Raw genomic sequence first — 71516 nt, forward strand, 5'->3', positions numbered from 1 at the left:
CATCTCTCCGCGGGTCTCTGCCGATTAGAAGCGGTTCAATTGGATGGAAAGCAGGCTGTGTCGGCGAGAGGATCTGACAAGCCGTCCACAGGCGGAACCATGAGCCCGCACAGTGCCGTTTCCACTTCCGCACTCAGCTCCTTGCAGGCAGGCAGGGAGAGGCAAGATGGCGGAGGCCGGGCAGAGCGACACACTCATACAGGCTGCGCAGCTGTCAATCACCGAGGGGGGGCAGTATTGGTTCACTCAACCAAGATTGAAAAAGCCTTAATGTTAGTACACGACCACATCGAAATATTTCGTGCCCACGTTTAACTTATTTCGTGGCCACGAAGTAGGTCTAATGTACGGAAGCGTATTGCATTCACTTGAAAAAAAAAAGAAAATCCAGTTTTTCTCAGTAATTAATTTTCGGTTTGATTTTTTGAATAATCTTTTTTCTGTTTTTCTGAGTAATATTTTTTTCCCCTGTTTTTCTGAGTAATACTTTTTTCCCCTGTTTTTCTGTCTAATTATTTTCCTGTTTTTCGGAGTAATTTTTTTTCTGTTTTTCGGAGTAATTTTTTTCTGTTTTTCAGAGTAATTTTTTTTCTGTTTTTCTGAGTAATTTTTTTTTCTGTTTTTCGTGCAAATTTTTTTCCCCTGTTTTACGGAGTCATTTTTTTCTGAGTTTAGAGAGCATTTGAAATAATAAACACATTCACTCCTTTATTGAGAGTTCGATTTATAACAACATGGATGGCTTGTTTAGTTTAATCAAGTTTTACTTTGATCTGGGTTTAAGACACTGGGAGATAGTCCTGTCTTTAAGTCACATAGATGGTATTATCATTACTTTGTCGACTTTACGCAGGCACCTGAGGACTTTGCGGTTGTTCAGAAGGAAAGCCCATTCAGATCTGCTAGACATAGCAATCTTTCTCTTAGCCTGTGTGTAACTAATTACACCTCTTACCTTAATTGACCCGCTACGGTAGATCATTTATGAGGCATGTATGTGCGGGAAGGAGTCACCATATGTGTATGCATAGATGTATATCCATGGGTGTATGGGAGTCACTTGCAGGTTGGAGGTTCTCGCGAGAGTTCTCGATAATTCAGAAAAAAAATTACTCTGAAAAACAGGGAAAAAAGATTTGCACGAAAAACAGAAAAAAAAATTACTCAGAAAAACAGAAAAAAAATTACTCAGATAAACAGAAAAAAAATGACTCAGAAAAACAGAAAAAAAAATTACTCAGAAAAACAGAAAAAAATTAGACAGAAAAACAGGGAAAAAAAATATTAGTCAGAAAAACAGAAAAAAAAAATATTCAAAAAATCAAACCGAAAATTAATTAGTGAGTAAAACAGGTTTTGTTTTTTTTTCAAGTGAATGCAATACGCTTCCGTACTAATGTGCGCACAAACTAATAATAATAATAATAACATAATTTACACACACATAAATTAACACATGGAACAGAAATAGAAGTAATTTAATCGTTCAGGTTTCAGCTGCAGTGCATAACTTTTGACGGTTTTTGATGTTGTTGATTGTTTTGTTGGTCTGCGTGAAGGGAAACTATGTAATATTATTTGTATGCTGCATACTTCATCCTTCTGTCAAGCAAAACTATCAGACCTGACTGAGCAGCACTTTGGTGGGCGGGGACAAAACTTATTTATCCCATCAAACTGCTGAACTACTGCGTATTTGAGCCACCAATTTTACTTCTTAATTGTTTCATATGTCTTTCTTTTTTCAGTCATATTCCAATCTGTCTGCAGTCGTCTCACTTTACGAGCACAATATTGCTGTTGCCTCTTTCTGTCGTGGGGCCCCTTAGAACAGGAGACCAACAAACTCAATGAAAATGAACTACCAGGGGTGATCAGAAAAAACAGATTTAACTTTATTGAAGGCTCACCAAATAAACTGGCAAACGGAAGTTTGTGTTGCTATGTAAACCAACCACTCTGCACACCAGTCCACAGAGAAAATGTGCTATTTTATTTTATCATATGCAGAAGTTATTGATCAACTTTGTCTTATTTTGGTACAGTTGTGAATAATTTATTTAGATGTATCATAGTGAAACCAACTTAACAAACAATCGCAGTGAGAGCTTAAGAAAAAGTATACATTTTCTCAGTGGACTTTGGTGCAGGAGAGCGAGCTGTTTAAAAACCGGGCCAATTTACAGTCAGGCAAACATTTACAATAAGATTGATGAGAGTAGAAATGTGCAAATATCTAGTCATAAATGACTATCTTCTGTATTTAAGTCATTATTGCTAATGGCCATATGTGTTGTTTTACTTTGAGTACAAACAAAACGTTTTGAAACAATTGTTTCACAATGAATGAAAATGTGAAATGATTGGAGCTTGAACTTTTGGGAATGTATTTACAGTTTTGAAAGAGAAACGTAAGAAACGAAATGTCTTCGTTGCAATTCAAAAAACTGTACACACAAAAGATCCTGGATGATTGAAGGATTAACGTAATGGGTCAGCCTGAGTATGTGCCTGAATTATTTTCTCGAAAGGTCTTTGCATTTTCATTCCGGCAAAGCAGAGTAGACCCTCGTAGGGGTCCTGAACACCACACACACACACACGTGTGTATCGAGGACCGCAAGCATGGCGGACCTACAGATGAAGCTCCTGCGCAAAAAAATTCAGAAGAGGAGTGAAAAGAATAAAGGGCGGAAACTGAACAAAAAACAGACAGACGACGAAACTGGTGAGGATTGTAAATAGAAATACACGACATTCTTGGAGTTGTTGCTGCTAATCTATGTGTTTGAAGAGGTGACGAACTTCGTCCGTTAAGCTAGCTGCGTTAGCTCATCGGGTTGTCACACTGGTTTTACGTGAATATTCTTAAATCTCTTCGTCTGGTTCTAGAATGTTAAACATCGATGTTATGCAAGGGAAGCCAATTATACCATGTTATCGCGATTGGTCACGTTTCTTATATTGCAAATATGTAGTGATGCAACGTAGACATTACTGAGACTCCCCTCATGGGTAAGACACTTTAGATGACGGATCTCATTAATATGACCAGCCTTAAGTCTTTTACTGTAGGCCTGATGTGGTGTTATGTATTTAACAGTAAATTCAAACGGACTGGAAGATGAATGCTCTGCGGTGGAACCAGCAACTTCTTGTAAGTTGTCCGAGAAGAAACAGGATAAAGCGCCAGTGGAAGATACCACCACAGGGAACAGTTCAATTAAGAAGAAGAAAAAGAAACGGAAACTCACCGATGCTGCCCAATCACCAGGTATGTGCTGGAATAAGGTGTTTTTTTGTTTGTTTGTTTTTAGAAATGAAGCAATTTGGGGCTCCAACTAGAGCTGAAACGATTAATCAATGAATCGATTATTAATCGATTACTAAATTAATCGCCAACTATTGTGACAAATCGATAATCGGTTTTAAGCTTTTTTCATCAGTAAAACAAGATTTCTGATTGTTTTAGCTTCTTAAATGTGAATATTTTCTTGGTTTCTTTGCTCCACATAACAAAGAAATCATTAAACTGAATCATTTTGGTTTGTGGACAAAACAAGACATTCAAGAACATCATAATTTCCAGCTTTGACAAACATGATAAATGTTTTTTTAACATTTTCTGACATTTTATGGACCAAACGATTCATCGATTAATCAAGAAAATAATCGTCAGATTCATCGATTATGAAAATAATCGTTAGTTGCAGCTTTAGCTCCAACTAACAATTATTTTTTGCTGTCGACCAATCTATCTTTTATTTTTTTGATTAGTCGACTAATCACGATTATCTTCGTTAGCACCTATTTATACTTCGGTTTAATCAACATACAGTGGACTCATTCATGTGCTTTAATAACACGGCATTTATCACAGTTAAATATCTGAAACAGATTATCACAGATTTTCTTACAGCTTAAATATTCAATTAATATGCTCCAAATCGCACAATTAATAATTGAAGAGGTTTACAATTCATCAAAAACACTAGTATCGATAGGGGCTGAAATTAAGTATGTCAAAGTAGCTTCACCTGTAATTCACTGATTAATGCCGTAAAGTACGCATCAACGTAAGTGAACTAGTTCACTTCTTCCATGATTTTTTCCGACTGATAGACGTACGACAAAGACGTATTATGTACTTGCATCATAGGCCGATGGTTATTTGATAAATGAGCATGTGATTTAAAAATATCTACAAGGTATCAACGTTATTTGTGAACTCACTTCTCTGTGGTACGTGATGATACAGCACCCAGCGTTTGCGGTGTTTGTGCATCGGCGTAGTGCAACCATGGAATGAGCATTTAATGTGTTTCACTTGTTATTTTCAATGAAATGTGCCCGAACTTTGGGTCGGAGCTTTCGCGACTCTTCATCTGTTTCCGCCATAATCTGTGCCTTCTTCTTCTCTGCTTCCTTGTGAGATGAAAACAGCGAGTAATACTGCCCCTAGCACTTCCTGTAGCTAGTTCTGGATAGCTCGAGTGTGTATTGGTTCGTATTTGTTTGCACTGCAGTTACAGATGAGCATGAAGCGGCCGGTGTGTGATTTACAACAATAACCACACAACCGGTCAACGCTTGAATTTTGTCGTCAAATAATTTTTGCAGTCGATGAAATCGATTGCGTCGACTTATAGTGGGTAACTTACTGACTTCTCAATTTTTCGTCACAGCTGAGAAGAAAACCAAAGCAGAGTCGGAGGATGAAAGTGCGGAAGCAGAGGAAATGTCTGATGATGAAGAGCAAGCTGCTATCGAATCAGAGGAAGCTGCAGATGTAGAGGCAGAGGAGAATGACGATGGTCAAGAGGGAGATGGTGAAGAGGAAGATCAACCTGAGTTACCATCTGGTCTAACAGGTATGAAACTGTTCAATATTGCTCCCCTTTTATCTGTTAATTCTACACCATCTTGCCAGCTGTTTTAAAACTGCATGGACACTTCTTGAGTGTTTATTTTAGCAAACACTATAATCATTTAAGTTTAACCCCGTAAAACACTGATATATATACACAGTATGTATAATTAAGGGCTGTCAATCTATTTAATAATATTCTGTAATTAATCGTGAAAATAAATCTGAAGCTTATAATGGATATTTATTTATATACAATTATTGAATGCTTGTAGAATCAACACGATGTCTTCAAAGAAAGTGTCTCTTCTTTAAAGTACAAATTTGGTACAAAAAGGCATCTTGATGTGTTAAACATCATTAACACAGAGAAATACAACACATACAGAAAACACTGGTGGACACTTAAAGAGCGCACAAACGTCAGGGAGGGCAAGAGAGAAAATACAAACTCACATAGAGAGAGAGAGAAACAGTGTATACAAACAAGCGCTTAAAGGTCCACAATTATCCATCTCTGTGCCATAGACTGTACTGTAACCAGAATGGCTCGGTTTGTCTGCACGTGACCAACGGTTATGGGTCAGTCACCACCGGAAGTAAACAAACAACGGTGACTGTGTCCAAAATATTTCAGCTCTGTCTTGGAAAATATAATAATCCTGCACTGATCTAACACGACACTAACATACACAAATGCATAGATTTAATTTCACATGATAATACACTCAAATATAAAATGGTGATGTATTTTAAAATTAACTGTATCCAAGCACAAGGGTTTTAGTTCTGAATCAGAAGTAATCGACCTATTTACTACTCTGGGTCTTCCGATCCTATCACTCAGATTACATTTTGAGGTCTACTCTGTGCACACACTCTGGAAACTAAGAACTGAATTCATTAAGTTATGTTGCCTTTATGTGTTGCCCTTTCATTGTTTCCCGTCATGAATGGGGTGTCAACTAAGGCATACAGAGACTCTTGTAATTGTCGTCGAGGGGAGTCGCCTATAATTCCTCTGTCAGCAATACCTGCAAGGACATGTTAGGCTGAATCCCAATTCCACCCCTTAGCCCTCCCCCTTCCCCCTACACCTTGTTTTTGCGCGTTCATGTGAGGTGTAGTGCTGTCTCATTTCTCATAAGGGTTAAGGGGTAGGGCCAAGCCGAAGGGCTACGTAGCCCTCGAAACGAAGCTTCCTCAGGACCACACTTGAAACGGAGGGCTTCGAGGAATTTCGCAGCTTCCGCCGCGTCACCTGTCAGCGAAGTTTGAAAGCTGGCCGTTAAAGACTCGCACAAATGTATTTTCAGTATTTTAATCACAACAGTCATGTGTAATGATTGTATTGTGGTCTTCTTCAATTGTCAACGATGTTTCTGAATCACTAGTCAAGTTTGTTTTGAATTACTAGCTAGTCGTAGTAGCCGATGCTATCCCGGCGTTCTTTTCGTAAGTGGTTAGCTAGCTGCTATCGCTATTTTTTTAACATTAACAAATTGTGCCGGAGTGCACAGTTACAGGAGATTCTGTCCCCGCTCTACTCCGATCTGTCTGCGAGCAGCTTTCTCCCTCTGCACCGTGTGTGTGTGTGTGTGTGGCTATGGTAATGCAGCGGGTCTGCAGTCGCTGTAACTGTGTGTGTGAACACTCCTCACAGCGTCGCCGCCGATGTCTTTGTTAGCAGCTGACAGTCGTAAAAACAGAAAAATAGCCCAAACATTACAGACATTACTTGTGAGGACGGCATTTTCGGATTGTTACATCAACAAGCATCGCATCGCATCGGCTTGTTGATGTAGCAGTCCGCGAGCGTCAAGTCCGGACGACGTGATGACGTAATGGAGGTGTGTCTCATTTCTTAGGGGAACGTTCTTACCCCTCGCTCCCTCAACTCTGTTTTGAGGGCCAAGGGGAACTCTGACAAAGGGGGAGGGCTAAGGGGTGGAATTGGGATTCAGCCTTAATCCACACTCCTCATTTTCTTCCCATACCTTTTTAAAATATACCTAAATTATTGTACCTCACATGTTGTCTGCTTTTTGATAATGTTTCATTTAATACTATGTTCAGGAGCGTTTGAAGACAATTCATTTGCCTCTCTCGCTGGATTGGTGAGTGAGAGCACTCTGAAAGCAGTGACGGAAATGGGCTTCGAACACATGACCGAGATCCAGCACAAAAGTATTCGCCCCCTTTTGGAAGGAAGGTAAATCTGAGAAGAACTGGTCATATTAACTAATATCGGACTAAAATTTTATACCCATTTTTTTTATTATTTTTGCATCAGTGTTATTATAAATATATTTATTATCATGCAATTATGTGGTAGTAAGAAAAATGAAGCTTCTTAATGATTGTGATTTCTTCTTGTTTTTGCTGCCTTATAGGGACGTACTTGCCGCTGCTAAAACCGGCAGTGGTAAAACCTTGGCCTTCCTCATTCCATCTATAGAGCTCATCTACAAACTCAAGTTCATGCCCAGGAATGGTAATAATCATAATTTATTCTTCATTTGTTATAGTTTTAGCTCTGTCTCTATTCCTTTTTGTCAATTTGCCAAACTATAGGATTTAGTTTGACCTTTGTAAATCTTTTTACAAGTCCCTGTCTAATTTCCCAGGATAGTCGAACGTGCTTAGTAATTGCAGTGTGATTAATCACATTGTCATAGTTAACTCGTGATTAATCGCAATTAATCGCACATTTTTATCTATTCTATTCTATCCCTTGATTTCTTTTTGTACCATTATTTTTCCTAATTTTAATGCTCTGATCAACATGCTTTGTTTTTAATTTTTTTAACATATAGGGTGAATTCCAATTCCTTGCTTAACCCTCAATCTCAAAAATGCACGCTCCCTCTAGTGCAAGTGCTGTCCCGATTCTCAGAAAAATGAAGTTGAGGGGCAAGTTTAAGGGCTGTATCGCCCTCAATATTGAGATTTTCCGAGACCACCCTTGGGAGCAAGGGCTACCCAGAATGCTTTGCGTGTTTTTACATAACAAAGATGGCTCCGAAGGCAGTGATACGAGTTCAAATAAAGTATTTTCTTTGTTAATAGAGATATAAAAAATATGAAAACCATTGTATCATCTTAGTTTGGGCCCATATTATGGATTACTGAGAGCGTTAATCTCGTAATAAAAACATTTACGCTATTAAAATGAACCCCGCCTATGAAGACTTGTAGGCCCTAATAAGCCACAATTGTTCATTGTGACATTTATGGTAGCGAAGGACATGTAACCATCAGTACCGTAAGCAACCCATGATTCAAGACACTTGTAAGACTTTAAACGTTACGCGTTGCTGTCACATAAAACACTTCAGCAGAGTTGCACTGCCAGCGCTGTATAATAAATGTTGTGCTGAAGTTGCAAAAGATGGGTTCAGGGAGTATAGCACTGTTTTTGTTTTTTGAAAAAGATTATTTTGTTGTTTGGGTGTTTGACCAAACAATGGACTTTCATTGAATTTCTTTCTCCTTTTTTCAGGCACTGGTGTAGTGATCCTTTCACCCACACGTGAGTTGGCGATGCAGACCTACGGTGTACTGAAGGAGCTAATGGCGCACCATGTGCACACATATGGTCTGGTCATGGGGGGCAGCAACCGCTCCGCTGAGGTCCAAAGACTGGTCAATGGTGTCAACATCCTGGTGGCCACACCTGGCCGTCTGCTGGACCATCTGCAGGTGAGCTGAGCTGATCCTGAATAGGGCTGTAAATTGTCACAAATTTCCTGAATAGATTCATTTCTGAGTTCGATTCGATCCACGATTTAATTAGGAATATTTTGGTTACCAAAGCAGTTACATTATGTACTTTTTACTTAACATCACCAGCACATCGATCACGTGGTACACGTGGTCACCTACATCAAGTACAGGGGTAGAATGCATCATAAATGCCATTACCTGTATTTAACAAAATAAATGTAGCTAAATAAATCTGAACAGCTGCCCAGTCCCCGAGAAAGACAGTAGAATTCTGAAAATGTAAATAAATTACATATTAATTAGCACATACTTTTACAGTATGTAATAAACACCCTAGAATTCCAATTCTTCTCCACAAGCTGTCATCAGCTGTAACCATTTCACATGGAAAAGTGTAAAAAAATCTGCTTTTAGGTCATTTAAAGAACAATTTGGAATAAACTACACAAAGTGCAAACTCTTCACACTGGCATAGCGGTGCGGGGTGGCCACTTCACTCAAATGTTTGCGTTTCTGCAAAATGTAGCGCGGTTCCAACAAATTAACAGAGCTCTCAAGTCGCATGAAACATGCATTTCAATTCAAAAAGTGATCAAACCTACAGCACATAAATTGGTAATATATGAATCAATGATGCGGAGGCGTATTGTTCTGCGTAGTTCATTCATACAGCTCACTTGAATTGTCAACCTATCAGCCAGTCAGTTGTTGCTGGGTAAAGTCTGAAACTAGGTTTCCGCCGCAAGCACTTGTTCCACACGAACGTCGTCTTCATACGGCAAAACCTCATTGCTAGTCTCATGAGATTAATGAGAGTAAAGCCTTCACGCTGCAGATCGATCAGCATACAGAAGCAGTATATCTAATATTGCGTTATTCATAATTTGTCATTATGATCATCTTTTTATACAGAATACCTCCGGGTTCATGTACAAGAACCTACAGTGTTTAATCATCGATGAGGCAGACCGTATTCTAGAGGTGGGCTTTGAGGAGGAACTGAAGCAGATCATCAAACTGCTCCCTAGTAAGTATCCGTTGTTGGGACTGGATTGTTGTGTAGTCCAGGTTTAAGCATGTCAGTCAATTAAGAGAGATGCTTGTTTTTTGTTAAACACTGATGTGTCCAAACACCAGTTGGGATTCTACTACATATCACAGACTGCCAATATAGTTTACATATTATAATGGTAAAAATGAATGCTTTATGATACATCATTCATCATGGACATGAAATACAAGCAACTCTAATGCCTTTTTTCTCCAGAGAAGAGACAAACCATGCTGTTCTCAGCCACTCAGACCCGTAAGGTAGAGGATTTGGCTCGTATATCACTGAAGAAAGAGCCTCTCTACGTCGGGGTGGACGACAACAAAGACAACGCGACTGTCGATGGTCTGGAGCAGGTACTTGACCCTGCAGAGCACAAATATCAGCATTGGCCTCTAAAGTCAAGTGTGTACCTGAATACAAAACTCACTTGTGTGTTTTGCAGGGTTATGTGGTGTGCCCATCAGAGAAGAGATTCCTACTGCTCTTCACTTTCCTGAAGAAAAACCGTAAGAAGAAGCTGATGGTCTTTTTCTCCTCCTGTATGTCTGTGAAATTCCACTATGAGCTCCTCAACTACATTGACCTGCCAGTCATGGCCATCCATGTAAGTCTTTCCTTCCATTGTCCTTTAGTTGTGTATTTTTTTTTGTCTTTTTCCAAGCCAGATTGTGACACCCTTCATATTTAGTAATGACAGCAAAATGTTTTCAGTCCATGTTCAGGTGCCATAGCATCGGCTGCTGTTTGACTTTTGCTCGATGTTCTGTGTTCCAGGGCAAACAGAAGCAAACCAAACGTACCACCACCTTCTTCCAATTCTGCAACGCTGATTCAGGCATCCTGCTGTGCACAGATGTAGCAGCTCGAGGATTAGACATCCCCGAAGTAGACTGGATCGTCCAGTACGACCCTCCAGATGACCCCAAGGTATGGAGACTGACGACAAGATATCCATTTTTAACTTAAAGGCAAAGTAGAATTCTGGGGAGTATGAGTTAAATCGTGACTTTGCGTCCTCAGGAATACATCCACAGAGTGGGCAGAACAGCCCGAGGCATCGATGCAAGAGGCCACGCACTGCTCATCCTGCGACCAGAGGAACTCGGCTTCCTGCGCTTTCTCAAACAGGCCAAGGTAAAAACTGTATATGCTGCTTTTCAAAGGCATATCAACGAGCCTGTGTCACACTGTGTATATATAGAGATAGACCTGTCAGTCTTCAGTTATAAGGAAAAAAAATATGTTTAATGCTTTTATCCATTTTTCAACTCACTGAAGTTCTTTTTATAAATTGTACACCTTCTGTGGTAAATGTGCTAGATTGGTTAAGATTTGTCTATGTTTTTCTTTTGTTTTTTTTAAACTCCCATAGACCGGAAGTTCCAATTAACGCTGTTTTTGCCATTACCTCGTTTATGAATCCCTAAAGTTTTTGAAGTTAGGATCCTGTCTCCTGAACAGCAGATCCTCCTGCTCCGGTCACCCATAAAGCACCCCCGATTAGTAGATTTTAGTTGAAATTTCAGGGCTTTAGTCGACCAAGAGTTTCTTTGGTTGATTACAGCCCTATCCCCTTGTATAGTCATATTTCCATCATCTGTTTTTGATGTTACTTTTCTTTTTGAAATAACAATTTGAAGTGCAGTTGCAGTAAATACCGTTTCATTGTTGCACACCGTCCATTTTAGTCAGGAAGCTACTTATAGTTGTAATGTTTACTTTTTACATTTTACAACGTGCTTGAATTTTACTCTTAAAAAGCCGTACGAACCCTGAACATATTTTATCAAAATATTTAGTTTGCCCCTCCATGGCTTGGTGTGGGAAAGGCTCAGATTATAGCACCTGATGAATTTCAGACTCATTTTCCTGAGGTATTGATGTTGATCATTACTGTTATGACTGTAAGATTTTCAACAATTGTAAATTCCACATGGAACAAAACTTTTGAAATGAAGACATTTTGCGCAAGAAAATATGTAAACACAACTATTGACAACATATGCTGTATATTGTTTGTGTCATTTAAGGTTTGGTGGTTGTTGTTGTTTTTAAGGTTCCACTGAGCGAGTTTGAATTTTCCTGGAGTAAGATTTCTGACATCCAGTCTCAGGTAAGGACTCTGCATCACTCAGAACTGTGTAATACATATATAAACATGTCTCAACAGCTTTAGCTTCTGAAATGTAAATACTAAAAATAAAATAAAAACAATTGTTTAATCATGTAATGGACTGTTGACCCGAATCTAATCGGAAACCGTGTCGTTCCTCAGCTGGAGAAGCTGATCGAGAAGAACTACTACCTGCACAAGTCTGCTCAAGAGGCCTACAAGTCCTATGTGAGGGCTTACGACTCGCACTCGCTCAAACAGATCTACAGCGTCAACACCCTCAACCTCCCGATGGTGGCGCTCTCATTTGGCTTCAAGGTTCCCCCGTACGTTGATCTGAGTATCCTTTGCAGTCATTCGACATACAGTACATCCTGTTTCGTTGAAAACAGAACTAAACCACTTTTTCAGGTGAAAACCAATGTATATGAATATGGAGTAATGTTGTTTATTGATTTGCAAATGGCCTGTATACCCTGCTCTCACTTCGCCCAATGCCCCACCCATCCATACTTTATCAATTTTATATTTTGACCCCTGACGTGTGCCAAATATCTGCTGCTGTTGGTGGTGGTGGTGATCCCTGTCATTGTCGAGTGGTTTGCAAGTATATAGTGAAGTTATAAGTGCAGAGAACATTCTAGGGACAGTTAAGATTCAATTTCTTTGATTTAAGTAAGTAAATGAATGAATGTTGCATATTGTCATCATGCGCTGGGAGATGTTTTTTTTTTTTCCTTAACCCAGCTCCTCCTCAGATGTCCACAGCAGTAAAGGTGCAAGGCCGCAGAAGCGAGGCGGAGGAGGAGGGTTTGGGTTCCAGAAGTCTACGAACGCGCACAAATCAAGAATCTTCAAACACGTCAACAAAGGAAGGGGTGAGAAGAGGCAGTTCTCCCGCTGAAACTCTCTCCCTGAACTGATTCCTCTGCTGTCCTCACAGAGCAGAGAACCATGGAGTGTGGAGACCACGTCTCCATTTTGATTTCTAATCTAAACTCACCACTCTGACATGTAGGACTCATTTGTAAATGTCAAGACTTGTTTTTCTGACAGACATTAAATCTCTTTATTGACTTATATAGAATATACAGTATGATATTTCCTTCATTGACTTGTTCACTATAAATGCTAATTACAATGAAACAAACTTGATGTAAACCATGTGACATGCTGATGTACTTATTTTCATTAGGACATTTATCACATTTGTTACAGAATCTTTACATTCCTGTAGCTCATGGAAAAGTTGTATTTTGCATTTTTAAAACAACAGAAGATGGAAAACCAATGTACAGAAATGCAAACATAATCCAGTGAACTGTATGTACATGTGTCAAAATGAACGCAGCAAACTTCTGTTCCCTTTTCAACAATTAAAAATCTGGATGCATTTTACTTCCGACGAAAATGAGCAGCAGTACTTTTTGGTTTGTGGGGGACGGAACGTTTCAATATCATTTGTTCAGAAATGTTTCAGTTCATATTTATCTGCTAATCCTTTAAATGCCTGACATTTCCTGTAGAGGGCAAACTCACATTTTCTACAGGACAGTTTTAAATAATTTTCCTCAGATAATTGGCATTTCCTTCAGCTGAATAAAGCTCCACGATTTACCTCTTCAGCTTCGTCCGTTTTCATTCATTTCACAATTCCAAGATCCTACTTCTACAACGTCGTCTCGCTGCTTTTCACTGAGAACACTCGTCTTTTTCCATACGAGTCTCCCATGTTCTCTACTGCTGCGTATCTGTATGGTGAAGAAAACAGATGTTTATTACACTCACAGGTGGAGACAGATTGATTTGGTTCTAGTTGAATGTCAAATCTTGTGGAAAAGCAGTTAATGCAGGGAACACAGCTGATAACCACACGTGAAAAACTGCAGCCTTTGTTGCTCTGAAGTGCTTTGATTTCACCGAAAGACAAATTTGTCATTAGCTGGAACCTAATGTCTCAGTCTTAGATAAAAACCGTTGCATACCGTTGGAATTGCAGTGAGGCTCTGTCGTCTCCCAGTTCATGGCCTTTTGGACAGCCTTCTTCCACCGAGCAAAGCGGAACTCGCTCTCTGTTTGTTGTGGAGACAGAAACCAAAGTTCAGGTGACAACAGAGCAACTCTTCATTCACAACATTTTAAAAAAAAGTTGTGAAATAATTGGCCACTAGATGGCGAAAAATAAAACTAAACTGTGTGTTTTCTGTTGGTGTAAATTTGAGTCAATAATGCTGGTGTCTAAATCTATACTAATTTATTTGGGCATCTGTGTGTCTGTGCAAAGAGAAAGCAGTTGTTTACCTGGTTTTACAAAGCACTACTAATGGGAACAAAGATTGTATGAAGTCAGAGGAGGGATTGCTGTTATTAGACGGGAGTAGTTCAGTAATGTTTAGCTAAGCTTTTTCTCTGCAGGTGATGGTCAAGTCACAACTAATGGTGCGACTTTGTAGAAAATTAGCGATGACTCAGGACAAACTGCCCTTGATCTGAAATTTCCCTTGAAGCTATGGTTAAATTTTGCAAAGCTCAACTTGGTCAGCTAGCATCTCCTGACATTTTAATCCCACAAGTGTTGATAATTAATATTCTTACACTGTTATGGTAGTAAAACGTCTTACACAGTCTTGAATTTGAATTGAAGAACCCTGGCTGCACCCAGGTAAGAAACAAGGTTTCCTAACATTTGCGAAAATTACCCTGGAAATGATCCAAAATGACCAAAGTGTCAATTCCACAGGCAAAAACGCTCCTGCTATTCTATTTCTTGATCCCCTATAGCTTCTCCCTTTAGGGATCAGCACAGCGGTTCATTAAAACTGTTGATTTCTTAACCATGCAATTACATGCAATACTGCCGTTTTCAAACTACAGCAAATCCATTTTCAACCTTTTAAGATGCTTGACAATGCCAGGGGAAAAACAAAACATCTTACTCGGTCTTGTTTTCTTACCTTTAAGTTTAATCTGAGGTTCATATTTCTCAGACGTGACAGGTGGCAGGTGACTGGGGCTCAGGCTCCACACATCCACACCCTCTGCTGCCCCTGCTGCCATGGCTGCACCCAGAGCTGTGGTCTCCGCCATGGTGGGTCGTACTGGAGCGGCACACACACACACACACACACGTAGAGAATATATACAGTGGTATGCAAAAGTTTGCACCCCTGTAAATTTTCATGATTTTCCTTTATAAATCATTGGTTGTACGGTGGCCCTGAGGTGCAAAACACAAACGCAAATCACAAAAAACAAAAAACATTAACTCAAAACGGAAACGCAAATCACACAACGCAAACACAGAGAGAGATTCACTCACGTTTCTACGTTAAAGTGTGACGACACTGTGAGGCTCCGAAGTGGGCTTGTTTTTTCTCATTTTCCCATTCGTGTCTATGTGAAATGAATTATGAAAGAATAATTTGAGTTTTTTGCGATTTTTTTGTCGCCAGGGTTACTGGAATAGCTTAGAAAAGTCATAGGCGGCTATTTCCGATCAAACTGCACGTTTTGATATAAGATATGGGGGTTTACTCTAAACTGTGGGAGGAGATGCATGTCAAAATTTTGGGTGGGAGAAGAACACATCCAAGATGGCCGAGATGAAGTTTCATGCCGATCGGTCAATGTATGGCAACGTTACAGCGCATTTCGTGTTTCGTGGCGAGCCATGGAAATTCGCCAAAATTCCGATGCCTGGCGTGGCCACGCCCTTTTGAATCTGTGGAAAATTCTGATAACAATTAATCGAAGAAATGGATGGGTCTAGTACAATTTGTCATGTTTTTCATCTTCCTAGGATAAAAACCCTCAGCTAGCAAGCTCAGTTACGAAACTTGCAAAACGCCAAGATATACGCCAAATCCAAGATGGCCTTGAACTTCCTGTTGATTTGAGATCATGGTGTTAAGAGGATTTTTTGTTCTTTTTCGGGCCGGACAATGTTCCCAAGGAATTTCGCGAAATTCGGAGCAACTAAATTTGGGCCTGCTCTATAGGGGTTTCACCTGTGGGGGGCGCTACTGTGTGGCAATTTTCGTCCGTTTGCACGCACGTTTAGGGGGTCAAATTCGAGTTTCCCAGCAGAGAACAATAATAATAAGAGTGTCGTTGCTCGGTCCCTAGTGTCCTTGCACCTGCATCCTTAGTGCTCGGTCCCTCCTTGCACCTCCATCCTTAGTGCTCGGTCCCTAGTGTCCTCGCACCTGCATCCTTACTGCTCGGTCCCTAGTGTCCTCGCACCCGCATCCTTAGTGCTCGGTCCCTAGTGTCCTCGCACCCGCATCCTTAGTGCTCGGTACCTTGTGTCCTCGCACCCGCATCCTTAGTGCTCGGTCCCTAGTGTCCTCGCACCCGCATCCTTAGTGCTCGGTCCCTAGGGTCCTTGCACCCTGTGTGCGCGAGGTCCCTAATAAGAATCTGAGCAATTTTATCTATTTTTTTTAACTACTAAAAACTAACTATACTAAAACACATTACTTGCTTGACAAAAACACACCAGTGTGTGATGGTCACTTACCCACTGGTATGCCGAGGATGTCGGCCTGCAGCTGCATCAGTAATCTGTTGGAAGTCATGCCTCCATCCACCTGCAGCTGCATCAGAGGGACACCGCTGTCCTGGTTCATGGCATCAAGGATCTGAAAACACACAATGTACAAGTTATGTAAACACAAACTTCATCAGGCAATTCCATTCACACACACAACAAACCCAGCAGGGGATCTGGTGATATTGGTATAACAACATTTACTGAGCAATATGCCTTTAATCTTCCACACGAGGGCTGTGGGGAGCTATCATTTTAGGGATTATTATTATTATCAATTAATTAATGAATTTAGTTTATCAGATTTTTAGTTCAACCTATTCACCTAATACAATGTTTTAACTCTGCTTTCCAATGTCTGCTGATTTATTTTTTTCAGATTTTATTTGTTTTCTAACTGTCTTTGTTATTTTATATGTTTATATATTTATTTTAAGCACATGTCTATAACTCTACCTCTGATGCTTCCTCGTTTGCATACTGGTGACATAGTGTTTCCTCTGCTCCTTTTTTAATGTATGATTGAACTTGGCCTCAACGCCCGAAGTGTATATTTTATACAGTATATGTATATACAAAGTGTGTGTGTGTGTGTGTTCTTGTACTTGCGGCATACTGAGGACCAGTGAGGGTTTTTAACCAACAAAGTGAGGTCATTTTTACGGAGTGAGGACATTTTGGCCGGTCCTCACTTTGTTTTCATTAAAAATAACTTCCCTAGATTGCTATAACATGCTATACGCAATTTGTCCAATTTTTTTTTTCAAATTTTGGACGACATAGTATAGTATGATGTTTCGTCAAATTTTGGACCAACATTTTTTTTGTCAAATTTTGGACCAAATTTTTTTTGTCAAATTTTGGACCAAAATATTTTTTGTCAAATTTTGGACCAAATTTATTTTTGTCAGATTTTGGACCAAATTTTTTTTTGTCAAATTTTGGACCAAATTTTTTTTTGTCAAATTTTGGACCAAAATGTTTTTTGTCAAATTTTGGACAAATGATTTTTTTTTGTCAAATTTTGGACCAATTTTTTTTTTGTCAAATTTCGGACCAACATTTTTTTTGTCAAATTTCGGACCAACATTTTTTTTGTCAAAGATTTGTTAAAATGTTGTTCGACATAGTATAATATGATGTTTTTGTCAAATTTTGGACCAAAAACGTTTGGTCAAACTTTGGACCAAAAACGTTTGGTCAAATTTTGGACGACATAGTATAGTATGATGTTTCGTCAAATTTTGGACCAAAATTTTTTTTGTCAAATTTTGGACCAAATTTTTTTTGTCAAATTTTGAACCAAAATATTTTTTGTCAAATTTTGGACCAATTTTTTTTTGTCAAATTTTGGACCAAAATATTTTTTGTCAAATTTTGGACCAAATTTATTTTTGTCAGATTTTGGACCAAATTTTTTTTTGTCAAATTTTGGACCAAATTTTTTTTTTGTCAAATTTTGGACCAAAATGTTTTTTGTCAAATTTTGGACAAATGATTTTTTTTTGTCAAATTTCGGACCAACATTTTTTTTGTCAAATTTCGGACCAACATTTTTTTTGTCAAATTTCGGACCAACATTTTTTTTGTCAAAGATTTGTTAAAATGTTGTTCGACATAGTATAATATGATGTTTTTGTCAAATTTTGGACCAAAAACGTTTGGTCAAACTTTGGACCAAAAACGTTTGGTCAAATTTTGGACCAAAAACTTTTGGTCAAATTTTGGACCAAAAACGTTTGGTCAAATTTTGGACCAAAATATTTTAGTAAATTTTTTTTTTTTTTTTTGGTCGACATGTTTTTGTAAAATTTTGGACCAAAAAATAAATAAATAAATAAAGTTTTCCAGCCCTTTTTGCTCTGGGGCTCTACCTGCAGACATGTTATGGTACTGCAACCAGTAGTTCTTTATAGATGCCATTCATGAAGTAGATATTTGTGATTGTGTTGATTTATAAAGTGGAAATGCTGGTCCTCACTTTGTCAGCAACCAAGTCCTCAGTATGCAGCAAGTACAAGAATGTGTGTGTGTGTGTGTACACGTCACCATCAAAACATTAACTACTCTGATGAAAATATCATCTCTTTGGCAGGAAAACGATGACATATTTAGCCCTAAAGTGAACAGGTCCATATAGTGAAGTTCATGTTGTTTATGGATCAGGGTGAAAAAAGGAGCTGCTCACCTCTCTGGTCTGAAAACAGACGGCCTCCAGAGCAGCAAAAGCCAAGTGGTTCCTGTTAGTGAACTGAGTGAGGCCACAAATGGTGCTGCAAACACAGACAGAAAATACATCATCAAAATACATCGTTTTTACAAGCTACTGCATTTGTCTGCTAATAAGTATTTTTATGTTTTCACTCTGACTGAGGAAATGAAGAATCTATAGAAAAAACACTTCCTCAATCAGGCAAGTCTCACGTTACAATTAGCTCATAGCCACACAGAAACCGGACAAAACACACACTCTCTTTGTCGTTTTGTCGTTTCAGGGAATGTCTTCATCCATACATTTAAAAACTGAAGCACATACTGTATGCCAAGCCTGTACATGGCACTGCTACAGAAATATGACAAAACTGGAGAAGATGTGGTACATACAAACACTTTTGTTTTAATTATAGTAAGTATACACTCACAGAAACAGGGACAGAATGAAAAAAACCAGGACAACTAAGAGAATAAAAGTATCATAAGGTGAACAGCAAAAACAGCCAATGCAAACTCAACAAAGAGATGGGATTAAGACATCATTGTTTCCCCCAAAGTAGCGTATTGGACCCAAGGGTGACATTTTGAGATTTCCCTACGTTTTCAAAAAAATTTCATTTTCGAGCTCCTAAACAGTTTCCGTGTGGATCAAACGGTAAAATGATTCAAAAACAACCTAGTTCCCCTAGACTCTTTTGTGTGGACAGCATCTCAGACAGAAAAGGGTGAGATAACGGATGACATGTTTAAACTGGAACTTTGTTCTCCCCGTGTGTGCATGGGCTTTCTCCCACAGTCCAAAAACATGCAATATGGGAATTCGGTAATTTGGACACTCTAAATCAGGGGTTCTCAAAGTTTTGATACCTGAGGGCCAATTTAGGAACCCAACATTGGACTGAGGGCCGCCAAAGGAAAAAAACCAGAAATAAATCCCATTTCTAATAATTTTAATGACCAGATTGCAGTTCTAGAGTTTAGCTAAGTATTATAAGCGTTAATATAATGTAATTTAAGCATTAATATAATAACGCTTTATAATTTACTGGGTAATTACCCAGTATTTTGTCCATTGTTCTTACCTTCTAATTACAGGTTAATACCAAGTAACACATTTCTGTTACCATATATTTACTGGGTAAATAGCTAGTAATTGGGGGCTGTAGCTACCTGCTTATTACCAGCTTATAACCCAATAATACACTAAAATTCACCATATAGAAACCAGGTAAATACCCAGTATTTTTGTTTACTTATTGGTCTGTATTCAGTAATGTCCAATAAACATTTAACAAGCTTAGTAGCTCCTGGATTAAAACTATCAACTGTAATTCATTGCGGGCCGCCAGAAATGTTTCTGCGGGCCGCCATTGGCCCCCGGGCCGCACTTTGAGAACCAATGCTCTAAATTGTGGTTGAGTGGGTGATTTTCCCGCGACACTCAAGTGCAGGATAAAGTGGTAGATAATAGATGGATGGATGCTTAAACAGCTGGTGGGCTCACCCTCTGGCACTAGGCTCCCAGTAGGGGGCGTAAAGCCCAGAGAAAGCCGGTACAAAATAACAGCCGTAAGACGTCCCTACTGCTGCGGCCATTTCCTCTGAAATGAGAAGACGAGTTATCAAAAGTAAGTGTTAAAAAAGGAATTCAGATGCTACGGTTACACTCCACAGTTAGCCTGGGTCATGTAATGCTGCATTCCATTTGTAGTAGGAACTCGGAGTTTCCGAGTTCAGGAGTGGGTGTTCAAACACTGGTATATTTACCATTATTAGCACTTCTGTCATATTTGTTTCACAGTAAATCAGTCACAAAAATAGTACCGGTTATTTTTTTTTTATCCGTGGCCATGTTGCTGTTCTGTTTGTGTGCGCCAGATACCGTGAGGAGGTTGTTATCAACAGGTATTGCCAACAATGGCCAATCCGGGATACAATTAGGTTTTGCAAACTTCTCTCTGGAACGCGGTGAACTTGGAGGTGATATCACTCCCAACTCCTACTTCCGAGTTACGACGTAAATGGAATGCTGCAATAAGTACCGATCTCAGCGGAGGACTGCACAATGCCCATGTTGTCCTTCAGCCACCGAACCACTGCACCCGCGATTGCGACTGAACCCTGGGATGACAAAGGAAAGAAACATGGGACCCAGACAACTGGAGAGAGAGAAATCACATACCACAGTCGACCGAACTGTAAAATGGGCGAATAATTAGCCAAGAAAAACATATTCCAACATAGAAGAAACGTTCACACACCTCCAGTGCGTAGCAGGTGGGCTGGTTTTTTCCCAGTTTATATGCAACTGTGGTCAGCAGGCCGTGCTCCGACATGACAGGCTAATGCAAAGAGGAGACAATAACATGATATTTAAATCAACAGAGGACATTATAACATAATGTAATTTGTAATTTAACATATTACTTCAATGCATTATTTTCCGGAGCACAATATCTCACCTTGGTCCCAGTATTTCTGAGCAAAAAGCAACCAGTGCCGTACCTTTAACAGGGAGAGGAAGGAAAGTTAGACAGAAGATCACTGATGAAAAAACATACATACATATATATATATATATATATATATATATATATATGGGTATGAAAAGTTGAAAAGTTTGGGCACTCCTGTAGATTTTCATGATTTTCATTTATAAATCATTGGTTGTTTGTAGAAGACATTTCAGTTAAATATATCATATAGGAGACAAACACAGTGATATTTGAGAAGTTAAATAAAGTTTATATGATATGATATCATTTTTGGAACTCAAAATTGTTTTGGTAACCTCAGTGACCCTTGACCTCCATGTAACAACGCATTATGTAATAACACCGCATTGTGTAATAATGTAATACATTTGCACGCCACTATGTAGTAACTGCTGCATTATGTAATAAAATTTTGGAACACTTTATGTAAAAAATGTTCCCGCATTGTGTAATAAGTTATTACATATTGCGGTTGTTACTACATAATGCGGGTGTAACAATTGATGCATTAATATTTAAGAGGACAGTATGTGAAACTATTGCTCAGCTTACATTGCAACAATCCACCTTTTAACTTCAGTTGGGTTTCTTTTCAATGAATAATGACATTTTGTCAGATTAGTCGTGAGCTCAAGTTTGGAGGAAAGTGCTTCTGATATTTAACCAAATTATAGAATTGTCAACTAAGTCTGTCTTTGCTCACCCAACAGTAGAGAGAAGACATACGGCACCAGGTTACGGTGGCGCATTGGATTCACGTAATAAAAATAAATAAATCTGGTTATCTCGTAATTATGACATAAAGAACTAATTGCGAGATGTCTTTATCTCGTAATTAAGAGATAATTATCTCATAATAACAAGATCTTTATGTCACAATTACGAAATAATTATCTCATAATTGCGAGACCTTATGTCATAATTACTAATAATTAAAAACTATAATTAACTTTCACCTCCGAATATCTGAACGGGTCCAAAGTCCGAAGTAATTTAGCCCAATAAACAGTGATGATCATGCCACCAATCAGCAGACATTATAAATGCGTCATTTTATGTCATGCTATGTTAACGCCAAAGTCCCACTTTTATCTATTCCAAAGCAACACAACATGCCAGCACTACAGTGATAGGCTTCCTGCAGCAGACAGGTAGGTGAGGGAAAAGACTTAGCTTACGTATTTTTGGCCTGGCCTTCTTTGAAGCACATCTGACCAACGAGAGCTGCCGACTGGTCACCAAGACACTGCAAAGCACAAGAGCAACGTGAAAGGGCCACAGTGTGTGGAGTGCACCTAAACACACTTTTGTACTGATATGACAAAGTTCCAGTGTATAAGATCATAGGTCAGGGAAACTTTTTCATTTTTCATTTTTATTCGAGGACAATAAAAAACAAAATCTTTTTTTTATTTTTAAACCAAACATACTTATGGCCATAAACCCTCCTAAATTTTACACACTGAAACTGTTAACATAAAATCAGAAGTCTCAAAAACGACCTAATACCCAACCTAATACAAGTCTTCATGGTGAGAGCAGAATTGCGATCTGCTGGTTCTATTTGTGACTGCAGAAAGCAATTCAGTGTTAGATATTGCTTAATGTCTAGGGTTAAAGTTCAAATAACCAAATTCCAATTCCTTGCTTAACCCTCAATCTTAATCCTCAATCTCAAAAATGCGCGCTCCCTCTAGTGCAAGTGCTGTCCCGATTCTCAGAAAAATTATGTTGAGGGGCAAGTTTAAGGGCTGTATCGCCCTCAATATTGAGATTTTCCGAGACCACCCTTGGGAGAAAGGGCTACCCAGAATGCATTGCGTGTTTTCATCATGACAGCAGTCATTTGAGGCGATGGTTGTTAGCTTGTTTGCTTACATTGTTGATGTCTGTATCGTCTGTTTAACTCCGTGTTAAACTTCACGCAAATCAGACAAAATAAACAGGTTTGTGTGAGAAAGTATTGTTCAAAGATTTAGCAACACATCTAAAGATAATAATTTCCTTCCCCCCCCCCCCGAAATGTTCTTCAGGAGCCGGCACTGCTTACCCCAGAGATTGGAACTCCTGCTAGAGAGCTGGATTTCTGTTTAAAAGACACAAACAGATGTGTTCAGTGAGTACGTTCACATTGTGTTTACATTTAAAGCAAAGAGATGATCACAACTGGGTAACATCAGGCCTCAACATGATAAAACTGGCGGGAATCAGTAAATATGGAAATATATCGGAACTGTACAACTGATTTAGTGTGAAACACATAAAACAGAAGAGCTGTTAATGGTAAAAAATAGCAATGTTTGTGTGGTGGCAGCCATCTTGGAACCCTGAACTTGGGGTGTGTGTGGTTGCTCCGAGTTTGCCAGCTATACCTCATCACATTTCTGGATAGAGTCTAAAACTCTATTCCCACTTAATAATTAAATCAACAAATTTTACCAGCGATATGTTTAATCGGCATTCCTTCCTGAGAATGCGGGACCCAGGTGAACATGCCAAGTTTGTTAGCTTCATTTTTAGCCGTGATACAATTCCTGCACCATTTCCGCCACAACACGAAGATGCACATTCATCGTCCCTCATTTAACATAGCGGTTAGCCATGAATATTTTCATCAAATCTTACTTTTTACAAGATGGGAAAGTGCCCATTATTATTTTATATTTCGTCACACTTTATTTTATTGTGTGTGTGATTGGGAGTCGAACTGCTAATGCATGAATATCTTCAGTCGAAGATAGAGTTGAACTCAAGCTAGCCTGGGCTTAAATCTGTAAATAATAGAAAAAGCCGGTACACAGAAGACAACAATGACAATCACATACATATTTTTTTTGGACTTACAAGATCATTTTGTGCTATGTCAGCTTAAAGAACTGAATATTTCAAAGTTCATGAATTGTAGGAAGATTTGGAATGGAGCTTGACATGCTAACAACTAGCCACAAGCTAGTTGTTAGCATGTCCTGCTGTTGTGAACACGTGTGACCCAGACACTTTCCTGCTGTGTTTGTAATTATGTGAAGGAATCATTTTTCCAATACTCTGAACTGAACTTACCATCCATCCGTATATCTCAGAGGAGCTTCTGACTTCAGGGAGGATTTTCATGGGGACATCAAAGTACCTGGATGCAGTAAAGCAAACAGTCATCAGTTTCCTCACTGAAACCTCCATAACAAACACTGCAATTTACACCATGTTCAACAAATATAATATATTTACTTTCTTTTTAAAGTATATTATACTCCTGTTCTGACATATCTGTCCAATTTAGTGCATTCAACATTTGGTCTGCTTCAGGTTTGAGGAAAAATGTCGATAAGAAAACTTTTGTACCCAGAGTGATGAAACTGTTCAATCTAGTAATGGTGGATCCTAGTGCAAAAGTATCTCGTTTAATGTAAAATACTCAAATCATACATGTTTTGGAAACATTATTTTTAGCGATTGTGGATAATGTTTTTTAGGAGACAATAATTATGTCCACTTCATGGACAACTAGGTTGAGCCTAACCACCAGTGTACTGAGGGTCAACAAAAATATAGTCAAATACAAACCTTACCCAACATCTCAACACAGTTAAAGGTGAAGTAAGTAGTTTATAGTGCCATCTAGAGGAGAGGCTGAAATTTACAACAAAGAACTGCTCCTCTGCTCACCCCCTCCCTTCCCTGAGCGCTACGGTATCCTCAGCTGGTCAAATGTCGTCCTCGTCGTCTTTCTCCGTGTCAGCAGATGAGGTTCGTGAGGCGAGGGAGAGGGCGGAGCTACCGCGACCGTAGCAGACGAAGCGGAGAGAGAGGAGGCGGGACTTCCTGCTACAAGTAAAGAGACGCTTGATTTGTTCTCTCGCGTTTGTCCTTACAGGCTCCGGTAGAAACATGGCGTCTCGCTGCTAACAGTGGCTATGCAACCGCGGCCCGCGACCATGTCATTTTACATGACTTTTTGAAACACTACGAAAATGAAACAAAAACTATTATACAGCGACTAGACAATGCAGGAGCACATAATATGTATAAAAAAGTGGATTTTGGGTTATATAAACCCATAAATACTACACAGTGTCCCTTAGTTAATTAGTTAAGCTCGTTAAAAAAGTATTATCTTTATCTATAATTATATAATAATTAATTATCATGTCATATTGTGTGCTTATGTATTGGAATGTAATGTAATGTAATGCTAACAGCTGGTGAAATCAATCAATCAATCAATCAAGTTTTATTTGTATAGCACTTTACAATAGCCAGACGGTACCCAAAGTGCTTTACATAAAATCAATAAAATAATACATAAAAACATAAAAACAATATGTAAAAACAATACATAAAAACAGAAAGTGCTACTAGTGCTGCAGGGTGTAAGAGGCCTTCTAAAAGTGCATTAAATAGAAAACAGGTAAAATAAGTACACCTGAGAGAAGGACTACCCTAGTCAGAGTTAAAAGCCAATCTAAAAAAGTGTGTCTTCAGCTTCTATTTAAAAAGGTTGAGGTCAGTAGTGGTGAAAGATTTATCATTGTGAAGGAAAGTGTGTGTGAAACAGCATTTATGATATATCAGCGTTGTGTTTACCTGCACAGTTCAGGATCCCACTCCATGGTGTTAATGTTGAAGAGCATGGTGCGGCTGGCGTTAGTCACATCAGTGCAGTGCACGCCTCCATTGCTGCCCCCTGTCAGACACTGAGGAATAACAACAACAGACTTAAGTATATTTCATACACTGTGTATAAAAGAGATGCATGTTTTTTTTTTAATTGAATCTCACCCAGATGAGCCATGAGTCGACGGTGCCAAACATGGCCCGTTCGCTCTCCACCGCCTGTCTCACTGCGTCCACGTTGTCAAGAAGCCAACGCAGCTTCACTGCACTGAAGTAGGTGCTGATGGGAAGGCCTGTTTTGTGCTGGACAGACAAACACAACACAGACGTACAGTAGATTTGAGTGACCTCAGAAATTGAAATGACAGTAATAATTCCAAGACCTGGCCAATAACATAGCTGAAAATTCACGTATAAACTGCAGCATGAATCAAAGCAAATAAAGGAACTTCTTCGTTTCATCATGTCCGACCTTGAGGTGGTTCTTGTTTTGGCTTGGAGCTTTGTCGATGAGACTCTCCACTGTTGACTGTGTGCGTAGGTCCAACCAAACTACACAAACACAGTAGAGAACAGAGACACATACAGTGAGAATTGTTTAAAAAAAACAAACAAACATGTCTAGTGTGCAAAGGCCGAAAGCAGGGGTCTCAAACTCAAATGACCTGGGGCCACTGAGTGTGGAGTTTGATCAGTAAGGGGTTGGTGAGGTAAAAAAAAAGGCTAACTTTTTGAGAAAAAGAAATGGAAATAATAATATTTCTGATGATATTTCACATAATTTTACATTAAAAGTGATTGTTTTGATATGGAATTTAAAAAAAGTTGACAATATAAACATATTTATGACATAGTAAACATAGTAACATAACATAGTAATAAAAAACATACAGCTAATGCAACTAATGATTATTTTCGTAATGGATTAATCTGTCGAATATTTCCTCGAATAATCATTTGGTCCATAAAGTGTCAGAAAAAGTTAAGAAACGTTGATCAGTTTGTCAAACCTGGAAATGACGATGTTCTCGAACGTCTTGTTTTGTCCACAAACCAAAATTATTCATTTCTAATGATTTCTTTGTTATGTGGAAACAAAAAAAAAATTCACATTTAAGAAGATAAAACAATCAGAAATCTTGTTTTAATCATGAAAAAACTTTAAAACGATTAATTGATTATCAAAATAGTTTAAGGATTAATTTAGTCATTGATTAATCAATTAATCGATTCATTGTTTCAGCTCTAAACTCATTATAAGTTGATATTAATTGGCGGGCCACATTCAATTGATTTGGGGGCCGCATGTGGCCCCCGGGCTGCTAGTTTGAGACCCCTGGCCTAAAGTCTCATGTGTCCAATGATACAGTTTGTTTCTGGGTATGTGTGACAAAGAGAGCCAATTGAGTTAGAAAGGAATTGAATGAAATAGTAGCACTTTTTTATTTAAACCACATTTAACCAAAATAAAATGAAAAAATTTAACCCTACACAGACAGTTACTTAACTCTGATTTTGTCCAAACGACAACCACAAGTTCAGTTTATAGTGATATAAAGCAAAAGAAGCAGGGCAATCCTTGAAAGTGTTTTTTTGGTGCTCAAATTCCAGGGATTTTACCTCTGTAGGTCATGGCCTACAGCCTAAAGGTGACCTTACTGCCAGGTATCAACATTCAGAATTTGATTCAGTGCAGCCCAACGATTCACAAGCTGATCTGAAGAGGTCAACAACCTCCATTTTCATCATAGCAAACTGATAACTGTTCATTCAGATGTATGATACACCCACCGATGGCATTGTAGAGTGGCTCTCCAGTCTCTCTGTCCCACACCAGAGTGGTCTCTCTCTGATTGGTCACGCCCACAGCTGAGAAAACAACAACAATGACAATCATGTTAAATTAATGAACACTTGGTTAGCAGTTAGGTGTTGAAGCCTTGGTGTCATTGGCCCCTTTCAGACCTGGTTTTAACATCCGTCCTAAGTGATCCAGTCACATTCAGACATGCAGTACTTGCCAGGCACGGCATTATGGGTGAGCCTGACGGGCCTAGGACCACCCACAGCTCAACAGGCCCACCCAAAACTTTTCTTAAAAAAAAAAAAAAAGTTCAATAATATATTTTAATTTTGTCAAGAATAATAAAAAATCGGAAAAATAATCACATAATATGTGCTAAAATAGTCGAAATATGAAAGAAATGTGTAGCAACTCATTATGTAATAATAGCTCATTGTGTAATACATTTCTATTGCTACAATAAATTCAGGAAACAATAACGTCATTACATGACTACATTAAAAACACATTTAAGATAGTTGTTATCAGATAAGTAAGTCAACACTCTTCCCTTCTATACAGCCTGATGAAGACCTTAGCGTCAAAATGTTGCCGTTTTTTATAGTTGGTCTTTAATGCCAATTTATTACACTTTTAAACATTTTCCTTCTATTTACAGTACTGTGCAGAAGCCACCATTAGATTGGTTGTTTTAGCAATGCTATAACGACAATAGAGGATAAGTATTTCTATTTCACTTTACTGGAACACATCCAGAAAAAAAACATCCTCTACAGGTGTCAAGTATTTAGTGTGATCTGCCCTTACACTTGAACAATAACACAGTTATTACTGGAGTAGCCTGTCAGGACACACAAGTAAAAATGATCACACAGATCAGGGGCTGAACAGGTGAATAGGATTTAGAAAAAAAAACAACCTTTATTTCTTCCAATATATGTCGGGTTATATGGAACCATCCAGAGGATTCGTGTCGAATTACAATCCATGCATTAAACCACCTGGCATTTGGCTGAAGGGCTGCCTGATCTTGAATGCAAGGCCACTATCGTGTCCAGCTGCTTTATATAACCTGCTAATATTTATACAGCAGTCTCAATATTTCGACATTCAACCAAAGATATGTGTTCTTTAAGTATAGTCTCACAAGTTCCAAAATAAAGTGAATGTTGAATGTTATGCTGCTTGTATCATGTGTTTAATGCAAGTGGAAGGGAAATATTTAAAAGCACTTAAACACAGCAACATTTTAACTCTAAGGTCTTCATCCGGCTGTATAGAAGGGAAGAGTGTTGACTTACTTATTTGGAAAGAACCGTCTTAAATGAGTTTTTTTTTAATGTGGAGGTTATAGTTTCCCCCTACCGGGAGCTGCCACCTTAACGTGGTGGAGGGGTTTGCGTGTCCCAATGATCCTCGGAGCTCAGCTGTCGGGGGGGCTTTTGCCTCAGTAATGTGGACACTGGACACGTGTATGTGATCGGATCCGTCGAGATGGATGTTAACACCAGATCTGAACAGGGTCACTGAGCATATAGGAAGTGCATCACCTTTAATGTTTGAAATGTCAATGTTGAGTTGGCGCAGTTTCTCACAAGTCCTCTCGATACACTCGTAGACAGACTGCATTATCTCCTTGGGGTCTTCTTCCACCCAGCTGATTCAAACACAAACGGGCAATGTAAACATGTGTACATGACCGTAAATGTACAGACTGTACAAAATGTGTTGCATTTGATGCTTGCGGTTCCAGTTTTATAGAGTTTGTGCAAGATTAAAGTCTTTCAGATTTAGCTAAGGTTAAGTGATGTCACCCCTATATGTTCGCCGTGTTCCAGTTGAGAAATCGACGCTATATGTGTCTTGGGTTAGCAATTGTTAAAAATTAAACAGTACTATGTGTGTGACAGATTTACTGCTAAACAGAAATAAGATTAATGGTAAGTGTTTTTATTGTGGCAGCCAATAAAAACCTGAATATCTGCTATTTATCACCAGAGTCCCTGGTTCAAATCCTGATTTGACTGGAACCTTTCAGCTTTTTTTTTTTGGCTTCACCTTACTTCTAACCCCAGTATCAATTTAAACTGGCTCAAAGTACTGTGTAATATGGATACATGGATGTTGAATGGATGCTAATTGCACTGCTATAAGTGTTTCTGACAAGGGCAACAGGATGTAGAACAAAATATTTCGCTTGCGGTACTTTTTACTATGCGAGTTAGTGCTAAGCAGTAAATTTAATTGATCCACAAAGTAAAAATGACTGCGCACCAATCAAAACACATTTTTTTTAGTGCAATTACATACAAAACATGGACCTTGCACTCTTTTATCTTGCATATGACACTCAAACAGGTCAGACATTTATCTAAAAAAGTTAAACAATAACTTAACTAGTAAAGCACTAAATAGGATCTGCATTGTGATCTGCAAACTTCTTAATTTATTGTAAAACTGTTGCATGTAATCACGAAGGGGAACAAACTCACCCCTCCTTTGGGAAACTCTGCTTGATTTCCACGTTATGTTGACTGATCAGTTTGGTTGTTTTTGCATTGAACACCTATGGAGAAACAAAAGTAGGTCAGAGGTGTAAGATTAGATGTAGGCAGATGATTCCCGCACAAAGAAGACGCTCATGCTCATACAATATCATGTGACACTCACGTACAGCAACACATTGTGTTGTCACAAATTTAGTACCGGTGTGATTTCTGCAAAACAAACCACATTAGGGCAAGCGATCTGATGGAGAGCTCATCCACTACACATCCACCTTCACCTGCAACAATGCAACTATAGGACTTTACTGCCAATCACAGTCAACTGAGCTTTATCATCTAATACCATCAGTGATAGATGAGTTTTGTCTGTTTCAGTTGATCTAATTTTACCTTGGTGCAATGATCAAGTCCAATTAGGGGTGGGGCTAGAGAGCTATAAGAAGCACCTGTGTTATTGTGGGGGAGAGGGACTGCGGCAGTTGCTGTGAAGGTATGTTGACATTGGTTCACTCACCCCTTCTTTAAGCAAAACAACTGTTTAATTAAAGGTAAAGGTAATACATGATGAAAAAAAAATGGTCACATCTACAAAAGTACAATATGGAGGATATTGACTAAATAAAGATCACAAACATAAAATACACTACACAGTGTACATTAAATAACCAGGATACATACAGTATAAGCTTAATATTTACAGTGTCAACAGGATTGTACTTGAAGTGACAGTTATATTGCACATAGAGTGAGTAACCTGTTACATGTGGTTTACTTAGAGCTTGTTTTGTGTGTGTGTGTGTGTGTGTGTGTGTGTGAGACACCACATTTAGTTACTCACCAGAAACCTTGTCGAGCTCGTGCCCTGGTCAATCGCAGCCACAAGCGAGTCCATCCTTGTTCGTGTTGTGTTTTCTTCAGCTCCTCTGACTGTTGTTTCTAACTATAAGAATAATAATAATACTTATTATTATTATTAGCTATTATTTACTTCTTTGTTCTTTTACACCAGCAGCCGCTCCTTCTGTGTGGCAAAGAACCTGCTGTGACTGTGACAGTAGACTGGACAGTAAATCAACACCACACTTTCTGAGACAGTGTAGAACAGACTCACCATGTGACACAAGCACCGGTGTATGCACGACCTGTGATTTGCTGGTCCTCAGAAGGCGTTGCCCTTGTCTGTCCAATCATTTTTGGGGGCGTGTTCTTTTCTCGTGGAAAATAAAGTATATGTGGTATAATGGAAGGAAATAAATAAAAAAACAAATCAAATATGCATTGATGTTGACAACAGTGGCGGCAGGGCTCCAGTTCAACATACTTCCCAGAAAAAAAGGAGAATAATGTCAACAACGCTGTGAAAATTGACTGAAAACCACAGTATATATATTCATAAAATATGAATATAAAAATGGATACACCCGAGTTGTGTAGGTGGAGAGGCAGACTGTCAAAAACACTACCTGACAGCTATAAAAAGCACACTGTGTGAAACTTTGACCTGTGATGAGGTACTTTGAATTGCACTAAGGAACTGTGAACAGTGTGGAAGGACTGCTGATATTGAACAGGTGGGACTGGGGAGACGAGAAAGCGGTCTCCCCAGTCTGTCTGTCTGTCTGTCTGACTGACTGTCTGTCTGACTGTCTGTCTGTACACTGTCGGTACACCCTGGACAGTTCGCCAGTCCATCACAGGGCCACATATATAGAGACAAACAACCATTCAGTCTCACTCTCACACATACGGGGAGAACATGCAAACTCAGAAAGGCCCTTGTTCCAACCGGGGCAAGAACCAGAGTCTTCTTGCTGCAAAGGCAAGAGTGCTACTTACTGGGTTTTAATTGAATTTAATTGAATAATTTTATTTCCCTTTAAATTGGATTTGCTTATGTAAAAGAATAGTTACATACCATTGTCTAAGGCTGAACTTAAACTGCCCTAGCTTACTATCCTCTTTACTACAGGAATTTTTTTAATACATTTTATTTAACCAGGAAAAACCTGACTTAGACCAAATGGCCAAGACAGGCAACAGTATGGTTTTAGACAGGATAGCATGCAGAATACAAAATAAAAGAAATTCATTGTATGTATTTGTATATTAGTCACCTCATGGTGGTTTGAGGAAGGACTTTACTCGAGTAAATGTTGTCCAAGGTTGGTCCCTTTGGGTGATGTTCCCATTTATTGCAACAACAAAAAAAAGGTTATTAACAAACACAAGAAATTCTCATGTAGGTGATGTGGATTGTAGCAACTATTTACACCTAATCTCAGGCACCTGTGCAGCTGCTGTCAAACAAAACAAAAGAAAAAGTATACTGCGCCCTTGTGGTCAAAGTAAAACTTGCACAAGACACTAACTAAAAAAGTGGCTCCTACACTAGGATATACAAAACTTACACATAATAGATTCACATTTACATAAGAGGAATAAGCTACATAGAAGTTGTCTATAGGTACAGTGATGAGGGTGAGAGTGATCCAAGTGCAGATTTAGAGGGGGGAGGGTATAATATTCTTTATAATAGAATATGTATTATAATATATAATGCTTTTATAATATAATATAAAAGCACATAATTAGAAATTTCAATGTTTTTTCCGGAATCATTTCCGACACGCTGTACACTGCCCGGTGTGATGCTGCCCTCCTCCATAGTTCAAGACTCACTTCTGCTCTGTCGACACAGTCTCTGACGTCACGGAGCTTCTGTCACGGCACCCGACGACACGTGTGACGATACTTTGGTGCTGACAGACCCGTGTTGTTGACAGACCCGTGCCGTGCCTCAGCGACGCGACGTGACGTTTTTCAGCTGCAGATGTGTGGGAAGTGGAGTCGACGACATGGTCGTCAAGTCCTCGCTCTGAGGAACTGCGCTGCTCGCCGAGCTGCTAACGGCGGCTAGCAGCGTAGATGGAGGACGGTCTGTTCGAGAACACGGAGGCGGAGCGCGAAGACACAGAGGCACGTTCGGAGCACAAGACGCTGCTCGATGCCGCGGTGACGCCTGAAGTCAGGCCGCAGACTGCAGGTCAGTCCCTGCTCACACTGGAGCCGGAAAGCTAGCTAGCTAGCTAGCTAGCTAACCCGCTACGGGGGTCGTACCTATGTTTTATGTGCCATGTTTTATTTATTGTACTGTTAAGCACTTTGTACCAGCTTTAGCTGCCTAAAGCGCTCTATAAATAAAGTTGAGTTGAGTTGAGTTGAGTACCTATGTTCCCCGGGTCCTATGTTCCCCGTTTTTCCCAAAAAAGGTCCACTTTGTATGTGACAGGGGAACATATGACCCTTTTTTTTTGAAAAAGGGTAGGGTTAGGATTAGGGTTAGAGAAAGGGTCATATGTTCCCCGGTAACATGCAAAGCGGGGAACATAGATACGGTCCCCCCGCTACGCCTGCGGTCCCCCCGCCGGTCCCCCCGCCGGTCCCCCCGCTACGCCTGCGGTCCCCCCGCTACGCCTGCGGTCCCCCCGCTACGCCTGCGGTCCCCCCGCTACGCCTGCGGTCCCCCCGCTACGCCTGCGGTCCCCCCGCTACGCCTGCGGTCCCCCCGCTACGCCTGCGGTCCCTTTTGTTATGATACGTCAACGTCTCCGCCATATTGGTCCGGGCAAGACCACAGCGTAAATATTGATTGATTGATGGGCTGCTCATTGTGATCGGTGTGATCAAATCAAATGGTTTCAATCAATCAATCAATCAATCAATCACATTTTATTTGTATAGACAACAGTTTAGAAAACATAGTTTGCCTCACGGGACTTCACAGGGTTGGTAACATCCTCTGTCCTTAGACCGTCGACCAGGGTAAGGAAAAACTACCAGGGAAAAAAACCCTTATAACAGGGAAAAAAGGTAGAAACCTTAGGGAGAACCACAGGTGAGTGATCCACTCCCTGGACGGACAGACGTGCAGTAGATGTTACCCAAAACATACAATACACAATGACAAAGAATAAAAAGTATACACTTATACTTCAGATGCACTTATACATCTGAATAAATACTAGAACCTCATCTGCTGACACGGAGAAAGACGACGAGGACGACATTTGACTGGCTGAGGATACCGTAGCGCTCAGGGAAGGGAGGGGGTGAGCAGAGGAGCAGTTCTTTGTTGTTGTAAATTTCAGCCTCTCCTCAAGATGTCACTGTAAACTACTTACTTCACCTTTAAAGTCTCTCTACTCTCTCCTACAGACGGCCATCAGCTGTTGGTTATTAAAGAAGAGGTTCCGCCTGAGCCACAGTGGTCGTCCAGTGTGGACCAGGAGAAGCCAGGGTGCCCCCACATTAAAGAGGAAGAGGAGGAAGTGTGGATCAAGCAGGAAGAGGCTGATATCATTGCAGTCACTGTGAAGTGTGAAGATGGAGAGGAGTCTGAGTCGTCAGAGCATCATCAGAGTCACACTGCAGAGAACAGAGAGAAGTTTGTAGGACCAGAACCAGCAGAAAACTCAGGTCTAGATGGATTTTTAGAACCAGAAGCTGAGGTCAGAGCCGAAGACTCTTCTGAGACTGAAGACAGCGAGGATGATTGGAAGGAGACCAGTGAACCACGAAGCTTAAAGACAGTAACAAATAAAACCGTTTTCAGTGATATGACAGTTAACACTGATTGGAAACTTAGCTGTTCTGAATGTGGTAAAAGATTTGCCTATCAGTCACTTCTGCTGAGACATCACAACACTCATTTTGGAGCGAAACCATTCAGTTGCTCTGAGTGTGGTAAAAGATTTACTGAAAAGAGCAGTCTAAGGAAACATGAAAAAATTCACACAGGAGATAAACAATTCAACTGCTCGGAGTGTGGTAAAGGATTTGTCCAAAAGGGCAATCTGATGAAACATGAGAAAATCCATACAGGAGAGAAACCATACAGTTGCTCTGAGTGCGGTAAAAGATTTATCCAAAAGGGAAATCTGAGGTCCCATGAAAAAATGCATGCAGGAGAGAAACCATTTAGTTGCTCTGAGTGTGGCAAAAGATTTGCCCATAAATCATTTCTGCTCAGACACGTGAACACTCATTTTGGAACAAAACCATTTAGTTGCCCCGAGTGCGGTAAAAGATTTTCTCACAAGAGCAGTCTGAAGAAACACGAGAAGATTCACTCGGGAGAGAAGCCGTTCAGTTGCACCGAGTGTGGCAAAACATTCATTGAAAAGAGCAACCTAAGAAAACACGAAAAGGTTCATACAGGAGAGAAACCGTTCAGTTGCTCCAAGTGCGAGAAAAGATTTAGCCACGAGTGTTACCTGAGGTCACATGAAAATAATCATTCGGGAGAGAAACGGTTTTGTTGTTCCGAGTGTGGCAAGAAATTCTTCCAAATTAAGCATTTGCGGTTGCATGAGAAAATTCATAAAGGAGGGAAAGCATTTAGTTGCTCTGAGTGTGATAAAACATTCACTCAGAAGAGCAGTCTGGGGTCCCATGAGAAAATCCATACAGGGGAAAAACCATTTAGTTGCTCCAAGTGTGACAAAAGTTTTATAGAAAATAGAAAACTAAGGAAACATTATGAGAGAATTCATGCAGCAGATAAACAGTTTCTTGGCTCTGAGTGTGGGAAAAGGATCAAAGAGAGCAAATCGACAAAAGATGAGAAAAATCGTGTCGGAGAGAAACCATTCGGTTGCACCGAGTGTGGTAAAAGATTTAAAGAAAGGAGCAATCTGAGGAAACATGAAACAATTCATACAGGAGAGAAACCATTTAGTTGCTCAGTTTGTGCACGAGGATTTCTCAAAAAAAGCAATCTGACGTCACATGAAAAAACTCATACAGGAGAGAAACCATTTAGTTGCTCAGTTTGTGGTAAAAGGTTTACTGAGAGAAAAACTCTCACAATACACATGTCGGTCCACACGGGGGAAAATCTGTTCAGCTGCAGAGTGTGCAACAAAGGATTTACATGGCATTGTCAGCTGAGAAAACATAAATGTGCAGGGGACGCCTCGGAGCGTGATCAGAGTCAGATTGAGAGGACAGACCAGGACCAGTTGGGAACAACTCGGGATCAGATTCCTCTTTTCCACCAAAGTGAACATGGTGCTAATGCTGGAGTGGTGCTAGTGGTTTTTCAGAACTGGTTCAATGTTGGTACTGTTTAATAACACGCCATGTTATCACGGCGTAACATCAGTGTAACCCAGACTCCTTTCTGCCAGGTACTTTTTGTACATTCATTTTACCCTTGTGTTTTTGAGTAAATCGTTGGGCAATGGGGAATGACTGTGAACTCTGTGGATCTGCTGTGAATGGAGGTCTTGTGGGAAAATTAAAATTTTTTTAGAGCATCAGTAAACATTTTCCAGACGAGTTAATTGCTATTTACATTACTTCAAGAGCACAGAATGTCAATTTTGTAAATTTTGGATTTATTTATTTATTTGAAAATGACTGGAATACTCTGCCAATTACCAGCACAATGTCAACAGTGGCAGTGTTACACAGATGAATGTTTACAGAGCAGGTAGGGACACGGCTGGAAATGAGCGGTGGCTTTCTAAGTGTAACCCGGTTTCCCAATGAGCAGTTTGAATTGTTGTAGTTGAGTCCAAGTCCTTAGTGTTACTAGTTTGAGTCATCAAGGTTGCGGTACATTTAAAACCTGACATACAAATAAAAAAATGTTGACACATATTGATTTATTCGCCAACTGTTTTTGTACTGTATGTTACGGAAGCGTATTGCATTCACTTGAAAAAAAAAAAAATCCAGTTTTTCTCAGTAATTAATTTTCGGTTTGATTTTTTGAATAATCTTTTTTCTGTTTTTCTGAGTAATATTTTTTTCCCCTGTTTTTCTGTCTAATTATTTTCCTGTTTTTCGGAGTAATTTTTTTCTGTTTTTCGGAGTAATTTTTTTTCTGTTTTTCGGAGTAATTTTTTTTCTGTTTTTCGGAGTAATTTTTTTTTCTGTTTTTCGTGTAAAAATTTTTCTAGCTTACCTGACAACTGAAATCATGCCTATAAACACGTTTGTCATAAACACCTTACCTGCTACATTGAGCGATAGGCTTACGATAGAAGGATACAGTCCAAAACATAACTAACTAGAGTATCATAGCCTGTGTGTAACTAATTACACGCCTTACCTTAATTGACCCGCTACGGTAGATCATTTATGAGGCATGTATGTGCGGGAAGGAGTCACCATATGTGTATGCATGGATGTATATCCATGGGTGTATGGGAGTCACATGCAGGTTGAAGGTTCTCGCGAGAGTTCTCGATAATTCAGAAAAAAAATTACTCTGAAAAACAGGGAAAAAAGATTTGCACGAAAAACAGAAAAAAAAAAATACTCAGAAAAACAGAAAAAAAATTACTCTGAAAAACAGAAAAAAAATTAGACAGAAAAACAGGGGAAAAAAAATATTAGTCAGAAAAACAGAAATTTTTTTTTTCAAAAAATCAAACCGAAAATTAATTAGTGAGAAAAACAGGATTTTTTTTTTTTCAAGTGAATGCAATACGCTTCCGTATTTTATAAATATGTAAAATACAAAAAAAAACAAAAAACATTTGTATTATTTTAATATTTTCTTTATATTTATATTATTGACCTGCCTGAGTTTAACGCACTATACGATCACCATTTGTTATTGTATTGTACTGAGTGTATAAGATGTATAGATGCTAATCCTAAAAGCAACGGAGGAGTTATGATGAGAGAGCGCATGCGCTGTTGCCCCCGCGGACACTTTCTGACAGTCAGTCACTTCTTGGCACTGGGACTCAGTGGCTGTAAACGTTTCACTCCGAGGTTCATATTGCGCAGAAAAGAAGGGAAAATGCGCACCGTATAGTTTCCACAGAAAAGCTGAAGATTTGCTGCTGCACAAATAAACAGCTCAAGTCCCGGCGTTCAGCGCGCTGCTAAAAGAGCGGCTAGCAACGGCTAGCAACGGTTAGCAACGGCTAGCAGCGGCTCAGTGGAGGAGATGGACGCTCTGTTTGTGGAAACTATGGCGGAGCACGAAGAGAGAGAGAGAGACAACTGTGACCGGAGGATGTTTCTCGATGCTTTGGTGAAGCCTGAAGTCAGTCCGCACACAGCAGGTCAGTCTCTAATCCCCTTGACCCTCACTGTTGCTGTTAACGTACTGTTATACACACTGGTTAGCTTCCGTCTGTGATGCTAGGTGTAGTGGCATTCTTGCTACCAAAAGGCCACTTGAGGGAATTTGAAACCATTTCCAACGCGTGATGGTGTACAACAATGATGTCCTCCATTGGCTTGAGTTTGACACTTTTATTAGCTTGCAAATCTTTTAAAGTCAATTACAAAAGCTGGATCCCACAAGACTTAAAACCAGACTTGTGTATAAAAGACTAAAAGTACTAATACTGTGACACAAAACAATTCAATTGCTGCACACACAGACACGGTTGAAAAACTGTGTGGCTTTCCTGATCCTAATTCCCCTCCACCTCCTCAGCTGTGTCTCCCCTATCTAACTTTTGTGTGACTAATTACCCAACCCATGCTCACAGGTGTGCAAGTAACCCATAACAACCAGTGCTTCACCACTGACACACCCACATTCACTCACACAAGCACACAGATCCAAATTGGCCACAACACTAGGAAAAGCAAATGAAAGCCGAGAAATGTAACAAATATTCCGCAATATTAAATTTAGGAACCGTATAATTGGAAATTCATGCACATGGGTTAGGGTTTAGCTGAAGCAGTGTTTTTACCTGTTTTTAAAAACAAAAAGCTTGCTCATGTGCATGATGTTCAGAACTCTTCTGATAGGTGGCTAACTGTAAATTGTATATCATGACGTCACGTGTGCTGTTGCATTGAATTACTTGATTCCAGCAAGTTGTGGACAAAATATGCTACTATACATTTAAAATGACTCATTTGTGTTATTACTATACTACTATTTACTTACTATCAAATGCATACAACGCGGTGTATTAGTAAAACCTAAGTAATTCACAGAAAAGTAAGCTTTAACTAAGTTATGATTAATATACCTGCTGAGAAATACAACTCATTTATCTAGAAGATTATAAAGGTTCTAAATCCTACCTAAGATAAATATGAAACCTGTCAGGTTGTTCAGTTCAGATCCATCTTAACAACAGCTGCTACTGTAGCTTGTAGTAGCCTTTGTAGCCAGACGATCTCTCCTCACAAACATCTATTTATTTCATCGTTGTGGTAAATCTTACCTAAGATAAACATGTCACAAACCACAGTCTGGTTGTTTTCTACTGTTTTTGGCAGATGATCAGAAGGTGATTAAAGAAGAGGTTCATCCTGAGCAGCAGCAGCAGTGGAGCCCCAGTGAGGACCAGGAGAAGCCAGAGTGTCCCCTCATTAAAGAGGAAGAGGAGGAAGTGTGGATCAAACGGGAGAAGGCTGATATCATTGCCGTGACTGTGAAGAGTGAAGAATATGAAGAGAAACCTGAGTTCTCACAGCTGGATCGCACTGAGAAGAAAAGAGAGGACTGTGAGGGACCAGAACCAAATGGACATTTAGTAGCAGGTGCTGAGGACAGAACTGAAGACTCAGACACTGACGACAGTGAGGATGATTTGAAGGAGGCCAGTGAACGCACACGTTTAAAAACAGTAAAAAAGAACATGTTCAGTGATTTGAGTGCTAACAATGGTGAGAAACTTGGCCGCTCTGAATTTGGTGAAATATTTGCCTCCAAGTCACTTCTGCTGATACACGTGAACACTCGTTTTGAAGGGAAACCGTTTAGTTGCTCCGAGTGCGGGAAAGGATTTGTCCAAATGAGCAGTCTGAAGAGACATGAGAAAATTCACACGGGAGAGAAACCGTTCAGCTGCTCCGAGTGCGGTCAACGGTTTAGACGAAGTGATTACATGGAGAGACATGTGAGAATTCACACAGGAGAGAAACCGTTCAGTTGTACGGAGTGTGGTAAACGATTCATCTCGAAGAGCGATTTGAGGAAACACAACAGGGTTCACACGAGGGAGAAACCATTCAGTTGCTCCGAGTGTGGCAAAAAATTCTCAAAAAAGCTGTATCTGAGGTCGCATGAGAAATTTCACACAGGAGAGAGGGCAGTTACCTGCGCTGAATGTGGCGATAGATTTAGCCACGAGCGCTACCTGAGGTCACATGAGAAAATACACGTGGGAAAGAAACATTTTAGTTGCACCGAGTGCGGTAACAGGTTTTCAAGTAAGAGCAACCTGAGGTCGCATCAGAAGATCCATCGAGGAGATAAACCGTTTAGTTGCTCCGAATGCGGTAGAGGTTTTATCCACGAGTGCTATCTGAGGTCGCACGAGAAAATCCACACAGGAGAGAAACCCTTTAGTTGCACCGAGTGTGGTAAAAGATTTTCAAACAAGAGCAACCTGAGGTCGCATGAGAAAATCCACCGAGGAGATAAACCGTTTAGTTGCTCTGAATGTGGTAGAGGTTTTATCCACGAGTGCCTCCTGAGGTCCCATGAAAAGATTCATACGGGAGAGAAACCGTTTCATTGTTCGTGCTGTGGCAAAAGGTTTACTTTGAAGGGTTATCTGAAAAAACACGAGAAGATTCACGCAGTAGAGAAAGCATTTAGTTGCTCTGAATGTGGTGAAAGATTTATTGATGAAAGCAGTCTGTGGACACATAAGAAAATTCATAGAAGATAGAAACCGTTGAGTTGTTCCGACAGTGGCAAATAGAATTATATGGAGAGACGTGAGAATTCACACAGGAGATGAACCATTTCCTTCAATAAAAAATCATACAGTCTTTAGAAAAATATACATGTAATTTAGTCCAGTTTCTGATTTACTAAGAAAATATATCAGATGCAATACATCAGTCTGCACAGGGGAAGAATTGTTCAGTTGCAGTTTGCATATTTAAAATAAATAAAATGAAAAAAATAAATGTTACATTCAGTAACATACAGAACTCCGTAGAGTAGGATGACATAATAATAAGAAACGATTGCGCACACAGCTCTGCACAAGGTAACATCTGCTGCACTGAAGCACTGGAAAACATGCACGCGAGTTTATTCTTTTTATTTTTTGTCATTGTGTATTGTGTATGTTTTGGGTAACATCTACTGCACGTCTGTCCGTCCAGGGAGTGGATCCCTCACCTGTGTTTCTCCCTAGATTTCTACCTTTTTTCCCTGTTATAAGGGTTTTTTCCCTGGTAGTTTTTCCCTTACCCTGGTCGAAGGTCTAAGGACAGAGGATGTTACCGACCCTGTGAAGTCCCGTGAGACAAACTATGTTTTGTAAACTGTGGGCTATACAAATAAAGTGTGATTCGTCTCTGTGCCTGTGGCGTCAGCAGATTCCCACACTCCCAGTGTTGTGGGGTTTGTTCCAGGTGATAAAACCTCTGGATGCTCTGTGCTGTCTGTTCCTCTTGTAAGAAGAATATGACTAACAGAGCCACTGCTCTTATGTCTTTATTTCTAAATTGACCATAGCCATGTGTTCATTTTGCCACAGCCATTATTATTTTCTGCCTTAAAGGGACAATATGTAGTATATATGGGTTTATATAACCCAAAATCCACTTTTTTATACATATTATGTGCTCCTGCATTGTCTAGTCGCTGTGTAATAGTTTTTGTTTCATTTTCATAGTGTTTCAAAAAGTCATGTAAAATAACATGGTCGCGGGCCGCGGTTGCATAGACCACTGTTAGCAGCGAGACGCCATGTTTCTACCGGAGCCTGTAAGGACAAACGCGAGAGAACAAATCAAGAGTCTCTTTACTTGTAGCAGGAAGTCCCGCCTCCTCTCTCTCCGCTTCGTCTGCTACGGCCGCGGTAGCTCCGCCCTCTCCCTCGCCTCACGAACCTCATCTGCTGACACGGAGAAAGACGACGAGGATGACATTTGACCGGCTGAGGACACCGTAGCGCTCAGGGAAGGGAGGGGGTGAGCAGAGGAGCAGTTCTTTGTTGTAAATTTCAGCCTCTCCTCTAGATGGCACTATAAACTACTTACTTCACCTTTAAAATAATGAATGAAGACGGATGCTTTTGTTCCTTTTGTTCCTTAAGCATGTTAGCATGCGTGCAGCTGTTCCTGCTTCCCATGTGGTGAGAGACACTAGGACTCTCACTTTTTGTGGAAACCGAAGAAGTGAAGCATTCGTTTTGAACACGGACACTTCTTCACGCTCAGGAACTGTGTGTAGACGTTGTTCTGAGATTGGAGCTTCAGGTTGTCTGCTCTGACTCTCTTCATCTCCTGACTAAACTCTCGTCTCAAGGTCCAGCCCTCTTTCAGCGCAGCGGCGAGACAGTCTTTGTCTTGTGTCAGAGACTCCTTCTCTTTGGTCAGCAGCTCTTTCTCTTGCGCCAGACACTGGTTCATTTTGGTCAGAGAATTGTTCTCGTTGTTCAGAGACTCGTACTCGTTGGTCAGGAACTCGTTCACGTTTGTCAGAGACTCGTTCTGTGTGCTCAGAGATGCTTTCTCTTCGGTCAGTGACTCGTTCTTTGTGTTAAAGAACTTGTTCTCCTTCTTCAGTGAGTCTTTCTCGATGGTGAGCAACTCTTTCTCTTTGGTCAGAGACTCTTTCTCTTTGGTCAGAGACTGTTTCTCTTCGCTCAGAGACTTGTTCTCTTTAGTCAAATACTCATTCTCAGTGTCTAGAGATCCATTCTCTTTGTCCAGAGACTCGTTCTCTTTCCTCAGGGACTCGTTCTCGTCACCCAGAGACTTGTTCTCTGTCGTCAGAGACTCGATCCTTTTGCTCAGAGACTGACTCTCTTTGGCCAGAATCTCATTCTTCATCATCTCAGTCTGCAGCTGCAGTTTCCACACCTGCTCCTCGTCCAGCTTGGCTTTCAGATGCTTGGTTTTCTTCACCTGAACCTTCAGTTTGTCAGAGACTCTGTCCGTCTTAGGTCTCGGGTCACTGCTCAGGGGCTGCCCCGCCGTGAGTTGGTTGGCGAGTTCCAGCTCATCCCATAGACGGGCGAGCTGCAGCTGAGGACCATCTTTTAGCACCTGGAGCTCTGCGTCTACGTGGTCGACGTCGTCGTCGTGCAGGTCGTCCACCAGCTTATACAAGTGGTTCAGCTTTACTGTGGTTTCAATGTCACATGCTGTATCTGTGACACCAGCCATGGTTGCTCACTATCTCTGCTTTGTTCTAATTATTTCTGAAAGGCTGAGAGGTGCAAAGATGTTTATGTCTGCAGTTCAAAGTTTGGCACGTTGGCATTAGTAACCTTCTTCTTCAATGTTTACCAGACTCATACTGGACGGACACTGAAAGGTGCAGCAGTGTAAGTGTTTATATTACTTCCTTTGGTTCCTCTCCTCGCCACCTTTTATCTGCTCAGGGATATTGATGATGTTTCTTTGATCTCCCGGTGACACCGTGATGATGCCTGGAGAGAGGGGAGGGACCAGGAAGTGATGATGGGAGCGTTGGGGTGGAGACCTGAGAGCAGTTTGGGAGCTTTGAGCTGCGACAAAGAAGGACGAGAAGAGGACTGTTGATTGTGAGCGTCACTTTTTCGTGTACAGCATGCCAGAAATTATTATTAGAAGTAACGGCTTTAGTTCTGGCTCTTAGGAAAGTCACCATGGCAACACTTCTCTTCAATTACAGAGCCTATGTGAAGGTTCTATAAGGATCTGGAGGGGAAATGTGTGGTTGAAGAACTGTGATTATGAAATAATCTACACCTGAAACACCTGATCGTCTTTTCCACACAACCACAGTACAGTAAAAGCCTGTGTTAGAAGAAAACTTCTGTCTCGACACATATGATTTCCAAGCTGGAGTACTTGTACCCACGGGAGAAACATGATTTACACACAGCCAGATTACATTTTGAAACTGGCATATAAATAAACATGCAGTCAAATTCAGGCCTATATTGCATTATATTTCCAGATCAATTCTTTTTAAAGCGGACCTAGACCGGATGTTCCTATTAACGCTGTTTTTTTAGTGTGTATCTGCGTCATTACCTTGTTTATGAAGCCCTGAAGGTTCAAAACAAACAGTTCAGCCACTGCTGAGAACGTTGTGTTTTATTGTAATCTCGGGCTCAGCGAGATCTCTGAAAAAACCCGGTCCGGTTACGTAAACACCAGTTCTCCTGAACAGCAGATCGTCCTGCTCCGGGCACTAGTCCGGGCACATCCGGTTACGTACATTGAACCGCAGAAGAAGAATAACGTCTGTTGTGGAGGTGTTTCACGAGCGACAGTGTCTTCTGACTCTGGGTCTGACTCCGGCTCTCTCACCTGCCCTGAGCTCTCTCTCTCGCCCTGAGCTCTCTCTCTCTCTCCCTGAGCTCTCTCTCTCGCCCTGAGCTCTCTCGCCCGCCCTGAGCTCTCTTGCCCTGGTCTCTCTCTCTCTCCCTGAGCTCTCTCTCGCCCTGAGCTCTCTCTCTCACCCTGAGCTCTCTCGCCCACCCTGAGCTCTCTCGCCCTGAACTCTCTCTCTCCCTGAGCTCTCTCTCTCGCCCGCCCTGAGCTCTCTCCCTGAGCTCTCTCGCCCTGAACTCTCTCTCTCTCACCCTGAGCTCTCTCTCTCCCTGAGCTCTCTCTCTCGCCCGCCCTGAGCTCTCTCTCCCTGAGCTCTCTCTCTCACCCTGAGCTCTCTCGCCCTGAACTCTCTCTCTCTCGCCCTGAGCTCTCTCTCTCTGAGCTCGCTCTCTCGCCGGCCCTGAGCTCTCTCTCTCGCCCTGAGCTCTCTCACCCTGAGCTCTCTCTCCCTGAGCTCTCTCTCCCTGAGCTCTCTCTCTCGCCCTGAGCTCTCTCGCCCTGAGCTCTCTCACCCTGAGCTCTCTCTCCCTGAGCTCTCTCTCTCTCCCTGAGCTCTCTCTCTCTCCCTGAGCTCTCTCTCTCTCCCTGAGCTCTCTAGCCCACCCTGAGCTCTCTCGCCCGGAACTCTCTCTCTCTCGCCCTGAGCTCTCTCTCTCCCTGAGCTCTCTCTCGCGCTGAGCTCTCTCACCCTGAGCTCTCTCTCCCTGAGCTCTCTCGCCCTGAGCTCTCTCTCTCGCCCTGAGCTCTCTCTCTTGCCCTGAGCTCGCTCTCTCGCCCTTGAGCCCTCATAATTTTAACATACTGTCTCCTCTGCATTTTCGGGTCCAACTCTCTTTAAACCGCTCTGTTAACACGAGCATAACACAAAGTCTGAAATGTTTTGCTCTGAAACTAACAATAGAAACACAACGTACTGTATTTCTTTTTATTCAAATCTCCGGTTGAGTGAAACATTCTATGTAAGGAATTCTTTTTTTCTCACCACATTCAGTCATGCATGCACCAACAAAACCTACAGCACAAACTGTTTACAACAGTGTACAACACTTGAATGGATAAATAAAGAAGTACGGGTTTTAATCTGTAGTGTGTAACATTTCAATACAAACTGTTAGATTCCAACCATTTTCAAACTTTCTCAGTTTTGCAGTGTTTAGATCCTTTGTCAACTGGTGACGTTCCTGCATACAGGAAGTGAGGTGATGCACAGCAAACAATATGAACACATTTTCTGTTCACAAAGACCAAACAGAGGTACAATAACAATCACCAAAATTTGCACAATACAACTTTAAATTTGGTCAGTTCAATAATAATGTGGCACAATTTTCAGGTACAATGCCTCAGATTACTTCTTCACTGTTCCTTCCACTACAGTCGTCTTCTGTGCATGTAGTTTAGAGGCGACGTCGAGCCCGGCCTCTGTGTGGCTCTCCGCTGTGTCCTTGCTCTTCGCACTATTCTCACTCTGAGCCCAGTTCTGTTTCTCCCTCTCCAGGGCTTTCTCCATCTCCGTGTAGTAGTCCAGAGCTTTCCGGACTGGGTCGATAATGTGCTGCTGCAGAATTAAGGAGAATTTATATATATATATATCTCGTCAAAATAACCAAAACTGCAAACGGCTTTTTGTTTGCTTGGGGAATTACCTCCAGACAGGGGAAGAGGTTGGCCAGTTCAATGAAGAGGGGCAGAAGAACAAATCTGATGAAGCCAGTTTGAGAAGACGGTTTTGTTACTTTGTCCCGGTCCATGAAGGGCGTCACCGGGAGACCCTCCAGCTTCTCCATGTCACTCTGAGGGCAAACGTTGTTAACAGTGTTTTAACTCTTTACACCACCATCATTTTAAACGACACAGACTTGTATCTCATGGAATATGGTTTTGTGCCTCGTGCAGGTCTGGTGTGCAGGAATCGCTGATATGTTATGGTGAGACTTCAGAGTGCAACAGTCTTTACCAAGCACATCAGGGGATTATGATAGCCTTTGCATTCCAGAAAGAATCAAAACACCTTTTCACAGCTCTCCCATTTCATCCTGCTTCCTTATTGGTTTCTGCATCGAGTTTATGTGGTTGGAGTCCACTTAAAAATGCAAAATGCACATGGCACATGCAGAATAACTGCATCCTCGTACAAGTACAGCAGCACTGAGCGGCTTGGCGCTTCCAATCCATCAAAAATCAAGAAAATAACTTGAATCCATGTGTGAGTTGTATTTTCATCTCTACGAGGAAGAGACCTTTCAACTGGTATGATTATTTCATGCCATTTTTGAGGTTTTGGATATGTTGGTGGCAGGCCGCAGTGTTGTTAACATACAAGCAACATTGTATTACCTGGGTCTGTTATGCCTAAGTACTGTTTTAATCCACTGAAGAAATGGCTACAAAGAAACGGAGAAGATATGGAGGAAGTTAAAAAATCCTTGAACTTCATTGCTTCTTTATATTTTGGGTTATTTCATGGATTGCACAGGATAGGCAATAATAAGCCTCTTCAGCCGATTCCTTTTTCGGGTACAGAGTTTGTTTAAAATTGTGTTGAGTGGAAGTCTTTATGGTAATATTTGCCAATTGATTGCACATAATTTTAAGTATTTTATATTGTAACAGAAATAAAACTATTCATTCATTCATTAAAACAAAGTACAACGACTTATTCAAGCCATAAAAACATAACTTTTTTCAATTTTATACACATTCAATCATATTTATGGGTAGTTTATTCAATCTTTGCCAATAAACCTCCCTAATAGTTGCACACTGGGCTGTTAATGTTAAGTAACAGCTTAAATATTCAGGTTGTCTTTTTTCTGAGATTCTGGAGATGGCCAAAATGGCATCCTGTTCACCCAGGCCAGTCTTATACAGTAGAGTCTGTGTCTTTTAATGCAGTTGTAAACGGTACCTGGTTGTAGAATTCCTGCAGGAGACAATCGAGCCAGGGCTCAGCCACCTCCATGGGCCGTGCCTCGTTAGAAATATCGCTCACTTTGATCAGGATCATCATCAACTGTTAAGGGTGAGAGGAGGATGTCATACAAAAACAAAAAAGTCAAATATCAAATATTTCTCCAGAAAATGTATGTATGTTTGTATTTGTTGCATTTTGTTTTACAAAGAAATTCAATGTGCTTTGCAGCAGAAGGCAAAGAAGATGTATGTAATGATGAAGTGAAGTTATGATGCACAGACAAAAACACTTGCAGACACACACATATAGCTGCTCATTTGGAACATTTGGTTGATTCAGTTGCATCGAATTCATTCCCTTTTCTATTTATAGCTGTGTTTGTTTTTAAACGTTACTGTAATATCTCTTCAAACAGCTGTTTATATCTTTTAATATGTTTTTTGGTTTATTGTATTCTTCCGTTTACATGTGAAATATGCATTTCATCTCTTACATCTTTCTATACTTTAACGGTTGTAATAGTTAAGCTGTGCTGCTGTAACATCATTAAAGTATGTCTGTCCTTCTATGGACTATGTCACATTAGGGTCATTATTAGGGTCATTATTGCAAGTATAACATTCTAGACATCGGCAGAATTCCGATGTTTTTGATGAGGTTCTAAATTGACTTGCCCCATTACCATTAAATTATTATCAGAAAATCTAGTGACTGGGTTTTGTGTTGACTAAAGGCTCAAAATAAACCAGTCATGCTCTCATACATAACACTGGCCCACTCCCAGGGCTCTTCTGCTTTATTATACTATATTTAAATTGTATATTGTGGGTAAATCTAACAATATAACCAGACCTTGTGGCTCACTCAGTTACAGCGGCTCTGATCGACCCTGCCTCTGACCTCGTAATTTCGTTTTTATATAACCGCAATTTCGGTTATATAATGACAATAAAGATCCTTTCCTTCTTCTCTGTATTGTAATGTATCGTTTTTTGACTTATTTGTCACAATTCATTTTAATGTAATAATTATAATAATGATGATGATGATGATGATGCTAGATCATTGGTTCTCAAAGTGCGGCCCGGGGGCCAATGGCGGCCCGCAGAAACATTTCTGGCGGCCCCGCAATGAATTACAGTTGATAGTTTTAATCCATGAGCTACTAAGCTTGTTAAATGTTTATTGGACATTACTGGATACAGACCAATAAGTGTAAACAAAAATACTGGGTATTTACCTGATTTCTATATATGGTGAATTTTAGTGTATTATTGGGTTATAAGCTGGTAATAAGCAGGTAGCTACAGCCCCCAATTACTAGCTATTTACCCAGTAAATATATGGTAACAGAAATGTGTTACTTGGTATTAACCTGTAATTAGAAGGTAAGAACAATGGCCAAAATACTGGGTAATTACCCAGTAAATTATAAAGTGTTATTATATTAATGCTTAAATTACATTATATTAACGCTTATATTACTTAACGCTAAATTGTAGAACTGCAATCTGTTCATTAAAATGATTACAAATGGGATTTCTTTCTGTTTTTTTTTCCTTTTTTATTCCTTCGGTGGCCCTCAGTCCAATGTTGGGTTCATAAATTGGCCCTCAGGTATCAAAACTTTGAGAACCCCTGTGCTAAATGGATGGATGAATGGATTGGTGTTTACATCTGATCCTCTTACCACCTCTCTGTGGTCCTTGTTGGTGAAGTCAAAGTCAGACAAGATGGACTTAAACTTGTTGAGGATGTCATTGTGTCTTGTCATGTCAGTGGCCAGAATACATCTGCAGTGACAACAGAACATGGAGGCCTTCTGTATAATGTTGATCGCTCACACAAATAGCATTATAGACGGTGTAAAATGTGCACAGTGAGGGAATTAGAGGTCTCACTTGATGATTCCCTCTCTTATTCGTTTGTATTGATCCGTGGACAGGTTTCTGAAGATGTTGCTCTCTGTCTGAAGAACAGAAAACTATAAGTTATTAGCTTTTATGGCGGTTTGGGGGCAGAATCTTTGAAACAAACAGAAGGTTTTGCGTCTTTACCTTCTCCAGTATCTCAAAAGCTACAGCACAGTGATGGTTCTCCAGCGGAGAGATGTCATTGTAGCGAAGAGCAAGTTCAGTTCGAGCATTTATCTGAAAGTTGGTTATTTTCACAATATTTTCAACATGTTGTCTTTGTCATTGCACTTTGATACAGTTCATGCTGAAGCATCTCAGAGTGACTGTATTAAACTGTACAGTTAATTGATATAAAGGTCAGAGGTCAAAAAATCCGAGACCCTATATGGACCCTAATACTATATATATATATACGTATATATATATATACACAGTGGTATGCAACAGTTAGGGCACCCCTGTGATTTTCCGTTATAAATCATTGGTTGTTTGGATAAGGAAAATTGAAATGTTGTCCCGAGTATAAATAATTAATTTTCACCTTAACTCAGGAGCCCTATGATGCATTTAGTGGATGTAATATTTTTTTTATCACACATTATAAATAATGTTAATACATGTTAATATATGTTAAATAATAATGTTAAATAATACGTTTTTTTGCAAACATACTGATGATTATTTACAGTTTCCATTACATGATTTGTCCACAGGGTGGCATTTATGGGCAATGTCTGGAACAAGTACTTTTGTGACATTCTATTTTATATGCATTACTGGTCACAGCAGTTGTTCATTTTGCCTTTGCCAGTATTAAACATATCCTTTAGATTCAATGTTTTTAGTGATGGGGGCACAATTACACCAGTTTTTGTTTTTTTTACACAAACCTGATAGGCGTTATTGTACCCAGTGTGGTCGAGGTCATGGCAGACTGCAGAGGTCAGCATGATCAGCAGGTCAATGGCGTCCATCTTATTCCTCAGGTCAATGAGCCAGATCAAACCATACATCTGCTCGGAGATAAAGACATCGCGGTGACAACTGGAGATGCTCTGTTATAATATATGATATATACTGTATTAATATATATATATATATATATATATATGTATAACTGCGCTCCACTTTGTCCACTGTCCCTTTTGTACAGAGAGAGCACAGCTGGCTGAGCAGGTAGAAATGTGGTTCACTGGAGAATGAATCGTTTGTGCAGTTTAAAAACCAAACGATGAGGTGAGGGATGTTAAATGCTCGACAGAGCTGCCAAGTTGGAGGCCATAATTGTTTTCATTGATAAGATGAACTTATAAACCTAATTTAAACCTTATTTTACAAATGTTTAAGTACAATATACATATATAATATCCCATGTTCAATCTCTGTTTATATGGTAAATATCAAGCCCATACTGTATATTATATTCGGGAAACTGTCTAAAATGTGCATTCTTTTTTAACATTTTTTTGTAGTCTTATTGTTAATATCTTCCGATAGTGTACTTATCTTATGCATGTTTATTATTTATCATCTTATCTCTTATCTAAAACTCCTCCTCTCCTATCATACTTGCATGAGGTCCATCCTTCCAGCACAATAACAGATGCATCAAACAGGTACACAGACGTCATACTTTGGCTTAATGAGCATCGTCACATCATCGGCATACATTTACACTCATGTTGGCAACATTAACGGTGGTCTAGTAGTAATTCTCCCTTGATCCTCTCTTAGTATAACTATCTCCATCTCCTAATGGCAATATATTTCATTAATAAATACACTGCCATATTCACCAGCTCGTCACAAGTACAGTATATGTCAGCTATTTTGGCCTAATTTTAGGTTTAGATGTGTAGCTGCTTTCAAACTTTTTCTGAAGTATGGACATTTTGTGAAACCTTTTTTTTTTTTTCAGTTGGAAAAACTCTGGGCAAGTGTTTAACCTCCTCTATGCTCAAGCCAGGCTGTTCTTCATATATAAACTATATATCTGAACATGACAAATTTTTGTGGATTTCTTGACACAAACCTTTCAAAATGCCATGATTTGTATTGGTTATAGCTGACCTAAGGCCACTTTTGAGAGGAAAAAAAGGCTTATCAAGAGGACATAAAAGATTTCAAGAATCTAATATATTTACTGTAGAATAGCAAGATAACTGTTAAAAAAAATCCCTTTAACTCACTTGAAGGAATGATTATGCACTGAGTCACTTTCAACTTCTGCTTAAAAAAAAAAAAAAAAAAAAAGCCAGCTCCTTAAAGGGATACTTCACCGATTTGAATGTGGCTTTGTATTGCTAGAATAACAGTAGTATTTTTTTTAGAAAATGTGCTTCCCTCCCTCAGTTTTTCACTGAGTTGTAAAAAAAATCTGTTTTCCATTTTCAAAATTTGCCCTACTGTGATGCAAAACGCGTCATTTGACTCACAGTAGGGCACATTTGGATAAGGGAAAACAGATTTTTTTTACAAGTCAGGGAAAAACTGAGGGAGGGAAGCACATTTTCTAAATAATACTACTGCTATTCTAGCAATACAAAGCCACATACAAATCGGTGAAGTATCCCTTTAACTTCCAGTCAGTTGTCACTTAGGGGAAACGTGAACTTTGTAGGGCAACGTTAGCGATTAAACCTTCTGATATTGCTCAAAATTTATATTATCCTTTAGTTTAGCCCTGGGGGGGTTCAACATGGCATTCATTCTATAATTCATTGCTAAATACTGTTAAGCCCAATTTATACTTCTGCGGTAAGTGCTCTGCTTAGGTTACGCAGAGACTCTGCGTCGACGCAGAACCTGTCGAAGAGCCTCTGCGTCGTCTCCGACTGCACAAAATATTTTTTAAGTGTCCGTCACTCCGTCAAGGGACAACGGAGACGGCAAGAGCTGCGATTGGTCCTCAGGACAGGCCGAGCTAAGCTACTCTGTGCCGGCTCACAGTGAGCACCGAGCGTCCACAGACGCGGAGCTGATCCCCGCCGATAACGCCGCTGCCAAACTATAAATACGTCATATCTTTACACACACACAAACCACATGTTTAGACTCTAAATGGCCAATTTCTCGCCTCAAATGATCTTAAAACTGCGTTCCATGACACAGAAAAGTGAGAAACGACCACTGTTTCAACAACAACAGTCTTTCTCTCTCGACGCCATTGCTCACTGTAGCCAGAAGCACAACAACCTTGCGCAGCGACCCCTACTGATCGGGCGGGAAATTGCAGCGCGTGGCGTCTCCGTGGTGACGCAGACGGATAACGCATTACGCAGTCGGAGAAGTATAATGTGGCCTTTACTGTTGGTAACATCTGCAGACGCCAACTACAACATCTCTGCATCTTTGGTTCACAACTGAGTGTTAGGCTTTACTGTGTTGAGTTCCTCCTCTTCAGTGAATGTATTTACCGTGGTGAGCTGAACTGCTGTGGAAATGCAGCAGATGTTATTTGGTGGGCTATGCCACAAGTAGTTGGTCAGGAAAGGGTCATCAACGAATGGAGTCGCCGTGTGTTTTCAGGGGTCAGATATTGAAGCCTCAAATTGACCCCTGATGGCTTTGCCATTAGTGTGTGAGCTATATATAGAAGCACTATATACCTGCTGAGGACATGATGTCCTTCACAAATTAGCTAACAAGGTGATGGCATGATTGCACTCTCTCTCTCTCTCTTACACACAAAGCTTAGAACAGATCTCCTTTTAAAGACACTGTGTTTACTTCCATTCATTTTGATAGCAAAGCATTATCCATAACCTTAACCATAACTTGTTAATGCTTAACCCAGGGGTGTCAAACATACGGACCATGGGCCTGTACTGTCCCACCCTAGGGTCCAATCCAGCCCACAGGATGAATTGGTTAACATTTCACATCACTCACTCATAACGTGATTTGTCAGTTTTCAGATACCTGTGACTAAATGTTGTGTTCCTTTGTAGATCCACTGTGATCTGTGAGTTTGTGTATACGGGAAACTTACATAATATTGTTGAAAGTTCAGGTTGTTCATAATAAATTCAGTAAAGAGATACTTCATTAAATGTAAAACAGAGGGGAAACACTTGGAGATCTTTTTGTTTATAGGTTATTACGCTGTTATTATACTGGTTCGGCCCACTTGAGATCAAATTGTGTTGTGTGTGACCCCTGAACTAAAATGAGTTTGAAACCCCTGGCTAATCTAAGAACTAATCTCTGAACTTGATCAGTTCTTCAGAAACCAGGTTCTGCCTCATTAAGACCAGGTTTTGGTTCCCATAAGAACTTTTTATGGGCAGTGTTTATTTCAAAAAAAGGTCTTTAAGAGGTACTAAATACAAGTAAACACACACAGTCTGGTTTCCAATTCTTCATGGGGCATTACATTGACTTACATCAATTTTGTGGTGACTTATTCTAACCTTAACCCTAACTCTGACCTCACCCTAACCAGACAACATGTCTTTATGGGGACTTGATTTTTGTCCCCATAAGTAAGACAAGTCCCCATAATGTGACCGCGTTTGACAGATTTAGGTACCCACAACAAGTAACACACAGACACACTTACACTTACCATCTGGGTAACACAGAAGCAGTGTTTGAAGTTGTGAAAAGGGATGTTGTTGTATCTTCTGTAGACTTCAAACAGAAACTGCTGCAGCACTTCGCTCTCGATCCTGAAGGTGGCTATGAAATCTAAGTCTGTGTACATGACCTGCAGCAGGACCATGATCTCTGCATCCTCCCACTGCCTGCACACACACACACAAAGGGTAGTTAGTTCAGTTAAGTTAATTCAAAAGATCAGTTCAGAACTTCCTCCATGACCATGGCTTTCAGCACTGTTGTAAATACACCAGACTCCTCTGTTAAATATTGAGATTTTTAGAATTGCTAAATCCTTGCTAAATGTTGGAGATTGACCCTTAAAGGTGAAGTAAGTAGTTTATAGTGCCATCTAGAGGAGAGGCTGAAATTTACAACAAAGACCTGCTCCTCTGCTCACCCCCTCCCTTCCCTGAGCGCTACGGTATCCGCAGCCGGTCAAATGTCGTCCTCGTCGTCTTTCTCCGTGTCAGCAGATGAGGTTCGTGAGGCGAGGGAGAGGGCGGAGCTACCGCGGGCGTAGCAGACGAAGCGGAGAGAGTGGAGGCGGGACTTCCTGCTACAAGTAAAGAGACGCTTGATTTGTTCTCTCGCGTTTGTCCTTACAGGCTCCCGTAGAAACATGGCGTCTCGCTGCTAACAGTGGCTATGCAACCGCGGCCCGCGACCATGTTATTTAACATGACTTTTTGAAACACTACGAAAATGAAACAAAAACTATTATACAGCGACTAGACAATGCAAGAGCACATAATATGTATACAAAAGTGGATTTTGGGTTATATAAACCCATAAATACTACATATTGTCCCTTTAATATCAAAAACAGACATTTATTTTAAATTACATAAATAATAGTGTGGACAACTGTAATTAAAATTCGTACCAGGAGCCGTTTCGGGGCCACTGCCATTCGTGGCTCTGGCCCTAACAAGCGTATTTATATATGTAATTGAATGTTGTACATGATCAATTGATAATGGGATAATTATGACCAAATGTCTTATTATTACTGTTATAAAAACATTGCAGGCAAACATATTATATTCTAACACCTCACTGGAAGCTGAGCCTCAGCTACACACTGTGTTTAAAAGACGGTGAGGTCGTGGGCCATGTTTTCATTATAACATGATATTAAGTGGGGGGGCCGCATGTAATCGATAGGGGGAGGCCGCATGTGGCCCCCGGGCCGCCAGTTTGAGACCCCTGTTCTAGGGAGCCCCCCGGTGGCCATAAGCAGGGATATAATTCACTCATGCCTTAGGCCATTGGTTCTCAAAGTGCGGCCCGGGGGCCAATGGCGGCCCACAGAAACATTTCTGGCGGCCCCGCAATGAATTACAGTTGATAGTTTTACTCCAGGAGGTACTAAGCTTGTTAAATGTTTATTGGACATTACTGGATACAGACCAATAAGTGTAAACAAAAATACTGGGTATTTACCTGGTTTCTATATGGTGAATTTTAGTGTATTATTGGGTTATAAGCTGGTAATAAGCAGGTAGCTACAGCCCCCAATTACTAGCTATTTACCCAGTAAATATATGTTAACAGAAATGTGTTACTTGGTATTAACCTGTAATTAGAAGGTAAGAACAATGGCCAAAATACTGGGTAATTACTTAGTAAATTATGAAGTGTTATTATATTAATGCTTAAATAACATTATATTAACGCTTATATTACTTAACGCTAAACTGTAGAACTGCAATCTGGTCATTCAAATTATTACAAATGGGATTTATTTCTGTTTTTTTTCCTTTTTTTTCCCTTTGGCGGCCCTCAGTCCAATGTTGGGTTCCTAAATTGGCCCTCAGGTATCAAAACTTTGAGAACCCCTGCCTTAGGCTGTCTCTGAACTCTTTCAGAAGCATGTCATTCATATTGCTGTAGATCATGTTGCTTATGCATTTCATTTATGTATTTATTCTATTATGTTGTATTCGTACACCAATACATTTTCCTATGATATCACAAGCTTCCATTTTTGGTTTGTATCACCTCGTATCTGTCCACGCCCGTCATTGTGGGGTATCTTTAAAAAGCAAATAAATCTGCCAAATAGAATGATGACTAAGTGGAGAGTGAATGCAGCGTGGTCTCTCTCCCTTTGAGGCCCACTTCAAACCTGGTACGTTGATTAAGCCTTTTATGACGACCCCTCTATTGATTTAACAGGCGCTACCGCGTGGCTTTTCATATTGAAATGAGTGCGGCAATCAGAAGAAAAGGCCTGAGGGCTCCTGTCCTCTTCAGAAATGCATCACAGGTGCTCACTGAGCCACAAGTGTTATTAGTCGACCATCTGTCACATTGTGTGTGTGCGCTGAGGCAACAGGATGTCTGTAGCTGCTTGTTTGTGATCACACCAGTGCACAGACACCCAGCACATCACGGTGCTACGTAAAAACATCATTGTTGTCGGATAATCTGGGCAAATGTCACAAAAATGACTGAAGCTCCAGTTAGAATTAGGCTCTTCAGTGTCTTCGTGACACAAAAAAACTAATAATGGTAAATGAGTCTTTACCACTCAAAGCGAAGAGTAGCAGTGCTTTCGGATACAGCTAAGAGGGAGCCTAATAAATATGAACATATATCTTCACTTTTGTCGAATGATGATGTTGAGGTTTAACTCACCAGTTGTCAAAGGTTGGAGTCTTTAAGTATTGCCTCACTTCCTCTGAAACCTCCAGAGAGCTGCAGGGCACAAAACAAGTGATTATCTGTCTGTCTGTCTCCAAAGAGAAGGTTCGATTTGTTTGCGTGTTGTTGCGAGTCCTCTTTATACATGGTTGTAAAAAGTGGGTATTACCTTCACCAAGGAGGTTATGTTTTCATCGGTGTGGGATTATCCATACGTTTGTCCGTGTGTTAGCAACTTCGTGTTACGGACACACAAAAAAACTCTTGGCAACAATCTAACCCAGGGGTGTCAAACTCATTTTCACTGAGGGCCAAATCAGCATAATGGTTACCCTCAAAGGGCCAGATATAACTGTCATACAGAATAAATGTAACTAAATGTAACCCAGTATAATGTAAAATAAAGGTAACTACTCTGTTATAACATATTGCTAAATAACTTTCTGTATTTATTACTTATTCAATTTCACTCGTCGCGTGATACATATACAATGAGGCACTGCGATCTAGTGGCAGGATGCCATCACTTTGCGGGTAACACAAGCGCCATGCATTGTGGGAAATGTAGTTTATGGTCAATGCATGCCTTAAAGGTACAATATGTAGTATTTATGGGTTTATATAACCCAAAATCCACTTTTTTTATACATATTATGTGCTCCTGCATTGTCTAGTCGCTGTATAATAGTTTTTGTTTCATTTTCGTAGTGTTTCAAAAAGTCATGTTAAATAACATGACCGCGGGCCGCGGTTGCATAGCCACTGTTAGCAGAGAGACGCCATGTTTCTACCGGAGCCTGTAAGGACAAACGCGAGAGAACAAAACAAGCGTCTCTTTACTTGTAGCAGGAAGTCCCGCCTCCACTCTCTCCGCTTCGTCTGCTACGGCCGCGGTAGCTCCGCCCTCTCCCTCGCCTCACGAACCTCATCTACTGACACGGAGAAAGACGACGAGGACGACATTTGACCAGCTGCGGATACCGTAGCGCTCAGGGAAGGGAGGGGGTGAGCAGAGCAGCAGGTCTTTGTTGTAAATTTCAGCCTCTCCTCTAGATGGCACTATAAACTACTGATTTCCCCTTTAATGTTTTCTTTATATCACTTCAAACCAGTCTGGCCCAGATTGGCCAATTAGATGTGTGCGTTAACGAGTAATTGAGAAGGCGTACACAAAGAAGTGGCTTGTGAATGTCATTCTTAATCATCTTTGTGCGCGTGTGAATATACCTCATTTGTAGGAACTTTTCACGCACACGATCACACTCCTCTCTGGTTTTCCGCAGCGTCCTCTTGTGGTAGAACGGCGACGGCTTGTGTGCTCCTTCTGACAGATCTTTGAACAGTCCCAGCCAGCTCAGATGCTCCACACTCTTGAAAAAGGACAGGATGAGAGAGGACCAGTCAGCTGAGGCTTTACCTTTCACAGCAAAATTGTTCATTCATTTTCTACTGCTATGTTTTCCACGTGAGGATCATGGGGGAGCTGGAGCCAATCCCAGCTGACATTGGGTAAAAGGTGGGGTACACCCTGGAAAGGTTACCAGTCCGTCCATCCATCAGAAATCCATTCACGAGTTAATATAAGTTTCAATATACTCCCTAGAGCAGGGGCTCTCAAAGTTTTGATACCTGAGGGCCAATTTAGGAACCCAACATTGGACTGAGGGCCGCCAAAGGAAAGAAAAAAGGGGAAAGAAATCCCATTTGTAATACTTTTAATGACCAGATTGCAGTTCTACAGTTTAGCGTTAAGTAATATAAGCGTTAATATAATGTAATTTAAGCATTAATATAATAACACTGTATAATTACCCAGTATTTTGGCCATTGTTCTTACCTTCTAATTACAGGTTAATACCAAGTAACACATTTCTGTTACCATATATTTACTGGGTAAATAGCTAGTAATTGAGGGCTGTAGCTACCTGCTTATTACCAGCTTATAACCCAATAATACAGTAAAATTCACCATATAGAAACCAGGTAAATACCCAGTATTTTTGTTTACACTTATTGATCTGTATCCAGTAATGTCCAAAAAAAATGTAATAAGCTTAGTAGCTCCTGGATTAAAACTATCAACTGCAATTCATTGCGGGGCCGACAGAAATGTTTCTGCGGGCCGCCATTGGCCCCCGGGCCGCACTTTGAGAACCAATGCCCTAGAGGGAGAATTCAAAATGCTATTGTCCGCAAACGGACAAATATCAGCAAAATCATAAACTCCTTTGCAGAGGTAATAAAAAATGAATAAATACAGCTTTCAAAGAGTAATTCAAGCATCCTGTTATGTGATCATACATCTGAATTTCGTGAGCAGGTTTAAAAGCACTGAAAACTGGCCTTTACCTCTAGCTTTTCCCGGAATGAATCCACCTGCTTCTTCATCTCGTAAACAACTGCAGGAGTCTCGCCTGCCTCAGTCAGGATTTTCTTCTCCAGGCTCTGCAGTCTGAGGTCACACAACATCAACCAGATTAAGCATCAAATGTTTCAACCTGGGACATTTGGTTTTTATGGTTGACATTATTTCACTTTCATTTAAAGTGAGGACATATTAGTGACACCTAATGGTGAGACTGCAGATTTGCAACAGTAGGAAGACTTCTCTATTCCACCCTATGGTGGCCTTTTCCCACCAAAATCCCCAAAAGTGCATTGAGTTATTCTAGAGATACAGATATTTTTTTTTTATATATATATATTTTTTTTATTAAAGCTGTGGTTTCCAAACACTAGTTTGGGACTCAGAAATAGGTCGCAGCAGATTTCTTTTGGGTCCCCAAAGGAATTTTTATTTAGTTATTTTTTAAATCCCAACCTTTTTAGGATTTATGTGTATGTTTTGGATAACATACACACACTTAAGGTTTCATTTACCAATGCAAAATATCAACTGTTACAGATATGGGTGTACATTGGATGCTACATCATGCACAAATTTCCCGTTGGCAGCATTTATTTAGAATTTCTTGTACTTAATTAATCCTATATCGGGGAATTCCTCTCTGCTGTCCAGGGTGTGATGCAGTTAAATGCTAAATAAATGCTGCCAACGGGAAATTTGTGCATGATGTAGCATCCAATGTACACCCATATCTGTAACAGTTGATTTTTTGAACTTTTGCCCTGTGATTGGCTCCAGTGGCCCTGTGACCCTCATGTGGAGGATAAAGCAGTAGACTATGAACAAATAAACTTCAGGTTAAAGTTTAAGCTGTTTCTCTAAATTACATATTAAAAGACTTCTTCTAAGGCATCAAAAACAACTGATTTATTTTAAAGATATTATACTCTTACACAACACATTTATGGGTTGTAAATTGACTTTCTGCCAATAAACCCTCTGGAGACTATTTTCTCGACTTTTCTCATCCATGCCTACCTTTTCTCCATGGACGAGAGGTCGAATCCTAACGCACCAGCAAGCTCCACACCTGCAGTGATGATGAAAACAGGGAGACTGTGGACAGTTTTTGGAATAGATTAAAATCAGTGTAAATCCCACGTTGCTAAGGGTACAGATACCTAACGGCTCACTGTTGCAGTCAGCGGCCACCACCTCCAGCTTGTAGCCGGAGTTTGGGCTGTTGGGCTTTAGAGCCGGGGAGATGTTGATGATGTTTCCTTTGGGGTTGTAGAGCTTCAGGATGTCATGGGGCCCAGCCTCGGCTGCGGACCGGAAAAGATCTGAAAGAACATGTCACTCTGTGATCTACGGTGGCCCTGAGGTGTATAAAACACAAACGCAAATCACAATTCACAAACACAGGGGTTGGCGTTTAGCTCACATCGTAGAGCTGCTGTCCCACGTTGAGGCTACATTCCTCACTGCTGCAACTAACATTTCTTTTCATAAGTGATAAATCTGTCCATTATTTTCCCAATTAAAGGTGAAGTCAGTAGTTTATAGTGCCATCTAGAGGAGAGGCTGAAATTTACAACAAAGAACTGCTCCTCTGCTCACCCCCTCCCTTCCCTGAGCGCTACGGTATCCGCAGCCGGTCAAATGTCGTCCTCGTCGTCTTTCTCCGTGTCGGCAGATGAGGTTCGTGAGGCGAGGGAGAGGGCGGAGCTACCGCGGCCGGAGAGAGTGGAGGCGGGACTTCCGCTACAAATAAAGAGACGCTTGATTTGTTCTCTCGCGTTTGTCCTTTACAGGCTCCGGTAGAAACATGGCGTCTCGCTGCTAACAGTGGCTATGCAACCGCAGCCCCGCGACCGTGTTATTTTACATGACTTTTTGAAACACTACGAAAATGAAACAAAAACTATTATACAGCGACTAGACAATGCAGGAGCACAAAATATGTATAAAAAAGTGGATTTTGGGTTATATAAACCCATAAATACTACATATTGTCCCTTTAAATGGAGCGTAACAAAATAACCAAAAATAAATGCATCATACTGTATAGGCGTCATTAGGGGATTTCTAAAGATAGGCATCCGCTTTAGCAAAACCCATATTTATTTTGATATTTATAATTGACAAATAATAGATGTGTTCAAAAGCACTGGGAAAATAATGCTTTCGTTTTCCTTCCTCACCACTTAATGAGAGCACAGATTAGATAAAGAACATGAGGACAAATCCTGAAGCTGCAGTGAGGAGCTGTCAGGAGCAGCTGTATTTCTGTCCACACAGAACACTCACAGTGGTCTTTCCTCTGCCTGTCTTATGACTGATCTTTACTCTTTTTTTTTATCTGTGGATTTGTGAGGAGTCTATGTGAATATTTGTCTGTCACTGATTAATGAACCCTTACACAATGATGTGAACATGATTACAAAGCATATATCCACATTATCTTAACCCTCTTTCAGTTTGGATACATTTGTGTAACGTCCCGTATAATAAAGAACGATTCATAGATACTGTAATTGCAGTAAAATGTAATTATTAAAAAGACAATAAATATAATACAGAAAACTTTAGTCCTGCTCGCCTTTTTTCTTCTCTTTCACCATGAAACAGTCAAATCAAATTTTTTTTTTTTTCTTTTCTCCTTAACATGTGATGTTAGATAAGTTTAAATAGCAACAACATGTCATGCACCTACCCTTGACATCCTGAGCAGGACAATCCAGTGGGAACTCAGCCTGCTCTGGTCTCCCATTCACTGTGAAATAGATTATTTTTGTTGCCATGTCATGAATGTTATACAGTGTATGCTGCCGATCTGTATCTCATGTCTGCCTCACCTCGTTATTTGACTGCCTAACACTCCACCCCCTTGTTGTTGTTCTCTCCACCTTCTTCTCCTCTGACCCTCCTCCCCATCCTTTTGTACCACAATATATCAGCAGTTATCTTGCAGTTTTTGTCTTTGTTATTCGGATTCCAGACGCAAACTGGACCAGAAACTTTGACCGGTTTCCACTTTCACATTTGATATGTTTTCGCGCAGCTGAAATGATAAAACTATGTGGACAGAGCAGGTCATTTTATACCAGGCAGTTTGGGGCTTTGATAACTGTCTCCTCTTGTCTACAGGCCAATGAAGTCCCTGCAAGACACTTATAGATGGGGCATAAAGATGCACTTCATGAACATGTATGTGTGAATGGTAAAAATGGGGTGTAATGCCTATTGAGTGATGGCCCTTGATGATCGTGTAGATTATTAGTTAGCCAGTTAGTCAGTCTAAGCCAGGGGTCTGCAACCTTTAGGATGAAAAGAGCCATTTTTGTCGTCTCTCCACCCAAAAATTCATTTGGAGCCGCAAAAAACCCCCACAAGATGAAGATAATAACACATATAAAGGTTTTTATACAGACAAACTATATACAATAGTAATAGTGTCTTTCATTTATGACATTTAAGAACTACAACATGTTCAGTTTATACCCAACCTCTAGATCCCGTAGACCTGGTTCTTCCATTGTTTCATTGTTTGTGGTAAATTAAAGAAATGAAAATGAACCCACTTTGAAATAAATGAAGCAAATATTTGGATTGTATGTTGTTCGTGCACAAGAAAAACGGTATGTGGATCCAAAGATGGACAGGACACATCCAAACATGTACTGAATATTGCATTTTACGTCAACATTGGATGTTGCACAAGATGTTAAAACACTTTTATTTGTCGCCTTGATCTCTAAAGCTACAAGGAGCCACTGCAGAGTGGCTGAAGAGCCACATGTGGCTCTAGAGCCGCAGGTTGCAGACCCCTGGTCTAAGCTATGATTTAAATATTTTTTATTTTTTTAAATTAAAATAATAATAATAATTCCCACTGAATTATGTGATTGTGATAAAACTGTAGGTGCAGGTGTCAATGAAATTAAATTGAAATGTTTTGAGCTGAATCTTTTTCACTGTCGTGTCATTGTAATATTCAATTGTACATACTAGCAAGAAAGAAACCTTTAATATGTTATAGAGAAAAGAGAAATCCAACAATTCACACAATGAGCAAGCACTGTGCATCAGTGGAGAGAAAACAGGTCAATGTCGTTCAAATCTCCTGGGGGTGGCTAACATGCACCTGCATGTCCATGCCTGTAGACGTCGCTGTACAATTTACGTTCTGCAGTTTCCACTCAGGCCGACTTGCTTTTTTTCTTTGGGTTGTCACCGCATGGGCAACCGGAAGAGGCGAGCAACGTGGTTAGAGCATGGAAGGATTAGAGTAGAGCTGGTGCTCGGTGTTGGTGGTAGCGCTTTACTGTTTTCTGCTGATGTTTGTGTGCAGTTTACAGAGAAATGACTGAGAGTTTAGCAGAGGCGGCGGCTCAGCCCGTCAAAGAGCTGCTGGCGCTCAACCCCAAACAGGAGACCGAGTTTAAGAAGAAAGTGCAGGAGGTGAAGAAGAGGAAGAATAAGTCAGGCCAGGTGAGTCCAAATGAACGGAAGCAGAAGTGTTATGTTTTACTTTTAAGTGATTTAAAACGTAACTTGGGTGTAATTCTCAGATGGAACCTGTTTGACGGCTGTATTCCTTCAGCCCCTCTGAAAGTTGTGAACGTCTGTGTCGCGTCTCGTGTCACGACCACACACGGTGCTAAGTGCTGTTAGCAGCTAACAACACGCACTTTCCAGGCACCGGTTTCATTGCGTTGAGTTCTACTTTGTACGTTCAACGTGTAAAACTTCAGAGATAACTCGGATTAACTCGTAGTCATTAATTGGTGCCAACTTTACATTTTACAAATACAATTTTATTTATTTGTTTATTTATTTATGTATGTATTTATACGTTTGTTTTTCCGTATATCAGGTACCATCTTAGCCAAATGTGTGTATTATTTATGTAATTGTGTGGTTGATGTTAAGATGAAAATCCACTATTGAGGTTCATGGGGGGAAATGTTGTGTTGTAATACAGAATATGGGAACAAATATGTGAAGAAATGGAGATGTGCAGGGGCGTAGGTTCGATTATAAGACTGTCGGGGACACAAAATATCACAACATTAAACAATGTCCAACCATATAGTATTCTGATTTAATGATGATAATTTATTGTCATATGGTAAGAAAACCATAAATATGTTAATTTAAGAAGCTGAAAAATCTTGATTTAATTATTAAAACCCCTTGCATCGGTTAATTATCAAAATAGGCGCTGATTAATTTAGTAATTGAGTTGTTGCAGCTCTATCCTGATGAATAAATGGTGATAAATCATACGTTTTCTAGTCTTGATGATCACTCAATGCTGCTTTACACATCAGTTTTGCCATTCACACCCATTCACTTTCACATTCATAGAACATTTCTGTGTGCAGTTATGTTTTTCCATCAAAACTATGCACACGCTGCTGTTAAGAGCAACGTGGGATTAAGTGTCTTGCTCTGAGACACATTGACATTTGTAAGGGAAACTTACCCGTGACCTTCTAGTTGATAGACCAACACTGATCCACTGTTGTGTGGAAATGTACTGATTGTCATATTGTTCTTGTAGAGGATTCGTCTGACTCCAGGAGTGATCTATGTGGGTCACCTGCCGCTGGGACTGTTTGAGCCGCAGCTCAAATCTTACTTTGAACAGTTTGGGAAGGTCTTGAGGCTGCGGCTGTCGAGAAGCAAAAAGGTAACAGCAGGGACGTCGCTGCCAAGTACATGACATGCTCAACCTTTTGTATAAAGGACGATATAGTTTGGTTCCACATAAAACCGTGGGCCTTAGAATCACTGTAATCAGAGGTTTGGCTCATACTGAAAATGACCACAGATGAAACTGTGATCTGTGGTCAGATAATTGAGCCCAAAGTATTTCTGGCGCGTTAAGCTTATCACCTGCTCACTTCTTAGCAGTGTGATAAAACCCATGTGCCAACAGAAGCACACATGTGAAATCTCCTGTGTAAAATTAACAAAAATAAGTTTATCATGTCACATTATGGCACTTTTCTGTTTTCTGCTTAACATGGTGTTTTACTTGCAGACTGGTGGAAGCAAAGGCTATGCCTTTGTAGAGTACGACTGTGATGAAGTCGCGAAAATTGTGGCAGACACAATGAACAACTACCTAATGGGGGAGAGAATCATCAAATGTGAGTGTTGTCAACGTGCGAGTTTGTAAAGTTGTTTTTAGACATGACCTAAAGTCAGATGTCTGTAGAATTGCGTCTACATTCTGGTATTTCCATTCCCATATTGTAAGTGATGGAAATGAAAAGAGGATGTCTGGATCCAACATGGTATCCTGCAGGAGGCAGGACACTTGCCCACTCGCTCCTGCAACTTGTGAGGAGCTTGTCCTGATGTGTTGTCACTAGACCTGTCCCCTGACTAACTTCTTGGTCGACCATTGGTTGTCATTTGAGGCCATTTGTAGAGTAATCGTCGGCACGCTGAAGATTGTAATGTAAATGTATGCATTTATTTTGTGAGGCAACAAAAAATTGAGTTCCAGGTCTGAGAAAGTTATTTGTAACATTTTTAAAACTGTTCTACACTACAGATATGTACAAAACATTAAAATAAACCCTTAATTAATAGATATGAATGGACTGGAACAATTGGCAAAGAGGATCTCCAATTTTTTGTTGACTTTAAATGCATTAGAACATTCCAAAACAATTTATAATGAGCTTTTGAATTGCATTTTGTGGACATTTTGTTCCCACATACAATGATACAATCTCCCCAGAGTGAATGGGCTTGATATCTGAAAGCAACTTTGATGAGAAATATGTCACGGATCGTGTTGGTTTTACCTGACCACTCAATTTTTTTAACTACATGATATCAGTGCCACTAATAATAATAGAAACATCCAGTCTGCTTTAACGTGTTCACATTTAATATAACCTGGTTTACATTTATTTATCTTTTTATCATCGTCTTCCTGTTGTCCAGGTCATGTGATTGCACCAGAGAAAGTGCACGAGAAGCTGTTTGTTGGCTCCAAAAGAGAATTTAAAAAGCCCTCACATCCTGCTGTGACACGGTACAACGAGGAGCGTACGGTCGAGCAACTGGAGAAGATGAAAGTCAAACTCCTGCGGAAAGAATCGAAGCTCCGCAAGAGGCTGGCCGCACACGGCATGGAGTACGACTTCCCAGGCTTTGTGAGTGTTTCTTAGTGTTAACTGTTTTATTTAACCTGATCAGCCTGTTCATGTTTGGAAATAAAAATCATCTGTTGGAGCCCTTCACAGAAGCATTGTTAGTAATATCTGCCAAAAGGAAAGCTTTCATACAATAATCAAAGCACTTTAGATGTTTGAAATATATATATTAGATGTTTGCAACCAATAAATAAATGTGCATGTTTACAATTCACATAAAAAAGCTAATTTCTGTTTTATATCTCTTTTTTTGGTTGATTATTTTGCTGAACATTTGGTCCTTAGGGTTAGATACATAAAGATGAGCAGAATTATGTAAAAGTTTTAAGTAAAGTTTAAGGCACGTTTGGGGAAATAGTGCTGTCTTTAGGGCTGCACGATGAATCACAATTTCTTTGTTGGCAATGTTTATAGCACTCATGAGCAATAGGCATTCAAAGGGCCAAACAGTGTTATTTAATTAGGCCCTGAACATGGCCTTGCATCATGGGCTTATTGTTTTTAGCAGGGCTGAGCGATAAGGCCTAAAAATAAAATCTCCCATTTTTTATACCAGATCCAATTTTAATCTTTTTTCTTTTTTTTTTAAACTACTAAAGACAACATAATTATTCATATGGGGTACGATGTGCAAATGAATGACGTTTTACACACGCGCATATACACGCACACACACACGACTTGTAAAACAGTGGTTTTCAGTGTCGGTTAATTAAAAATATTGAGATTTTAGACTTTTCCCTGGTTATTTTATGAGATTAACCCTCGTTTTTAAAATTTGTAAGTATGTTTTACTGATCTACTGTTTGACTTCTGTCTGAGGTTTCCAGAGCACAGACTCGGTCTGATACGCACATACAGTGACAGGGTTTATGCAGTTCGCTGGTGGCAGTCAGCGGGGCTGCCTGTGTGTCTGTGCTTCCACACATGCACTTGCCAATATGACCAACAGAGGCTGCCAGAGGCTTTTTGTGTGAATGTGCTCGACTCGTGACGTCATAAGCATTTCATCATGTTATTTATTTTTTTCTTTTTCTTTTCCAGGCAGCACAGATGCCCCTGAAGAAAAAGTCATCTGACTCCTTGGATGCATCTACATGTAGTAATGTAAGGAAATTAACTATGATCTCACATTTGACTTTGGCACAGACTGAAAATGAGTCCAGATCTATCAGTAGTCTGGGATCAGATAACTGTGCCTATAGCATTGTGGTGCATTAAGCTTATCGCGTATGTTTCTTGGTGGCTACGTGATAAAACCCATGTACCAACATACTCAGTCTTATGTCGTATTCACACCCTTCTAATTCAAATCCTAGTTCTTGATGCAGCACCACCTCAGGCGAGGAGGGGGATATGTTAGTCCCAATCGTACAGAGTCTAGTGGACTATTATAATATTGATTAAAAATGCATGTAAATTACAAAATTATATTTTAAAAAGTCCCTTTAAAAACAACAATTTATTATTGTTATTATTAGCATGTAATACAGACCTTAAACTGAAGATATTTTATCAGTGTCCTTTGAGAAGCCAAACTGTTCATGACCGGGGGAATTAAAATTAAATACATGCCGATAAAAATCCACTTCATGCCTAATAAGCTTCTCTATTCCATTGCAGGACGCCACACCAGTGTGCACCCCCTCCCTCCTGGAGAGGAGGAAGTCCATGGTCGTCAACGATGAGGATGTTGATGACGAGATCGTCGTTAAGATTCCGGCTGCAGAGAAAGATGAAGAGGGTTCCTCTTCTGAGGTGGAGGAGGAGGAAGGTGGCGATGATGAAAACTCGGAGTGTGAGGAACTCTCTGAAGAGGACACGGAGGACAATTGAACTGTGTTGTTGTGGACTGAGGCTGACGGAGCAGACGCATGCGGATTCTTGGAGAGAGATGGAACAGCTTTGAACTGTGATGAATCTGCATTTTTTTTGTGTGGAAATGACATTGCTATGTAGAAAGATGAATGTCCACTGTAATTGTGAGGTGCAAGATTGTGGCGCATCATGAGCAACACTCGCAATGACCAATGTTGGTCATGAGTCTGTTTTATGGGCAACAGCTGTGCCTGGACTTGTTTGGAAAAAGGCACAATGTTTTGCGTCTCTGAGCAGACATTTCCTTTCAGTGCTGCAGTGTTGATTGAAAAAGGCAGCATTGCAGCAAAACTTTATTTGACTTTATAACCACACTCACAGATTCTGAAAAAGCCTGGTTGAACTTCCATGAGTCTCATGGTCTTTAAAAATAAACATTATCAAAGTATATTCAATAAACTGAGTACATCTGTCTCATGATAAGAATAACAAACACATTTTTTGAGGAACTGCTCTCGTCAAGGCAATGCAGTGACTTTGATTAATTCATGGTGTAGTTGCTGTCAAAAAAGTATAGATTAGGGAGTTACAACTTCAAGAAGCTTGATATACTTGCTAAAAAAATGCTCCCATCAGTTGGAATCGAGTAAGAAAACAATCCTTCCATCTAGCTGCTTCAGTTTCAGGGCCACTCTTGAACTGTCGTGGCTGATTGGAGAGAAAAAAGGGCACAAAATTTAAGGTTTTTTGTGGCGTCCATGCTTGGCTGATAAGTCGTGTTTTATAGTTACTCCTGAGAAAAGTTCTATATTCCATTCACTGTAAATACCTGTGCCAACTTAAAGCTGCAACAATAGTTAAATGAATTTATTTAATTCATATTGTTGATCATGAACATTTCAATTCAAATTCATCATAAATTATTTTCTATGTTTAATTTGTGGGCCACACATTTGGTTTAGTGGTTAGCAGGACTTCCTGCCTTTGGAGCAAGAAGACCTGGGTTTCAGACCAAGTCGTAAACAAGGGCCTTTCTGCATGGAGTTTGTTCTCCCCGTGTGTGTATGGGTTTTCTCTGGGTTCTCTGCCTCTCTCCATCAGTGCAAAAACCAGGCAATATAGGGATTAGGTAAATTGGACACTAAATTGACCATGAGAGTGAATGGTTGTTAGTCTCCGTTTGGCCCTGTGATGGACTGGTGAACTGTCCAGGGTGTGCTCCGCCTATTGCCCCATCTTGGCTGAGATTGATGCAGTGCCCCCTGCGACCCACGTGGAGGATAAAGTGGTAGAAAATGGATGGATTTAATTTGTCGATTTGTCTGAAACGGTTACGTTTTGGTCCATAAGATGTCAAAGATGGTAAAAGTGCAATTCTGTAGGGAAAAGGATGACATCATTATAAAAGTCTTATATTTTCATTGGCGTAAAGGAGCAAAGAAAACCAGGGCAAAATTCAGATAATGTTGTGATTAAGGAATAACTCAAATCTGAAATGTATCTTAACAATTTTGTCAACAAATACAGGTAAAAGGGAGTTAAAATATAACAAATCTGATAAGGTACATGTTAATATATGCAAACTAGTCGACAGACTAAACAAAGGGAGTCAAATTCACAGTGCACCTACTCCATATGTCCAAGAGGTGTCGCTACATGTCGAGTTTTCATGACACATAAACAGGTTTTTTTTTTTTTTTTCCACATTGCCATGCGACAGTTTTCAAAGTGCCAACATCATCCCTGGACCGACTGCGCATGCGCTCGTCGATCCATTCTTGTCCTGCAGGCTAACATTCCGGGTGGAGAGAGTGAGAGAAAGAGCCATACGCTGGAGATTTCAAGCCCGTATTTTTGTGTTTTATAGCCACTAATCCGAGTTGTGAGTCTGAAGCAGCTGCCGCGTCCCAGCAGGATATGGTGAGTAAAAGAGGAACGCTGTAAATACACCTTATCGCCTCCTGGACACAGTATTGTCTTGGTGTTGCTTGCTTGCCTGTCTGTCTGTGGACTGACGTTTCAATTGAAAGGAAGGGCTTCGCTAGGGGCTAGCTTTAGCCTGTCCTCCCTTACACACCTTACTGTGACTGTGACGGAGACAGTGCTAATAAGGGTTTTTATCAGTCCGCTTCATTGGCAGATACGAAGGGAAAACATTAGAGGGAAGCCTTTTGTTTTCACGACAGCGATGTCTTCGTCTCCCACTGTCTGGAGGCTGCGTTTTAGCTAGAAGTGATGGCCAAGGCTCGCAGGAGCTAGCTGGAACTCGGCTAACGCTGCACAAAAGCGGAGGTGTGTGTTTATGTGCGTGTGTCAGAGAGGCTTGTCAAAGGTCTGGTGTAAACTGAACAAAGGATTGTAAAATTACATCCTATCTTTTTTTTTTTTACTTTTTTAAACTGTCATTTTAGTCACAAGTTAAAAGCCTTAAATACTTATTTGAATACGCTCAATAATATAAGCTAACATTTTGACAGTCGAAAATCACAGGTGTAAACAATCAAATTAATGACGTCTGTAGACTTTCTTTGCGTGCATAAGTTAGCATGAGGTTTGATATTCGCTGGGTATTCGTTTTCGAAAGACATTTTCTCAATCAACAAATAGGTATTTTTGGTGAATATTTCAAATATTTAATTTCATACTGTTTCACAATAATGGCAAATATCAACACAACTTCACCTGTAGTAGGTAGCTGTATACCTTTGGCAACTACTACAGCAATCAGAATGGGATAAAAGTCTATTTGTTGAGTTTTGGTGAATATTTTAAATATTTAATTTCATACTGTTTCACAATAATGGCAAATATCAACACAACTTCACCTGTAGTAAGTAGCTGTCTACCATTGGCAACTACTGAAGTAATTAGAATGAGAACATATCTTTTTGTTGATTTTTGGTGAATATTTTAAATATTTAATTTCATACGGTTTCACAATAATGGCAGATATCAACACAACGTCCCCTGTAGTAAATGGTTGCCTATATTTGGCAACTACTACAGCAATCAGAATGGGAAAAAGTCTATTTGTTGATTTTTGGTGAATATTTTAAATATTTAATTTCATACTGTTTCACAATAATGGCAGATATCAACAAAACGTCACCTGTAGTAAGTAACTGTCTACCATTGGCAACTACTAAAGTAATTAGAATGAGACCATATCTTTTTGTTGATTTTTGGTGAATATTTTAAATATTTAATTTCATACGGTTTCACAATAATGGCAGATATCAACACAACGTCCCCTGTAGTAAATGGTTGCCTATATTTGGCAACTACTACAGCAATCAGAATGGGAAAAAGTCTATTTGTTGATTTTTGGTGAATATTTTAAATATTTAATTTCATACTGTTTCACAATAATGGCAGATATCAACAAAACGTCACCTGTAGTAAGTAACTGTCTACCATTGGCAACTACTAAAGTAATTAGAATGAGACCATATCTTTTTGTTGATTTTTGGTGAATATTTTAAATATTTAATTTCATACTGTTTCATAATAATGGCAAATATCAACACAACTTCACCTGTAGTAAGTAACTGTCTACCATTGGCAACTACTACAGCAATCAGAATGGGAAAAGGTCTATTTGTTGATTTTTGGTGAATATTTTAAATATTTAATTTCATACTGTTTCACAATAATGGCAGATATCAACGAAACGTCACCTGTAGTAAGTAACTGTCTACCATTGGCAACTACTAAAGTAATTAGAATGAGAACATATATTTTTGTTGATTTTTGGTGAATATTTTAAATATTTAATTTCATACCGTTTCACAATAATGGCAGATGTCAACAAAACGTCACCTGTAGTAAGTAGTTGCCTACATTTGGCAACTACTACAGCAATCATAATG

The 71516-nt window shown here is 40.1% G+C and overlaps 7 protein-coding genes across 7 annotated transcripts in view; 4 read left to right on the top strand and 3 right to left on the bottom strand.

The window, feature by feature from the left end:
• The window catches only part of LOC310928093 (actin-related protein 3), a 20034-nt gene extending 19945 nt beyond the window's left edge, over positions 1-89 (bottom strand). The window contains exon 1 of the mRNA XM_083890567.1: positions 1-89. This exon is cut by the window's left edge and continues 41 nt beyond it. Coding sequence (XP_083746693.1) covers positions 1-3 — 3 coding nt within the window. The 5' untranslated portion in view covers positions 4-89.
• A 2528-nt stretch (positions 90-2617) lies between these two features.
• ddx18 (DEAD (Asp-Glu-Ala-Asp) box polypeptide 18) lies at positions 2618-13362 on the top strand. Its single transcript, XM_083889015.1, has 14 exons — positions 2618-2728; positions 3104-3274; positions 4686-4871; positions 6944-7079; positions 7261-7361; positions 8370-8569; positions 9506-9620; positions 9861-10000; positions 10090-10251; positions 10422-10574; positions 10668-10781; positions 11704-11760; positions 11923-12100; positions 12519-13362. Exons 1-14 carry the CDS (start codon positions 2626-2628, stop codon positions 12662-12664), a joined length of 1962 nt encoding a protein of 653 aa, XP_083745141.1. The 5' UTR covers positions 2618-2625; the 3' UTR covers positions 12665-13362.
• A 135-nt stretch (positions 13363-13497) lies between these two features.
• On the bottom strand, positions 13498-30832 carry LOC310927440 (glycerol kinase-like; the record flags this gene model as incomplete). Its single annotated transcript, XM_083889735.1, has 19 exons — positions 13498-13511; positions 13746-13832; positions 14715-14858; positions 16280-16400; positions 18498-18582; positions 20028-20124; positions 20566-20644; positions 20785-20865; positions 20986-21028; positions 22197-22264; positions 23069-23104; positions 24079-24145; positions 25600-25709; positions 25795-25932; positions 26102-26181; positions 27421-27498; positions 28984-29090; positions 29926-29999; positions 30779-30832. 19 exons carry the CDS (start codon positions 30830-30832, stop codon positions 13498-13500), a joined length of 1563 nt encoding a protein of 520 aa, XP_083745861.1.
• Positions 30833-32656: 1824 nt separating this feature from the next.
• LOC310927633 (uncharacterized protein) lies at positions 32657-36567 on the top strand. Its single transcript, XM_083889985.1, has 2 exons — positions 32657-32983; positions 34156-36567. The coding sequence occupies exons 1-2, from the start codon at positions 32866-32868 to the stop codon at positions 36069-36071; spliced, it is 2034 nt and encodes a 677-aa protein (XP_083746111.1). The 5' UTR covers positions 32657-32865; the 3' UTR covers positions 36072-36567.
• Positions 36568-37811: 1244 nt separating this feature from the next.
• LOC310927441 (uncharacterized protein) lies at positions 37812-41349 on the top strand (the record flags this gene model as incomplete). The annotated part of the gene is made up of 3 exons (XM_083889736.1): positions 37812-38024; positions 39208-40094; positions 41269-41349. The coding sequence occupies exons 1-3, from the start codon at positions 37907-37909 to the stop codon at positions 41347-41349; spliced, it is 1086 nt and encodes a 361-aa protein (XP_083745862.1). The 5' UTR covers positions 37812-37906.
• Positions 41350-45571: 4222 nt separating this feature from the next.
• On the bottom strand, positions 45572-61585 carry LOC310927442 (high affinity cGMP-specific 3',5'-cyclic phosphodiesterase 9A; the record flags this gene model as incomplete). The annotated part of the gene is made up of 14 exons (XM_083889737.1): positions 45572-45781; positions 45870-46016; positions 47132-47236; positions 48828-48930; positions 49039-49106; positions 49195-49287; positions 49944-50066; positions 53621-53798; positions 56296-56355; positions 57529-57671; positions 58651-58753; positions 59687-59738; positions 59830-59973; positions 61528-61585. The coding sequence occupies 14 exons, from the start codon at positions 61583-61585 to the stop codon at positions 45572-45574; spliced, it is 1587 nt and encodes a 528-aa protein (XP_083745863.1).
• Positions 61586-62917: 1332 nt separating this feature from the next.
• On the top strand, positions 62918-68091 carry nifk (nucleolar protein interacting with the FHA domain of MKI67). The gene is made up of 6 exons (XM_083889818.1): positions 62918-63142; positions 64218-64346; positions 64701-64809; positions 65618-65829; positions 66874-66936; positions 67453-68091. Exons 1-6 carry the CDS (start codon positions 63014-63016, stop codon positions 67663-67665), a joined length of 855 nt encoding a protein of 284 aa, XP_083745944.1. The 5' UTR covers positions 62918-63013; the 3' UTR covers positions 67666-68091.
• Positions 68092-71516: the final 3425 nt, after the last annotated feature.

The sequence above is a fragment of the Microchirus variegatus genome (genome assembly GCF_963457635.1).
Source record: "Microchirus variegatus genome assembly, chromosome: 5".
Classification (NCBI taxonomy): domain Eukaryota; kingdom Metazoa; phylum Chordata; class Actinopteri; order Pleuronectiformes; family Soleidae; genus Microchirus; species Microchirus variegatus.

Coding starts and splice junctions, on each gene's coding strand:
- LOC310927633 (XM_083889985.1), top strand. CDS start 32,866: ATGGAGGACGGTCTGTTCGAGAACACGGAGGCGGAGCGCGAAGACACA. Junction 32,984..34,155: donor AGTCAGGCCGCAGACTGCAG/GTCAGTCCCTGC, acceptor TCTCTCCTACAG/ACGGCCATCAGCTGTTGGTT.
- ddx18 (XM_083889015.1), top strand. CDS start 2,626: ATGGCGGACCTACAGATGAAGCTCCTGCGCAAAAAAATTCAGAAGAGG. Junction 2,729..3,103: donor ACAGACAGACGACGAAACTG/GTGAGGATTGTA, acceptor TGTATTTAACAG/TAAATTCAAACGGACTGGAA. Junction 8,570..9,505: donor GTCTGCTGGACCATCTGCAG/GTGAGCTGAGCT, acceptor CTTTTTATACAG/AATACCTCCGGGTTCATGTA.
- nifk (XM_083889818.1), top strand. CDS start 63,014: ATGACTGAGAGTTTAGCAGAGGCGGCGGCTCAGCCCGTCAAAGAGCTG. Junction 64,810..65,617: donor GGGGGAGAGAATCATCAAAT/GTGAGTGTTGTC, acceptor CCTGTTGTCCAG/GTCATGTGATTGCACCAGAG. Junction 65,830..66,873: donor AGTACGACTTCCCAGGCTTT/GTGAGTGTTTCT, acceptor TTTCTTTTCCAG/GCAGCACAGATGCCCCTGAA.